This window comes from Sorghum bicolor, chromosome 5 (assembly GCF_000003195.3).
Source record: "Sorghum bicolor cultivar BTx623 chromosome 5, Sorghum_bicolor_NCBIv3, whole genome shotgun sequence".
In the NCBI taxonomy this organism is placed as follows: domain Eukaryota; kingdom Viridiplantae; phylum Streptophyta; class Magnoliopsida; order Poales; family Poaceae; genus Sorghum; species Sorghum bicolor.
Window position 1 is genome coordinate 9,961,193 of NC_012874.2, and position 72,089 is coordinate 10,033,281.

Consider the following 72,089-nt stretch of genomic DNA (forward strand, 5'->3'; position numbering starts at 1 on the left):
AGAGCACTCTCAATCTCCAAGGCATCAATTTCCACTAGGAATTCTTCAAATAAGAAACAAGATCATCCTATGATAGCAAATGGTTGGTGGTGGGTATAGAGGATGTATATAGTTATACATGGTGAGAGATAAAGCAAAGATACACTTCTTTTGTTTACATTAGGACATTGATCTAGGTAGCGATTGGTGGAAGGGGTGAGAAAGGTGTTAAATTGTATGTTCCAACATGCATGGGGCCCTACGATTTAAAAACTTGATCAAACATGATGGACTATGAAGTTAGGACATGGCTGTCACCACCTGTTGACTACCACAATCATCTGTGGGGCAAGCCACAAACATAGGTGAACTATAGTCTAAGCACCACTACTACAGTATTTTTAACCGTGGCGGACAAAAATGGTTGACTACGGCGGGCAAAGCAACCATCTCGGATGAAAGATCACGGTTACTCATGGCCTTAACCGAGGCGGTCAGTATAACACAACCGCCTCGGTTAATGTATTAACCGTGGCGGTTGCCTTAGGACAACCGCCATGATTAATATGAGTTTAACCGTGGCAGTTGTGTTATAGTGACTGCCTTGGTTAACCTATTAACAAAGACAGTTCCTAGGCCAGCAGCCTGGTCTGGATTAACCGAGGCGGGCCACCAGCCCGCCTGCCACCGAGAGCCAAATAGAAATGCCACGGTAATGATTTTGTGTAGTAGTGCAACACAGTTACACTAGAGATTACTACTCTAATTTGGACCCCAAAATTGACTAGAGCACTCAATACAAGCGGTGAACCCGTAAACAATAAAAATAACACATAGTTAACTCTTACCAAATACAATATAAAAACCTTGAACTCGAATAGAGAAATCATCCGCCAAAACCTAGCATTTCCCATGATCCCCCTCACTCTCTCTAGATTCTCTAATGCTACTAGAGAGGTAGAGGTTCAATTAAATATGAAAGTGACAACTCATAAGCTATGATTTCAAGTGAGGGATACCTCTCTATTTATAGTGGTGGAAAGTGAGAAAGTAGGCCTTAAATCCATGGGAGAGCACCTTGATGACCCTCAGATCAAACCGACATCCATCCAACATATAGAAGTGTCCTAAGGTGTGTCCTTTCTTGCATCTATATTTGAGGTAGTTTGGTACTAGGGGTGGTCGGCCGAAGCCCCACTATCTCTGATAGCCCTTATGTTTTGTAGGGTGTTGGCTCCACTGCTTAGGGTCATGGCGGTTACATGGTCATCCTATTGATCCATGTGATACACATCCTAGGCCTTTGATCATCAGCCAACATAGAACCAACAATGCATGATGGTTAAGAGTGTGGTTCTTGTTGTGGACCAAAGTTGGAGGCAATTGGACACTTTTGAGGCTCAAGAGACCCCCTACTAGGCCTATTCTAGCCCATCTTTTATAGGTGGGTTCTTGCTCATCATCTCTTTCTAAAAAGCACATACTTACATTTTTTGGAACATTTTAAGTACGAGTTATATTATTATTCATCTCAATTTTTGATAAATTGATAGTCATATTGATCATGTAATGACTGTCATCAACACTTGACATTCGACATTAGCATTGAACCAAGGACCTCCGCATCAAAAGAAATAGCTCACTGTGGTAGAGGAGCGGCACTCAGGCATCTCGCGTGCGCTGGCTTTGTTGAACTCCGCAGATGTGGTGCACGAGGATCCTAAACATGACATCTCCACCTCTCCTCCACTATGTCCCCTACCGCTAATGCTCTCATCACCATCTTCGCACAAGGTGGTGATGGCGAGCTGTGGCCCTAGTTGTTGCTTCCCTTGTCCTCCATCTTTTCATACTAAGCAGATTCATGTGGGGAGGGAGGACACCAAGCAGTGTGCAGGGAGTGAGGACATCAATTAAATCCATGCAGGAACGGGGCCACCATTAGGTGGATCACAGTGAGCAGGGTTGGAGTTTGATGGATCAATGTGAGGGATGGGCGGCACATGGAAGGGATTGTGCAGAGAGATAGACAGAGAGAGGTGGCACTAGAGAGGAAGAGAACGAAAGGTTGTGTCAGGGTTTAGCTAGTTTTATGAGCCTTAGGTTTAACAAAGGCGGACATGTTAAGGGACCGCCTTTGTAAAACAATTTTCAGAGATGATAAATTTTTCTTTCTTCATACATGGGTTAAACTTCTCTAAACAACACGGTGCATTTTTTGACATATGGTGTTTTTTAGCTGCCTCTATAAATAGAAAGAGATGTGCATCTCCTAAAATTATTTTTAGTATTTGGTAAATATGACCCCCAGTGGTCATTGTTTGGTTTCCTTTTTTTCTTGGTTCCTAATTATTTCTTTTTTCATTTTTCCAAAAAATCAAGGGTTGTGATATGTTAGAGCTCTTATACCTTCTAGAGTTAGCATCTCCAAGAGTTTGCTATTTTTTACTTGGCAAATCTTGTGATTTGCCAACTTCCAAAACAATATGAGGAGTAAAAAATAGCCCCTCTCTAAGAGTTTGCTATTTTGGACTTGACAAAATGAAAACAGAAGGCCCACAAGATGGTTTTTTTTCCACCGGGAAACTAATTCTGCGTGCTTCTCTTCCTTCCCTTCACGCGAACAATGTCGCCGCCACATTGTAGCTTCATGGATCCGTTCCTTGGCATCAGACCTAGTGTGAACCCTAGAAGAACGATCACTACCCACAGTGCTGGCCTTGTCCTAGCAGACGTCGACTACCCCAGCTGGGCATGAAGATCAATGATGGAAAAAAGAGGGAACCACGTACCTAAATGTTGGATGGTTTGGCTTTGCGTCGTGGAGAAATGAAGAACAGCGGCAACGTGACCTTTTCTTCACGTGGATGAAGGAAAGGTGTGCCCTTTTTTCTTCGTGCGCGCATGCAGGAAGGAAAGGCACGAAGGCTTCACGCGTGGGGGGGAAGGGAACGTGGCTCTAGAAATCGCGATGGCAACGAAGATATGCGTGTGTATCTTTGCGCACTAGGAGTCATGATATGCCAAGTAGCTATTTTTGCCAAGTTGATTTGCCCAATTGTTGGAGGCAATTTTTTCTTGTTTTGCCAAAATTATATAGATGCAAGTTGTTTTGCCAAACTGTTCAAGATGCTCCATTGTAAGGCCCTATACTCAGAGGCGTTGCTTGCAAGTATTCTTGGTATTCCTTCGAATGCTTGTTATTTTGGTTAAAAAAACAAATATCCTGATACATTATCACTAGTACACAGATGCTCTAAGCCGGCGGGGGCAAAAAATTTTCACAGGCGGTTATAGTTGTAACACGCCTATGGTGTAAATTTGTACGGCAAGATTTAAAAACCGCCTGTGTAAATAGGTCTTTACAGGCGGTTCACATAAGAAAACCGCCTGTGTTAATGCTCCATTTACACATGCGGTTTCCTTATGTGAACCGCCTATGTTAATGGATTTGCACAGGCGGTTCACATAAGGAAACCGCCTGTGTAAATGGAGCATTAACATAGGTGGTTTTCTTATGTGAACCGCCTGGGTTAAAGGATTTACACAGGCGGTTTCCTAAGCAAACCGCCTGTGCTATTCTTTCTATAAATACCCCAGAACCCCTTCTTCCTCCTCGGGCAGAACTGTAGGTAGCAGCTATATTCCATTGGAGCACATCTTGGACGTCCAGTTTTTCCAAAATACAAGGGAGGAGGTTTTGATCTTCATTTCTTGGAAGGAGGTGGCTAAGAAAGGTTAGTTGATGCCTGTAAAGGCTCTTTTTGTGCCCTCTTGCTCAATTAGAGCTACTTTTTGGATCTAGGGTTTCACCATGAGAGAGAGAGTAGAATAGCTAGGTATGGATCTTGCTCAAATGAGGTTGCTTAAGATGGTTAGATGAAGTCTCTCCTCTCTTTTTTTCTATGTTTTCTTCTCTAATTAGTGAATCCAAGAAATATATATGTAGTGCTTTCCATGAATGGTGTTTCCATGCTTGGGAAGAAAGAGAAAGATAAGTTTTCTATTGTTTAGGATGTTCATTTTTATGTAAATTTGATTTCGTTATGCAATATGTATTTTTCATGTATGAGGTTGCTTAAGATGATGCCTCTCCTCTGACCATTTCCATGTTTCCTTATCAAATTTATTATAGTGAATCAAGGTATATATTTAGTTGATTCCATCAATGGTGTTTTTCTACCTTGTCAATTTGATTTAGTTGTTAGTTTTTTTATTATTACTTAGGGTTTTGTCTTTATTTTTAATGTTAGCTCCGAGGTTTTCATCTTCACAAGTTGTTGTTTGAAAGGTTAGATGGCAATTTTCCTAAACTACTTGTTTTTTATTGAGATCAATTAATTTACTAATTTTTGCACAGCTCATGATGGAGCGGTCCTTCTGGATGTATAACTTATCAAGACTAGATCCATCATACATACCTGAGGTCCATAGGTTTGTTGATGCTGCTAAGAACCATGCTTTGAGAACAAAGACGAAGCACATATATTGTCCATGCATCGACTACAGAAATATTAATTTTTATGAAGATACTGAAGCAATCATTTCTCATCTGGTATGGCGAGGATTTATGAAGGATTACATGATTTGGACAAAGCATGGAGAGGGTAGCTCGGCACCTTATACAATTGGGGACCCTGCGAATATTGACGTCAATGGTCCAGACATGCCTGATGAAGGATTTCAGTTTTTGCACGACACACACCAAAGTGAACATGTTGTGCCAAATGTTACTGCTGGTGGTGTAGCTGGGAGAAATGCTGATGACAGAACTCATGTCTTACCAAATGATACAGCGCGGAAGATTTTGAATTCTTAGAGGCAATGTTGCATCGTCATACTGAACCATCAATGTTATTAATGAAAGGGATGGAGGCCTTGAAGAAGGCGGCTGAACAGCCTCTGTATGATGAGTCCAAGGGTTGTACCAAATAGTTCACGACGCTGAGATCTGTGCTAAAACTACTGATGGCAAAAGCCGGGTATGGTCTGTCTGATGTTGGATTCGATACGTGCTTAAGTATTATCGGAGACATGCTTCCCAAGGAGAACAAATTGCCTACTAACACGTACCATGCAAAGAAGCTGATCAGTCCGCTCACTATGGGTGTCGAGAAGATCCATGCATGCAGGAATCAGTGTATCCTATATCGCGGTGATGAATACAAGGACTTGGATAAGTGTCCAAAGTGTGGTGCAAGTCGGTATAAGACAAATAAAGACTATCGACATGAGGATTGTGCTGCCTCCATGTGTAAAGCAGGGAAGAAGCGAAAGAAGACCCAAAAGAAGACCCAGCAGAGTTCAAAACCCACCAGCAAAGATAAAGAAGAGGTTGATTATTATGCGCAGAAAAAGATTCCTGCTTTAGTGATGTGGTACCTTCCAGTGCTAGATCGACTGAGGAGTTTGTTTGCTAACCCTGACGATGCAAAACTTATGAGTTGGCATGCTTCGGATGAGCACAAAAATGATGGCAAGCTTCGCCATCCAGCCGATGGAAAGCAGTGGCAAGATTTTAATGAGAACCATCAAGACTTTGCCAGTGAACCAAGAAATGTTAGGTTTGCACTGAGTACCGACGGAATGAATCCATTTGCTGAGAGGAGCAGCAAGCACAACACATGGCCGGTGATTCTCACCATCTACAACCTTCCTCCATGGTTGATGCAGAAGCGAAAATACCTTTTGCTAACCATACTTATCTCTGGACCAGTCTAACCTGGAGTTGACATGGATGTTTTCTTGGAGCCCTTAATGGAGGAGATGAAAATGTTATGGATACAAGGTGTTGAAATGATGGACGAGTATCGCAAAGATTCATTCACACTAAGAGCAATTATTTTTGTTACGATCAATGATTACCCTGCTCTCTTCACATTGTCAGGGCAATTCAAGAGAAAGGTTGGTTGTGTGGTGTGCATAGATGGAACCCATTATGTGTCCCTTAATGCATCTAAGAAAATAGTGTACATGAGGCATAGACGCTTCTTATCAAAAGGGCACAGGTATCGCCTAAAAAAGATGGATAAGTACTTCGACAATAATGATGAAAGGAACTCAGATGCACCATCAGGTAATAGCAAAGGCCAGAGAGTTTTCAAAATAGTGAGCAACATCAACTTTGTGTTCAGAAAGAAGACAAAGGATGGAAAACCAAGAAAGGATGTCAAACTAACTCCAGGGGCAACATTCAAGAAGAAGTCCATTTTCTTTGAGTATTTGCCATACTGGAAAGAATTGGACATACGACACGCGATCTATGGTATGCACGTCCAGAAGAACGTGTTTGAAAGCCTAATTGGCACATTGCTAGATATCAAGACGAAGACAAAGGAAGGACTCAATTCATGCTTCGACATGGTACAGTTAGGTATAAAAAAAGAGCTTCATCCTGTTCTTCAAGAAAATGGAAAGTACCATCTCCCAGCAGCAAGCTACAACCTCAGCATAGATGAGAAACATGTGATGTGTGAGTGGTTGAAGAATTTGAAAGTCCCCTCTGGATTCTGCTCTAGTATACGAAGTATTGTGTCAATGAAAGACCTTACACTCACCAACTACAACTCACATGATTGTCATGTAATGCTGACTACTTTCCTCCCTATTGCAATAAGGGCTATCAATCCAGTGTTCTTGAAGATGGCAGTCACACGATTGTGCTATTTTTTCAATAAGGTCACACAAAAGGTAATTGACCGTGATGAGTTAGAATCCCTTCAGGAATTCGCAGTGGAGACAGTGTCACAGTTTGAGTTGTGTTTTCCCCCATCATTCTTTGATATCATGGTGCACCTTGTGGTGCACTTAGTTCCTCAAATACAAGCATTGGGTCCCATGTACCTGCATGAAATGTAGACGTACAAACATTTTATGGCAATACTAAATGGCTATGTATCAACTCGTGCTCGTCCTGAGGCATCCATGATAGAGGGTTACTGTACTGAAGAGGCAATTGAGTCCGGAGGACCATTCTGCAATAGTGTCCTAAAAGACCAGGTCGCAATTGGTTTGCCTCCATCAAGGCATGAGGGTAGGCTGCATGGAAGTGAGAGGATTGGACGGAAATCATTCATCCCGCCAGATTACAATACAGTCCTTGAGGCACATCACAACATCTTACATCAGCTCTCGATAATGGAGCATTTGCTCGGTCAACACTTGAATGAGCTTCGAGAACATAATCCTGGGCAAACGAATGATTGGATAATGAAGGAACACAAGAAACAATTGTACACATGGCTAAGGGAGCAGGATATTCCATCTGGGGAAACAATTGAGGAACAAACCATCAAGGCTTTGGCATCTGGACCATCACGCCAAGTGACAACATGGCAAACCTATGTCATAAGTGGATTCACATTTCATACCAAATCCAAGGATAAAAAGAGCATGGCACAAAATAGTGGTGTTCGATGCGAGGCCATAGACGACGAAACTGGTGATATTATTACATACTTTGGCTTCATCGAGGACATATGGGAACTAGACTATGGTACATTTCAGATCCCCGTGTTTCGATGTCAATGGGTAGAAGATAAACATGTCACAGTGGATAATTATGGGGTCAGAGTTCTTGATCTAAGTAAAGTGGGATACAAAGATGACCCGTGGATCCTTGGTAACCGTGCTGCACAGGTGTTCTATGCTGAATAGATCCTTTCTAAGAATGAGAAGAAAACTACTGACAAGCTGAAGCATGTAGTTTTTCCAGGAAAGCAACAAGCAATAGGAGTTGATGGTGTAGCGGATCTGGAGGATTTTAACCAGTTCAGCGACATGTCCCTCCTTGTGGATGACTATCCTGCTAAGATAAGAAATGTTGAGCGAAGCATCTGACAAAGTTCTTTGCCTTGGGTGCGCTGATGGACAAGGAAGAATAGTAACTGCCTAGATTGTATTTGTCATTCATCATGTAAACTCTAGTCATCATGTAATCTCACTCAAATTTATGAAACTATATGTGAGACCTTTCGATTTAGAACTACACTTTCGTAACGCTTTGTCAAATAATGTTACAAATATAGAAAAATTATGTTACAAATAATGTAGAAACAATATAATCATATTATAATATACATTAAATATATGATACAAATATATTTTACATTAAAAATAATGTAGAAACAATATAATATACAAATTATTTTACATTATGTTACAAATAATATATAACACAAAAAATTAAAAATAAATTTAGAAACAATATAATCATATTATAATATCAATATACAAACAATATATAACACTAAAATTAAAAAAGAAATTTAGAAACAATATAATCATATTATAATATCAATACATAAATAATTTTGTACATGCGGTTGGCATTGACCACCGCCTGTAGAAATGCTCTACAGGCGTGTCAATGCCAACCGCCTGTACAAAAGAGTTTCTACAGGCGGTTGGCATTGACCACCGCCTGTAGAAATCATTTGTTTTTGGAAGGAGATTGGCTCATATTTGGAAAATCATAGTAAATGCTAGAAAAATCGTAAAATAGCAAATATAGACTTTTTGGAATCCTTATGAAATTCTCTATGCAGTAGATCTATAATATTACATGTTTTAGTTTGAAATTTTAGCTGTAAAAATAGATTTAGGCAGTTAGGTTTTAATTGCTTGTTGTATTTATCTTTTTCATAACTGTAGTAGTAGTGCCCAAATAAATATGAATTTATTGTGTTATGCTTTTCATATGATATTGGAGGTCTGGCAATTGTTTCATGAATTTATGAATAATAGATTAAGAGATATAAAAATAACAAATGCCCTATGTTGCTTTGCTCTTATTCTTAGTAGATTTGCATGTTTATATTGTTTGACTCAGTTAAGATGTGAATCTTGCCTTAAGGTAAATATATGAGTTGTAGTACTTTTCATAAGCTTTCCCAAAAGCTAAACAACACAATTTTTGGTTAAGCACATGTGTAGTTATAGTATTTTAAAGTAATGTTTAGAACAAAGTTCACAATTTAGTAAGGTTTCTAGAAAAGATGTAGCAAATATTTACTTTTAATTATTTATAAGTCAACTATTTATTAGTCAACGGTTGACTTAGAGTATTATCTTCAGTGTTCATACTATACTATATAACATTTCTGATAACATATATGCTTTAGAATCTTGCAATGACGACTTCTCCAAGTGAAAACACGGAGCAGGCACAAGGGTCCGGCCCTATGGAGCAAGCACCAGGGTCTGGCCCCACCGTGCAAGAAAAAGGGTCAAACCACACCGAGAAGGCACCAGGGTCCGGCCCCACGGTGCAAGAAAAAGGGTCAGACTGCACCGAGAAGGCACCAGGGTCTAGCCCCACCGTGCAAAAAAAGGGGTCCGACCGCACGGAGCAAGAAAAAAAGGCCCGAGCACGCAGAGAAGGAACAAGGGTCCCACAACACGGAGCAGGCAGAAGGGTCATGTGAGTCAACTCCTTTGTACGAGACCTCGGTAAGCGACATTCCTGATCCTCGCATAGAGAGGAACGCCCGTCGTGAGTACTCACGTGACCCCGATTACAACCCAGAGATAGAAGAGGTGAATTACTCATTCATAATTATATGTTTCTATACTTTTATGCGCCTCGGTATATGTGAAGAATAATACATGTCTTTATATGAATAGGAGGTGCTATCTCAATTGAAAGAAATGGAGGAAATCCTATCCCAAGAAGAAGTTGCACATGAAAGTGCACCTGAGCCGACGACGGAGACGACCACTGAGACTGGGAACAAAAGGAAACGAGGTGAAAGAGGATTGAATCAGTTCCCAAAAGTAACCTATAAAGTTACAGATGTCAGTGCGACTAGACAACCCTTAGCTCCAGAGGAGACCTTACCTAAGTGGTGTAACACACTCGGTTTCTTAGTTAGGGACCATCTTGACATCACAGTCAGAGAGTGGAAAAATGTGGACAATAATGAGATCACAAGAATGTGGAACAGGCTGCTTACGAGGTTTGTTTTACCTCAGGGTTCAGAAGACCTCGTAAAAGAGCACACATTGAAGCAATGGGCGATCATGTTTAGGAATTACAAGTTTGAGTTGAATTCAAAGTGGGCAAAGAAAGGGTTGGACCCAACAAAGAGGTATAAAATCACGGCTGGTCAGTGGGCAGTGTTTCTAGAGCAGAGGAGTTCTGATGACTTCAAAGCTTTGAGCAAATCCAAATCTGAACTCGCAAAAAGGAACAAGTACCACCACCACCTAGGCACAGGTGGTTACCGGCGCAAGCTTGCCCAATGGGAGCAAGAGGATGAAGCGCAGAGGGCTCAGGGTTTGCCGGCGCTCCCTGACCAACTTGGTCGCAGGGGCTCGCGGTGGGTTCGTGCTCAGGTACCGGCAAAGAAAGCCAATTCTGGCTTGTCATTTGCTGACCCAATGGTCGAAGGGTCTGCGAAGAATATTTTCAAGGTGGCAGCTAAGCAGAAAGCAGGCGAATTTAAGCCACAAAGAGAGAAGGATGTTCTTACTGTTGCTCTGGGTAACCCAGAGCATCCTGGTCGTGTACGAGGTATCTCATCTAAGTAAGGATGGAAAGAAGGATTCGGACCAGAGTGGGAAGGAATGTATAGAAAACGCAATCGCTACAAGGAAGAATTGTCTAATTTTTTAAAGAGGAGGCTAAGAAAGAAGTCGAACAGGTGATGAATAAAATGCTCTCCGATCCTCCTCCTGAGTTGATGCAGCGACTGGCGTCTGCAATGTCTAGCCAATTAAGTGGTCAGCCTCGCCAGATGCAGCTAGTGGTCGCCCCGACAACATCATAACAGTCTCCAGTTGTCCCAAGTAGTGTCGCGTCTACTGGAAACAAGGACCGCTATCCAGTTGAAGAGATTGAAAGTCCTGTTCGTTGCTCCCTAGTCATAAGGTACGGTCTTAACAATAATCGTACAAGGGAAGTAGCCACAGGACTTGCAATCCCAGGGCGCCAGTTTCATGGTAGCGAAATTCTAGAAGACTACTGTAGGGTGGAAGTGCTGACAGTTGTCCAAGGATATGAGGATGACATGCTAGACATTCCTGGTCCTGAGGGTATTGAGAAGCTGGGACAAGCTATCAAGAATTTCATTCTTTGGCCTCGACGAGACGTCCTGTTGTCTGAGCTACCACAACCTTCATCCCAAGAAGTACCACTGACTCAGGAGTCGTCCCTTCCAGATGTCGGTGGTACCATATCTCTTCTGAGTCCACCACCCTCTCCGATCTTCGCTCCACCATCCTCACCTATAATGCCTCACCCACCATCCCCACCACCATCACCTAAAGCACAACCTTCGCCAGCACCACCAGAATCTTCCACACCACCACCACCCAAAAATGCCGAGACACCACCACAACCAACCAAAGATGACGAGACGATACCACCGCCACCAAAAAAGTTAAAATTTTCGGTGCCCAAATTGATTTCTCTGTTCGAGCTAAAGAAGAGGAAGTCTGCTAGTACTGCCCTATTTTTGTCAGGAATTGCAATGAGCCGCACGACAAAATTAGTTGACTTGGCTGAGCACGAGAAGGCAGCGAAGAAGTCTGAACCAGCTTTTGTAAATATTAGGCCACCCACTAAAGATGATTATAAATATGTCCCTAAGAAATATGAGTTGGGTAGGCCTCTACTCACTTGGGATAAACTTAAAAGGTCCTAGCTGGTGTAAAAAGGTTCCATGACTGGTATATGAGAGCATCTTCTGTTGGCATTGACACGATCAGTGTAGATATACCAGCAGAGGCATTTAATAGTGATCATACAAGAGCAATTGTGACCTTCGAGGACATGTGGTTAATGATGAACCTACAAAGACTCGATGTGCAGCTCATAACTGTGTTTGCATTGTAAGTGTCACTCATACAATGCTTTAAATTTGTGAGTTACATTAAATTTTAATACTAACATACAAGTGCACGTTGCAGAATGCAATATGAACAGCAACAGATGCGGTACGGTCCGGATCCAAGCACTAATGCGAATAAAAGGGTCGCGTATATGAGCCCAATGAGGATATATGAGGACGAGCACACTTTCAGGATCGGAAAAGATCATGACTCCTTAAAAGGTTTGGATCCAAAAGAGCAGGAGGACAAAATAAAGAAAAGGAAAAAGAAACAAATAGCTAGTTACGGCCTCTACCTAGCCATGACAATGCTAGAGTTTCAAGACAGGGAATTAATATTCGCACCATATCACTTTAGGTAAGTGTCAGTTTGCATGCATCGTATTAATAGTTAAAATGCGCACTTTGATCACAAAGTTCATTCTCTCAGGGACCACTGGATCTGCTTAATGATTAATCCCAAGCATGGATGTGTGCATGTCCTAGACTCCGCAGACTATGAACCAACCACTTATGCACCATTCATTTCTCTCTTAGAACGGTAAGCTAAGTAAAATATGCATACAAATTTTTATAAGAGTTTGACAATAACTTGCAGAATATTTTTGATATTATAGGGCCTATAGGTATTATAAGATTAAAGGGGGAAAGTGCGAGTCAGGAATACAGGGGTAGCCTTTGAGGTTCTTTCATAAGTGGCCGGTACGTATGAAAGTTTACCAAGTTATTCTCGCTAGCTATATACATAGAATACGCATCATGTTGCAACTCACAAATATGCTCTTTTTCTTTATATAGTGTCACAAGCAACCACTAGGATCGGTCCATTGTGGATTCTACGTATGTGAGTTCATGAGAGAGGGCGGAAGATATATGACTAACCCTTATAAGGTAATTAATGCTCTAAGTAATTAAGGTTGTTAATTATGTATTATGAACATTAAATATATGATGTTTTCTAACTTCCTATGCAGCAAAAAGACTTTGAAAATGCGAAGAGCATGAGTGAAGCCACTTTATACAACATAGTTGAGGACCTCTGCAAATTCATGTTGCGAGAAGTCATTCCCAGCGAAGGGAAATATCACGATCACACCAGCGCCCTAGCAAAGTCTGAATACGGAGCGCTAAGGGAGATTAGTAGGCTAAAGCTAACTCGATCCGATTATTAGAGCAGAGGTTCAGAGGTGAAACCTCTAATGCATGTAACAGAAAAAACTTGATGTGTGATCATGTTTGTAATTAATGTAACCTTATGTATAAAGTAACAGTATATATATAAATGAATTGCATGTTGCAATGGTTGACATGATCTCTAGGCTTCAGTAGTTTGAATATTACGTGTGTGTGTATATATATATATATATATATATATATATATATATATATATGTTGTATGTACATATTAAAATATAAAATAAAAAAAGGGTCTGGTGGGAAAATTTAGAAATGGGCGGGAGATTTAAAATTTTTAACACAGGCGGTTAAATAATGAGAACCGTCTGTAGAAAGTTCATTTCTACAGGCGGGTGGCATAAATGAACCGCCTGTAGAAATCTATTTCTACAGACGGTTCTAAGTTACCCGCCTGTGGAAACTCTTGATTTCCACAGGCATCCAGCGCAGGCGGTTCTCCAATCCGCCTGTGAAAAGGGGTTGGGAACCGCCTGTATAGTGATTCTGTGTACTAGTGTATCGTGGCTATGGATTTATATGGTCCTATACACCAATACAAATTTACAATGCACAGTTTTGTTGATACATTATCCTGGCTCTGCCACGGCTATATACTTCAATGTTGCTAGCCACAAAATCAAGTGATAACCATAAGAATGTTCTTTCAAACAGAAACCCAATGGTACTTTATTTGAAATTTGAAATGCATGCTCGCCATATTAAGAGAAATAGATGGAGTACAACGAACCTTTTGTCGTTTGATACTCTAATTGACAAATCATGCAAGAGACGGGATGCTCAATCAGGCTTCACACTGACTTTCTTTATCAACAACGTACTTGTTACTGAATGAATGCATCAGTTAACCAGTTGCTCCATGTATGTGTGTTGACCGCAGCAGCAGTAGTACTTCCCTTCATCCACCTTACATTTGGGCACTGGACATTTGTAGCCCAAGTAGTAGAAAATTCCCTCACAATCTTTGTCTGTGCAGGACTTCATCCTGACGCAATGCTCTTTCAGTATCTTGATCTCTTCCGAAGGGAAGCTGCCTGCAGCCGCCACCCCTACAATGGCCATCAGCAGCGTTGCGGCGGCTATGAAGACGAGAGTCCTTTTGAAGCACACTGTGTTCAGCGCCATGATTGATGAGGCTAATATGTTTTTGCCTTTCGGTGCTCACTCATTTTGGCTTGCTTTGCATTGCTTAGGCCCTGTTTAGTTTCCTACCCAAAATTTTTTCATCCATCCCGTCGAATCTTTGGACACATACATGGAACATTAAATGTACATAAAAAAATAAACTAATTACACAGTTTGATTTAAAATCGCAAGACGAATCTTTTAAGGCTAGTTACTCTATGATTAGCCTTAAGTGCTACAGTAACCCACATGTGCTAATGACAGATTAATTATACTTAATAGATTTTTATTAGTTTCTAAAAACCTCTTCCGACATCCTTCCGACACATCCGATGTGACACCCAAAAAATTTTCATCTCCAATCTAAACAAGGCCTTATTATATAGACCGGCGCCACAAGCAAAATATTATTGAACAATCAATTCCTGCCATTTATGTTTGCTACTATCTTCGAATTGAAATTATATCATTAGGTGCATTTAATGTGTTTCCTAGTCTGTAATTATTTATCATTGTCTTCCTTGATCTTCATGGATACGGAAATGTGGAGTCTACAAAGGAAAACATTTATTTAATTAGGTGTACGTATGATTTTAGACTAATTTTGGTGCAGGTTTTTTAATTGAAATGTAATTATTATGTTGTATGGCTTCTTGAGGTGACTTGAAAATTATTGTTACTAGGTTTCCCTTGGAATCAAAGTTCCTAATGAAAGTTTGTTTTCCTAGGGTCTCTATCAAAAATCATAGGGCATAATTTCTTTCCCTATGAATTACCCCTATGATATTTTGCTCATGAAAATTCCTAGGGAAAAATATTTCCCTATTGTTTTATTAGGATTCCCTAGGGAAAAATGTCTCCTAGTACTTAGCAGTTTAAAGGGCAGTGTCGTTATGGCAACAACCACATCTCAAACATGGTTTAGGGACAATATTGTAGAGCAACTGACACTTCATTAAAATAAATTTATAAGGGTGGTTGTCTTAAAGGAACCGTCCGGGGTGGTTGCGAGTAAACTAACCTCCCCTGAAAAACATATTTTTAGAGGAGGGTTTCTTAATGAAACTATCCCTGGAAATGCTTTTCTAGGGATGGTTAAATGCCAAATGCCTTTGCAATCAGTGGCATAGTGGCGATTTTTGACAAACTTTGTTCAATAATGGTTTCCTGTTAACAAACTTTATTACATCTAGCATTAACATTACATAAAATATAATAAAAACTATTTTAGAAGTCACAATGCACTATATTTTAGGATATATGAAGTAATATAAAATAAGTAAGAAAAGGGTGCTTAATCATTGTTTATGAGGAGTATTAAACTCTATGCTTTGGATACTTGATTATTGTTCTTGTTATACGTAGTCGATGAAGCGTTATAACATTTGAATTAGATTTAGCTCTAGGAAAATCAAAAAAATATTAAAAGTATCTAGAAATTTTCCTAAACATTCTAATTTTATGTACAAACATGTTTTAAGAACTTACCGCAAAAATATGAGATGTAACTAGCATGAATACAATATACATTAATGTTGAGCCCTCGACGCTATGGAATCATGAAGGTTGCTTATTATGCTTTTTGTCACGAAAAGTTTTCAAACATGTATACATGACAATTAGAATGTTTTAAGAATTTTCTCGATATTTTAGATATTTTTTCCATTTTCCTAGGAATATACATATTTTTTCCATTTTCTTAGGAACATTCTAAACATACTATATTTGTATTTAATTTGTTGTATCCCAATCTATCTATAGAGCCTTCTGTAATTTCAAAAGTTTAGCATTAACAAGTATTTACTGGATCCTTTTTAACAAAGAGGAACAAAACTGCCTATAAAATCATTTTAATTTATGGCGGGTTAACATTTTGATATTTCAGGCAGTAAGATATTTTTCTAAAAATTAGTATAACACAGACACTTACAATATATGCACACGTACTCCTATAAATACATGCACACATGCAAACACTATGCCTATGAGCATCTTCGGAAGGCTATGTCGACTCATCTTAAAAACTGATGAAGTCACCACACCACACGCCCTATTTATTCGTCGTTGGTTTCCGTGTCAAAAGTTTAACTCAATTTTTTAAAAAATATGTGCAACATTTGTATCTTAAAATTATTTAATTATAGGTTTAGATATCTATCTAATGATATTAATTATGTACCGCAAATATTAATATTTATATATATTTAGTCAAAATTATTTTTTAAGTGAAAATGATATATATTTGGGATGGAGAAAGTAAGGGGTAAGATATCAAATATCTAGTTTTAAAGTTCTAATATCTGGCAGATGGAAATTGGGCTGGTACCGTAGCCCACGCCAACCCATCTCGCTGTGGAAGCTGAAGCTCACCACCCGCTCGGCGAAATGCCGAAGCGGAGCCGCGAGAACTGTGGGGCACTGGCGGTGGCGGGCAACGACGACCGCCTCGGTTCCCTCCCCGACGACGCCCTCCTACACGTGTTGTCGCTGCTGCCCTCGGAGGACGCTGCGCGGACCTGCGTGCTGGCCCGGCGCTGGCGCCACCTGTGGCGGTTCACGGCCGCGCTGCGCATCGCCCGCGACGACGACAAGCGGTGGAGCGTCCGGTGGCTGCACAGGTTCGTCACCAACTTGCTGCGCCTCCGCGACAGCCTCTCGCCGCTGGACGTGTGCGACATCTTTTGCCGCCCGTTCGTGTGGTACCGGGGCGGCCACGCTGCGCAGGCGCTCTGCTTCAAGGTTGCGGAGGAATGGGTCCGCCGCGTAGTGTCGGAGTACCGAGCTCGGGTGCTGAAGGTTTGGACCTACAGTGACGAGAATATGCTGGACCCTGCTGTCTGCTGACGCGCCACTCGTCTCGCAGCATCTGACTAGGGTGGAACTAGGCGAAGTGGAATTGGGAAGCAGAATTCTAGATCTATCAGACTGCCTTGCACTGGAGCATCTAGAGCTGATATCTTGCAGAATCCAGGGCGAGAGGATGTTGTTTCCATCAGTCAAACATCTTAGAATCACTAACTCCAGTTTCTGCATTATCCCTCGCAGTAGCATTTCTGAGAATTGGGGCTTTACTCCTGTGCTTGAGAGCATGCCGTCACTGGCAAAAGCATTTGTCCAGTTTGATGACGAATGCTGTGATAAGTGCCCTATAGAAATTATTATGGGGATTGTGGTGTTGAAGACTGTGATGGATGCTATGGGAATCTCTATAATGAGGATGACAAAGACAATGAGTGTGTCCTTCTTGGGGGTTTGTCAGACACAACGAATCTGGAGTTGATAGGTCTACCTGAAGTGGTATGCTTGCACTTTTCTAGATTTTAGTTTTGCTGCCTCCCCTAACATCATATCTCTTGTATATTATGCACATCTTTAGAAACACGTATCTGTGTTTGCTTGAAACAGAATTGCATATGAGCTCTTTTTAGGCTTTTCCACATCCACACTGTATTCCCCACAAAGCAACATTTTGAATCAGTATGTTTCTCGTAGACATGTAGTGGTTAGTTTGTGATAATTGTCTATAAAAGATGCACACATCTGTTTGTGCTCATGCATGTTCGAACTTATAACTTTAGACAATTTGAGAGCATACAATTTGGAATGTTTTTAGCTTCTGCTTTCACTTAATTTCTTATGCAACTAGAAACCTTCACACGTTTCATATATAATTCAGTGTTCATGACACTAGTTAAGTGCTTTGAAGGTATACCTTGAACCATAATCCACTCCTTTGCAATTTGCAGTTTGTCTGCAGAAAGGATTTTAAATGGAGCCCTATATTTAGAAAGTTGAAAACATTGTTGCTCAATGAGTTCAGTTTACTAATTTACTTTCTCCAACGTTCACCAATTCTAGAGAAGATTACTCTTCAACTGTCCAAGGTACCATTATTTGTTTCGTACCTATGTCATCACTTGTTTGGTTAAAACATTATATATATTGGGTACACCTCTGCATATTTTTTCATCTAAAACAGATGCCAGAACCTTTTGTTAAAGCAAATGGATGCCACAGCCCAAGGGAAGGATCCATGGTATCTAAATGCCTCAAAGCAATTGAAGTCAAATATCAGGACGATGGAGTGCTTGATAAAGTTTTAACGATCTTAAATACCTATGGTGTATCTTCTCAGGTGGTTTCCATCCAAAAGAAGGTTTCTTTATCTTCTGAAAGTAAGTTAACAATTGATGCTTTTAATTATTACTATATTTGAGGACTATGTGTGTGTGTGTTTGTTTACTAAATCTTAATATATACCTGTAAAAAGATAGGCAACATAAAGGTTGAAGTTTTGTGTTAGTATTATATTGAATTTTATATGAAAGAAAAGGAACTAATATTTATTCATTAATTAAAAAATCTAAAGTGGGGATTATAGCAGCATTACTTTGCTTTACCTTTATTTAACTATTTATTCACATCATCGTACACACTTCTTCCTGCCAATGTTGCTGTGCAATGTCGGGCATCTACTCCAGAGAGGGTTGGCTGGCTTCCTGTTCTCACCAGCCATTGCCGCATAGGTGCAGAAACCACAGCAACCATTGCCCTGGTTTCTGTGTGATATTCAGATGGGGCTACAGCCAACTTATTATTTAATCATCTATTACCCATACCTAGGGTGACTATGAATGGCTGTCCTTATGAGTTGAAAACTAATGCTTGAGTAGCATATGTCACCACAGAATATTTAATCTGTCCACTTTCAAGGAATGGTCAACCCATGCTAGCAAGAGCTGGCGCTTTTCAAATTTCAATAGAACCTTTCTGTTTATGCTCTCTAAACTATTGGTGAAAATCAGAATCGCTGCACCAAAGGCAAGAAAATGTATGACGGTTCCTCTTTTTGTCCTTGCAATGAGGCAACTAGCTATATCTCTATTTTAATGTGTAGAGCTGGGACACCTCATATAACCTACCAAGTACCAAATATTAAACTATCAAACAGTTAGCATCATTGACACATCCTTCATGCTCTTCAATACTAAGTATGCAATGCCATTTTCTGTATTTCAAGGCCCATTACAAGGCAATCTGAAATTTAGTTTGAACATCATATTTCTCTCTTTCTGCCTTTCGGGTTCTCTGATAATCACTTTTGTTTAATGGTTGTACAGAATTCAGTTTTGAGCAGAAGGATTAAGACTGATGCCACTGACATCTCTACTGTTTCCTAGTTATTCTGAAATTTGTCATAAAATTTGCAGCAATGGCATTGCTGGCTTTTGTCTAATTCTTAGCTCAATCATGTTTCCCGAATTCAGGGGTAGCTTCTATGACTGTAGCTAGACTTGGATCAATTGCACTTCGCATGATGTATACATTTGAATGCATCGTCTTGACTTCCAACTGGTTTCATTCTGGATGCACATACATTTGAAATTTTGAATGCATGAGTCCAAACTTTCAACTGGTTTCATTCTGGATGCACTTTTTCTATCGTTGTGTACCTAGTATAACTTCCTGATGAATATGCTTGCTTCATTCAAGGTCATACATTCAGGATTAGTTTCCCCTGTTTTCTTGTACCCATAAGTGTAAAGAATGCACGCTTTTCCACACTTTGAGTGGCAGGTTTGGGTGATTTGAGATTCCAGCAATTCCTGAAAACCATGGCATGGTTGCCGTATTTGTTACTGTGAAACAGCAATGTTTGGCTCGAACTACGCATATAGAGCTATTTGATGATGAGCATCCTTCACCAGCTACTCTAAGGCTGCATGGGTCCATTGCATTCTGTTTACTGCTAGAAATCTAATCTAAAGTCACATAAAGCATTTGTGATATATATAGTTGGCAGTCCATTTTTTTATCAAGCCCAGGTGAGTTCTAGGACTCATCAAACTTGTATGTTCGTTTGGCTGATAAGCCATGACAGAAAGTACTATTGGCTGATATGTTGCGAGAGAAAAACACTGCTGAATGACTGGCAGATTCGGCTGATAACCCTCCTTGTTCGCTTGAGCTTAGCTCTATGCAATGTAGCTATTTGAGCAGGAATGTATCATGGGGATGAGAAAATTTCTAGTTTTGGAGTTCAGTGAACCGTGCGGCTCCAATTCTTTCCTCTATAAAAGTAGAAACATAATCCTATATATCACGGGACAGAAGGAAGCTTTCAGAGTGGGAGGCCACAAATATGTTATTGGATTGTTTACATTAACACTACTCTCCAAATTAGATCTGAATTGAGTCGAGACTGTTCAAAATCGAGTTAAAATTAATGAATATGACTTCATTCAGTCTCCTATAAATTTAGTTGGAAGTCCAAGAAATTCCTTAGAACTCAGTATTTCTTTTGTTTTTCAAATCAAAAGTTGTTACAAAACTGAGTTCAATCCAGGTGACTTTTTTCTTGAAACGGAAGTCACAACAATTTACTGTACTTGGGACAGTTACAACCTTTTGCCGCCAGAGCATGAGCTACTTTATCACATTCACGCCGAGAAAACTGAATCGAGCAGCTACTAAAACTAGAGCATATCAGAGATTTCAGTTCCAATATAATTCCTCCACAGTGTGCCAGCCGGAAATGATCACTTTTAAGAGCTAATTTCACCATAGTGCAGTTCATTTATACGACAGCCTTTTGAATTCCCAATTGGCTGGCTGCCTTGATTCCAGCTACTAGATACCCCACGCGTTGCTGCAGGGATTTTATAGAGTAGTATATATTTGCGAAGGTAGAAGTATTCTTTTGTTTCTTTGTTCTTATGATTTCAGCTCACAATATTAACGGAAAAAATGATTCATCCTCAGTAAACAAAATGCTTGTCAATCAAATACTTATCTTCATAAAAAAACTACATATATCAGCACAAAAGAGCTCGACATCTAACTACTCATATGCAACCTGTGAAAACACATTCTCATCAGTCAGTCTCCAAAAGACCGTAATTGTGAATTAAATTGTCCAAAAAAAAAAACACACACACACAAACATTATACTCCTAGATAGGAGTAGATAACAGACATAGGATCTCATTGAGACCCATCTATAGAAAACCATTTCACCTGTCCGGCATTATCCTTCTGTTGTCGTCACATGAAAAAAACTGTCACCGTGTAAACTCATAGCAAGATTACCTGACAGGCGGACGCGGCACGGATACCCTCATTCACTTGTTCCTTTTCCCAGCCGCATCTTTTGGTACTCCAACAAACCAGCATGCCTGCATGGAACTGTCGTTCCCTTCCGCGTAGGAGCTCCGCTCAGATCTCCTTCCTGCTTCCTTCATTTTTCTTCCCGTTTCATATGCCATCCTCGTCGTGCGCATGGCTGGAGGCATGAAGCTGGGAAAGGATGGCGGTGGTTGTGGTTGCCAACAACGTGGGCATCGCGCCGCCACTACTGGACGCGGGCTCTTTATCAGGCCCTCGGCAAAGGCCCAAAAACTCTAGGCAAAGAGCTCTCGGGAAATTTTGAGTCGGCAAAGAGAGTCTTTGCCGAGGGCCCTTTATCAGACACTCGACAAAGCCTTTGCCAAGGGCCAAGATGGCACTCAGCAAAGAAAAGTAACCGTGACGGCACCGTTCTCTTGGAGCTCTTTGCCGAGGGCCTGTCTTTGGTGAGGGCTCTTGGGGCTGGCCCTCGGCAAAGAGTGTCTTTGTCAAGTGCCCGAGATTTAGCCCTCGGCAAAGCACGCGTTTCCAGTAGTGCCCATCTCGGCATCACACGCGTGGGCCCAACATGAATCAAGCTTCCTGCATCGAGATCGAGCCTTAGGAGAACAACCATGACGTCTGGGGACTGGGGATCTATTGCCAGCGAGGGGGGGCATGCGCAGACGAGCGAGCCAGCTATCATGGGCGAACGCACGGGGCGATGCAGTGCTGCCAAGCGGGGTCAGAGGTCATGTTCAACCCTGGATGTCCATCTTGTTCTTCTGTAGCAGGTGATCGTGTGCATGATCTTCATGATGACCGAAGGTGGAGGGCATAGTATCCCGCCAGAGACATCGCGATTGGTTGAGCTGGGAGAAGCCCGATGGAGGCAGCGCAATGCCGTGCGGTGTTGCCGAGCGCGATAGGGCATGGTGGAGGTAGATCGGAGTTATTTAAACTCGATTGCAGCGACGACCTTTGGTTTCTCCTGATTGTAGTGATGACCTTTAGTTTTCTTGAGTTTCCTCTCAGCTGCATTTGTTGTGGAAGACGAATCCTTCGGTGCTTCAAATTGCAGGTTTTCTTCGGTTTTCTTTTAGCATGACGTGTATCAGTTTCTGAAATAAAAAAAGAATAGTTTCAGGGCGGCTGGCCAGGTAAACGTTGTGGCTAGCTGGACCTGGGTGACTTGAAGGTTACTCCCTACATGTTAGTGAGTTGTGGGGCCTATTTGATGATGTGGCATCACGAAATTGCAGAGAAATCAGCTAGTGGGTTCCTCCTATTTAGGTATAGTAGATATATGGCAGTTTTGCATGAAAAAGCGTCCATAAGATGGCTCAGTTTCCCCGCTCCTGTTTGCACAACCTCACCATTAGTCCCTTATCATCCGTTCCCGGAATTGCAATCAAATGCCTCATCTGAGTTTTTCTTAAGAGTCTCCCCTCCTAGTCACTCCCATGTTTGTTTCAAACTTCTTGTTGTATTTGATTCCTTTGCCATAATGCATAAAAACTCATCCGTTTGCGTAGAAACAATATGCACGAACTCGTTGGGTTCCTGTCTCCTATCTTCCCTCTCTAATTATATTTCTTTCAGTGCACCAGTGCCATAGCAAATTGATACTAACCACTCATCTCTTTCCTTTAGACTCTCTCTCTCTCTCTCTCTCTCTCTCTCTCTCTCTCTCTATATATATATATATATATATATATATATATATATATATAAACACTACTGTCCTCCTGTTAGAGTATGAAAGAGGCCTATTGGGCATGGGCTGGCTATGTAGGTCGTTAGTGTTAGGGTTAATTAGAGATAAGGGTCGTTTGCTTAGGGGCCAAGTAAACCTTGTTTGTAAGTCAAGTAAACCTCTCTATATAAGAAGAGGAGATGTATCAATCTAATCAAGCAAGGATTAAGAAGGAAAACCATTCTCTCTTGCTCGGTCGGCCTCCTCTCGTCCTCGCAGCCCTAGCCGACGCATAACACCTGTTGTGAACAGTACCCATGGGTATTGTAGCGCCGCGGGTACTGTAGCACATCAGCCGCCATCGCTCCCCTCAACTCACTACACTCAATCCAAACATTCATAATATCTGGTATGAGAGATGCCAGGTTACGATGAGCTGCCGCCGGTCACTTACTGATGACGCCAGATCACTGGCCATCACCGATCTCGCTCTTTCCGTTGCTGACATCTAGTCCGACCTCACCGACATCCAGTCCTACCTCGGCATGCCGCCGCTGCAGCCGGCCAGCTGGCACTGCCACAATCGATCGTGGCTTCTCTGCCACCAGTTTTCCCCTATGGGTTGTGGGTTGCTCAATTACAGGACAACAACATTTTCTTTCTAGGGCGTTCAGGAAACCACCCTGGTTCCCATCCATCAGCTGCGGATGCCGCCCTCTCCCTTGTCGAGCCTCCAGCACCCATTCACAGATGGGACCTTCTATAGGGGCACTAGCATCCAGCAGATCCTAGACGAGGGCGAGAAGTTGTAGCAGATAGAGCAGCCGACGGACATCGCGACGGAGCCAGCGGGGAAGATGCTTACCCCCTAGGTATCGGCGGCAATACGACTACAGGCTGCTGTGTGAAAGGATCAAGATGCACAAGAAGAGGGTGAATTAGGCTTCTCTAAAAATTTAAGCAACCTATAAACTCCAATTCAACCGCTTGTGCCTAGTGTGACTAGAGAGCTACCAGATAAAATAGTTTTGCAACCTAGTTCCAATCTATTCTAGCATGGCAATTCTAGGAGTGTAAAAGCTCAAAGTAATTGCACAAAGTAAAGGAGAGCAAGAAAGGCTCAGCGATGTTTTGCTGAGGTATCGGAGAGTCGCAACTCTCTACTAGTCCTCGTTGGAGCACCCGCGCAAGGGTCTTGCTCCTCCTTGGTCCCCGCAAGGACCAAGTGCTCTCTATGGGCTGATTCTTTGACACTCTGTCACGGTGAATCACCCACAACCGCTCACAAGCTTGACACGAGCCACCCACAAGAATTCCGGGCGGTCTTCGTGCCTCCAATCACCACCAAACCGTCTAGGTGATGGCGATCACCAAGAGTAACAAGCAATGAACTCTCACTTGACCCAAACAAGGCACTAGAGAGTGGTGGATGCACACTTGACTCTTTGAACTCAACTAGAGAAGGATTCACTCAACAAATCTCTCAATTCTCAATCCTCTCTAGGCTCTTGCTTCTCTCTTGCACCACAAGGTGATTCTCAACTGATCAAATGGGCAAGAGACCTCCCATGGACGAGGTGGAGGAGTATAAATACACTCCATCAAGTCCAAGGGATTTGTCTAAATTGAGGAATTTGTCTCCCTTTGGATAAGGCTCCAAAACATCCAACTAACATTGGACGTTTGTGACTCCATAGTTTGAAGATGGACAACCGATTCTTCTTACTCCACCTATTCAGCATAAAGGATCTTGTTCAAAGGTTCCAATGGCAGATTCCAAAATAGCATCATTTGGAAAAGCATGTGCGGAAGTGTTTGTTTGGATCCTGGTGCTGGAAAAGCTCCAAATCTACTGAAGAAAGGTTGGGCTTATAAGGACTAATGGGTAATGGACCTTTAGAAATATGCCTTCACCTATCACTCCTTTGCCCTTTCGCCAATGCAGTGTGGAGTCACAGATTCTTTCATATCGTGAGAGGAATTCTGTAATCCTAATTGGGGCAATGCCCCTCTTGCTGTGGCATAAACCTCTTTCCCTATCTTAATTGAAAGGTAGAGCTTCTGCCAAATATATATATCAAACCTCATGATAATAAGATTATATTTTGTTCTCTTTTGCAAAAAGAAAAATAAAAGATTATGTTTTGTTCACAACAGATGAGAGCCTCGATTTGCTCTAGAGATGAGTGGTTTATAGTCATAAATATGTTTATCACATCATTATTGTTCACAAGAATGACAACATCATTGCAAGGTAATTTATTATTCTCAAGAGGAAACTCAACATAATTAGCGTACAGACATTTCTGCTAGTCCATTCATGACTAGAACCTTTTGTTGTGCTCGCCAACAATCTTGATTTTGGTTTTGCAAGACTTGACTCTCATTCTGCAAACTTGTCATGGATGTGGTCATAAACTATCTGGTCTCCGTCATGAACTTCCATCTCTTCCAGTACAGCTGCGTTCTCCACGAAGAACTTTGTGAGCTTGACTTCAAAGCAGTTCAAGCTCTCCAACTCAAATTCAAACCTTATTTTCCTCAAATGGTGATCCAAGCAATGGAAGGAGCGTGCTTTAAGCGCAGCAAGCTCCTCCACACCGTCATCATCTCCAGATTTAATCCTTTTGATGAATGACATAATGGATTTCTCAGCTCTTCCCTTGTTCTTTTGGCGAACCTTCAGACGACGACGGGGAAATGCGTATGGGTCGCAGTGCAAATCACACTTGAGGTGGAACTCCTGCATCGATGGGCAACACTGGAGCAGGTTTGCTATCGCCACCGCTGCGCCATGCCTATCCTCCTGGCAAGACCCTTTTAGCTTCAAGAACCTGAGGTCGGGGAACACTTTGAGGAACCTGTCTTCTTGCTCTAGTTGGACGGCGATGTCATTGATGACCCAGAGCTCAAGCTGCAGAAATCGTAATCGACTGAATCTGCCAATGGATTCCCAAAAGATGGCGCGGGGTTCGGCAACGCCCATCCTGGAAGGAAGCCTGCAGGTACACCGTGATGTGCAGAAGCAAAGCTCCATGTGCTGCAGGTTCGCTGGCAGGCCAGATGGCGCCGCCGAGCTGAACGGGAAGTGCTCCAGAAACCCAGTGTAGCGCAGAGTGCGGACGCCGGGCGCGTCGAGGTCCACGCCGTCAGTCCATGAGCAGTGGCAGTGCATCAGCGTGACCGAGACCGTGGCGTTGGGGCACCGGAGGAGGATTCGCCGCCGCATCGACATCGCCGTGGTCCACTCGAGACCAGCAAGCTCAAATGACGGGAAGCTGACGTACTCGAGCCATAGGGTAGAGAGGTTCGGCGCGGTGTCGAGCATGGACTGGAGGGTCTCCGAGGAGGTGACGCAGCCCACCATCCTGAGCGTCTCCAGGCATCTGAAGACGGCACCGTTGTTGCCTGGCGACCCGAGCGTGCAGCCGCCGATGTCCAGCACCTGGAGAGACGTGCCGGGGAGGAGACCTGCAGGGAGCTCGTACTCCTCGCGCGTCTGGCAGAACTCGGCCGTCAGCTCCATGCGGAGCTCCTCCAGGCGTCGCATCGCCGGCGCAGCAAGAAGGGCGTCCATCCCGGGCGAGGTGCGCATGATGCCTTGCAGGAAATCGTTCTGGAAGTAGCTGTCGGCACGGACGGAGAGCGTCCTGACCGGGCATCGGCCGTCCGTGCCGACGGCGGCCAGAGCGTCGCGGAAGAACTCCCGCCCCAATTTTGCGCCGTCGTAGTCGATGTCCCGATAGTGCCTCGTGTCGAAATTGACGCCGTCGGCCTCGCGCCACAGCGTGCGCCACCGCTTCGAGAGGACGCTGGTCTGGACGGCCGCCTTGAGGTGGAGGGAGGAGAGGACGCGTGCCAGCACGGAGTCGGGGAGCGCGGACAGGCGGTCGTCGGTGGACGACATGGCTGCTGCTCTGGTGCGCGAGATCTTAATTCTTTGGCGCTGGCTACGCGAGGCCGGCGGCGCTCGCGAAGACCTAAGGAGGAGATTGGAGATCGACGATCTGATTCAGACGTTCGGAGTTCTTTCTTACCTTCCTCTTTAATTCTTTATATGACGCCTGGCGATTGACGCGTTTTCGATATGGATACGTTTCTCAAATCTGATCGAAGTGCTTGCTACTCGAAAATAATTTGATCTATTTTTGTTGTCAATTATTTAGGGCGCTTGAGAAAAATAGGGCCATTCATTTGGATAGACAGGACGATAGAGGCGGACCGACGGGGATTTTTTTTTACAATTTGGCACTTTTCTTGAAACAAATTTATATTTGGCCTATATAAACTGATCTTTGGATTCTCAGGGTCGGCACCGAAACTCATGGTTCTGAGGTAATACATCTTGACACCATAAATCTTAGCTCCGAGGTTCCTGCCACGCGCAACAGGACATCCTAGGTAGCACTGACATGGCTGGTACCTCGGAGCCATAGATCTTGGTGTCGACCTCGGAGTCAAGATCTGTGGCTTCGACCTTGGAGGCAAGATCTATGGCTCCGACATCGAAGCTATGGATTTTGGCACCGAGCTTGGATTCAGCCACGACCAAGTTTTACTGCCTGAGCCTACTCTAATTTGTTCCTCCTCGCTCTCGGATTCTTGCACTCCATAGAAGTAACTACATATATAATGTCGAAGTCTCTAGACATCCAAAATAAGCAAAATTCATACAATCTAAATACATTGCTTAACTACACCATCTAGTAACCTAACTAAATATCTTACTAAATTTGCTATGTACCTATATAAAATAAATAGATTAGCTATATATAGAATTAAATTAGCTAACTATATATATGACTATATAACTAGCTAGGGGTGCACCCTCATCACCCTAGCTAGGTATAGTTATCTAGTTCTATAGTTAGATTTCATAGGTAGTTAGACAATGCAGTTAGTAAAAATATGTTATATAGGTAGATAGCAAATTTAGATAGATATTTAGTTAGATTATTAGGTAATGTGGTTAGATAATGTATTTGGACTGTAGGAATTTTGCTTATTTCAAATGTCTAGAGACTTCGACATTATTTAGTTGCTTCTATGGAGGGCAAGAATCCGAGAGGGAGAAGAAACAAATGAGAGTAGGCTCAGACGGTAAGATCAGTGCCAAGATCCATGGCTCCAAGGTCAGAGCTTGGAGCCATAGATCTCGGCATCAAGGTCGGCGCCAAGATCTGTGGCTCCAAGGTACCAGCTACGTCAGTGTCACCTAGGATGCCCTGTTGTGCGTGGCCAGACACCTCAGAGCCAAAATTTGTGGTGTCGAGATGTGTTACCTCAGCCATGGGTTCTGACGCCGACCCCTAGGGTCCAAAGATCAGTTTATATCACTTAAAGAGCTAAATGTAAATTTGTTTCAAAAAAGAGTCAAATTAGAAAAATTTAGGTTAGGTGGGCCACGACATACCCTAGAGTCCATATGTAAGGGACACATAATAGAGAATTTTTATGTAAAAAATGAAGAATACGAGTCATGTATGCAGAAGTCCCATGCCGCTACGCCCGATTCCTCTGTTTGGCTCTACGCACGCCGACTCACGGCCGCCTCGCGCCTCGATAGCCCAACGGACTCACGCCACAGTGCCTCACAAACATGGAGACAGCCCACAGCCCGATCAGCCGGTCACTACTCGGCATTTCGTGATCTTTGCGTCCACTACTCGGCATTTCGTGATCTTTTTTTTTTATAAATACTGATTATTTATTTATACTCCGTCGATCCTAACTTATAAGACAATTGACTTTTTTCTCTCAAGTTTTATCACTCGTTTTATTCAAAAAAAATAATTATACAAATATAGACAAATTTAAGTTATTCTTGAAGAATTTTTATTAATAAACCAGGTCATGATAAAAGAAGTGATATTTTATAAAATTTTTTGAATAAACGTGTGGTCAAATTTGATGTTAAAAAAGTCAAATGTCTTGTAATTTAGGATAGATTGAGTAACTTATAAGTGATTTTCTTGGTGGTTGGAATCATTTTCATCAGAGCATCACTTCTTTTTGCATTAAACTTGATGTTCAATCTGCTATGGATGGTGATTATGCAACGGTGGCAACAACGAGTGTTGAAAGGGTAAATTGCTTAAAGGGAAAACAAAGTCAAGGAATGATCATAGTCTAGTCACGTTTATTGAGCGGGATATTTTCTTCCAAGCAGGGGATGAAAATAATATGATCGATACATCATAGTCGTTAAGAAAGCGGCGGTAAACAAGCTAGACAAGTAGTATTGTAAGTCTCTTTTATCACTATATTTTAGACTATTTATATTTCATTTGAACTATTTCTATCATAATTTATCGTTGTTTCTAGCTTAATCTTTGAATTTAAGGCTATGTTATTAAACACATGTGGTTTTACCTAATTGCCTAAGAAAATTTTTAGTGCGGCATACCCTGTGATAAAATCCTAGGTCTGCCAATAGAATTGGTATTTATTGTGGCTCATTGCTACCTGTTTCTGGCAAACCAGTAGCAGTAACCCTTCACTGTAGGATCATTAGCTGAAAATTCAAAAAATAATTAGGATCATAATGACCTAGTAGCAAAGGTCCCTATCACTGCTGACTAAAGCCACAAGCTGGAAGTGACATATCACTATCGGTTGAAGCCATGAGTCGGCAGTGAAACTGACACTGACTCCTAACTTGTGGCTTCAACCGGAGGTGAAATTTCACTATCAGCTTGTGCCTCGAGCCAGCGGTGATATAGGTGTGTTTGTGTTTGCCTAACTTCTAGGATAGCTAGAATTCTAACTTGGGCAGCCTTAGCCTTTTTCCACCAAGCCAACCCTTGGTTGTTTGGTTATCTTACTGTCTAAGCCGGTTTAGCCCCTGTGTGTGTTTAGTTGTCTGATTTGTTTTAGTACAGTCACATTTTCGCTGAATTGGTAAGGTTACCTTATGAGGCATTTCGTCGAATCAGTAATGTCATCCTCTGTGAAAACGGCATTGCTCGCACAACAAGATTTGTGCTTCCACTAGCCACAGGAGAAAATTGGTATAGGCTGGTCCACAGAGAGATTTTTTTTCACGATCATGCCTAGCCATATATTTCATTAAGCAGAAAAGAGTTTGTTACAACCCAAGATGCCACAGTAATCCAAGGTTACCGAAGCATCCCTACAAATAGAGTCGCACGAGCTTGTACTTACTAAGTAACAGATTTCATGACCACTAGAGGGATGCCACAATCAGATGGGCAAAAGGGACGATAAATGTGAGACGATGAACAGAAGCAAGATTTTTACTAGCTTCAGGAACATAAAGAATGTTATTCAAAAGAAGATTTCGATTTGGGGTGTGAACAAACTTTTGCCTACTTGGCTGATACTCATACCTGCTCCACTGGCCGTGTGTACCTGATCCGTGCCGTGATATTTGTCCCTCACGGTGAGCTTGTCAAGTTCCGCCGTGATGTGGTCCGTGGCACCGGTGTCAGTGTACCAGTTTGTATCAACGCCGTAGGAGGTAGTGGTAGCAGTCGACGCCGAGCGCTTCTCAGAAGGCCCTGTGAACGAGGCATCGAACCGTTTGAAGCATCGGAGGACGGTATGGCCTTCTCTGCCACAGAGTTGGCAGATGTCGTCGGAGTTCTGTCGAGGGCGACCGCCACTGCCCCCGTTGTTGCTGCCGTTGCCGCGACCGCGTGCACAACCATGGCCACGGCTGCCGCCGCCTCAACTGAAGGAGCCACGACCACCACGTGTGGCGGTGTTAGCTGATGACCCGGAGCCACCGTCGTTCTGTAGATTGATCCTTTGTTCCCAGCTTACAAGCTGGGTGTAGAGCTCAGCAAGCGTCAATGGCTCGACGCGTGCGGAGATGGAGGACACGACAGGATTAAAATCCATGTCAAGCCCTGCGAGGATGTAGGACGCTATCTCCTCATCTTCCAGTTTCTTCCCAGCGGACGCCATGTCGTCAGCAAGGGACTTGATCTTACTGAAGAACTTAGCAATGGTGGACGATCCCTTGTGCGCAGTGGCAAGGGCCATCAGTGTGTTGATGATCCGCCCGCGAGACTGCGATGCGGTCATATTTTGGACCGCTTTCCAAACTTCAGCAGAGGTGGTGCACGTGGAGATCTGCACCATGACCTCCTTGGATACAGACTACAGGAGGTAGTTGAAGATCTGTTGATCTTTTGCATACCAGGATTCATACTCATAATTGGAACTGAGTTCATCAGGCTTCGTTGCATCCTAAGCAATCTTCTTGGGAGGTGGCGCCGCCGTCTCGGAATCGAGGGAATGACCGAGCTGAGCGCCGCGAATAGCTGAGAGCACCTGAAGGCTCCACAGCAGGTAAATGTTCTTCCCTAACTTCTCGGTGACGGGGCAACCGATCAGGGAGAAGACAGCAGGTAGCACAGAGGATGAAGCCATGGATAAGTTTGTGAAAGTAGCTGGCTCTGATACCATGTCAAGATGGCGTTAACGTGTACCTTCTCAGGTGCACGGCTCCGTGTTAATATAGCTAGGAAGAGCCCCTAGCGTGGCTTGTACAACAAGAAGATACAAAAGATATCTAAATCTATCTACTTACATTCCAAGTATACAACAACCAGAATCTATCTAACGGAGCCTAACAACCTGACGTATAGTTCAAGGTAGCAACACCTAAATAATAGCTGATTCAGGTATGAGATATTTTAACACATCCAAATGTTTGAGACGTCGGACGTATAGGTAGCGACATGGTAGTTCCTCCAATAGGATAGGATTTCATGAACACGGGTGTCATCTTCAGCAGAGCAGTGTAGAGGAATGGCCACACTCTTTTCTTGGTTTGAGAATAAGCCGGACACCAAGCCAAAAATTGCTAGTGCGGCCTTTAATGTATGGAGGTCAGCAGTAGCCAGGTTGATGAAGATCACCAAATCATCCGCGTAGAGGCTGAATCTATTCTCGACACAATTAAGCGGAGGTAACAATATCTGCAGCTCAGTCCAGAGCAAGAACCGGTTGAGGACCTCCATTACGAGTACAAACGACATTTGGGACAACAGATCTCCCTGTCGCAGCCCACGGGCGTGACAAATTCTCCCCCCCCCCCGACTATTCATTTAGCATGCAGTATTTTCATGCTAGCTGTAGATAAAATTATGGACATCCAATCAGTCCATCTTCTACCGAAGCCCATATGCTATAGTAATTCAAGCAAGAACACCCACGACACCATGTCAAACACTCTTGCTATATCAACTTTCAGCAAGATGGTTGGCGATCGTCTTGCATGAATTGCCTTGCAGGTGATCTGTACTTGTCTGAAATTGTCATGAATACGCCATCCCCTGATGAAGGCGCTCCGGTTGTGCATGACCAGACTATCAAGGATGCTAGCTAGCCTCCTGGCGAGGCATTTTGTGACTAACTTGCTGAAGGTATAGATAAGGCTAATGGGGTGGTAGTCATGGATCACCGCCAGATGATCCTTCTTCTTGAGCAGCACCATGAATGCGTCATTTAGATGATTGAAGTTTTTGGAATCCTGTGACCAGAAGGAGTTAAAGGCAGTCATGATATCGTCCCTGATTGTGTCCCAACTCAACTTGTAGAACAATCTTGTGAACCCATCGGGTCTGGGCACTTTGTCATTGGGTAGTTCAGTGATCACCGACCAAACCTCCTCCACAGTGAAGAAGTGCTCCAGCACCGCTAGGTCTTGATGCGGCAGCCCCAAGGCATGTAGATGAAACCTCTTGGTTCGTTCAAAATTCTCCCCCAGGATGGTGACATAGTGGCTATATAAAGTGTTCGCCATTTCTGCATCCTGAACCACCTCTACGCCATCCATGTTCAGTGAATCAATCCTGTTCTTTCGACTCTGTTGGTAGGCCTGAAGGTGATAGAATTTTGTATTTATGTCTCCCTCAGCTAGGAAAAGCATTCTGGAGTGCTGTCTAGCAATTGTTCGTGCCAATGTAGCAAGACCGAGCACTCTCAGCTTTAGGGTGTTCCGTAGGTCAATCTCCCATTGTGAGAGGTTTCAGGTTTCTGGATTCCTGCTCCTCATCGAATCTCTAGATGACCTCCCTTGCCATGGTGAGCTGTAATCTGACACTAACAATTTTGGAGTTGCTCCAACGGCATAGGTCCTTAGCGACGCTTCTGAAGTTGCAATCAAGCAACCTGAATGGGTCTGCGTTTACAATCCCTGGTTGCCATGCCGCCGCAATGACCTCAGCGAACCCTAGCAGCTTTGTCCAAAATGACTCAAACCGATAACATCGCTTTGTTCTAGAGAAAATGTTCAACTACAGCAATAGCGGGCAGTGATTAGAGCAGTCTAAGGAGAGGGGCTTCAACATGGTTCAGGAAGCTGCTGAAGCGTCTGAGGAAGCGAAAACTCGGTCGAGCAGCTCAAGCGCAGGTTGCCCGCGCACACTAGACCAGGTAAACCTTCTACCCACCAGGTTGATTTCTTCTAGCTGGAGGCCGTTGAGGAAGGACCTAAAACGCCTCATGCAACACTGATCAAGTTTGCCATTATTCTTGTCTTGTGTGCGATAGATCATGTTAAAATCACCACATAGGAGCCAAAGTCTCGGGTGGCCGGCTCTAAACTATCGCAGATCATCAAGAAATTTGATCTTTTCATTGTCCTACTGTAGTCCATAGATGACTGTAATCCACCATGGATCGGCAACAGGGCCATTCTTGGACACCTTATCAGACAGGGAGAAGCGACCCTTCATGACATTAGTCACAACCCAGGTGTTAACATGCCAACCCAGGAGGACCCCGCCAGAAACGTTTATAGCGGGGACAAAATCATAGTCAAATCTAGCTCCTAGGATTTCATTAGTGAGACTGTTATAGATCAAGGAGAGCTTGGTCTCCTGAATACACACAAGAGAGGGTTGCTCCTAGACCACAAACTCTCGAACGACATTGTGGTGCATGCGTCCATTGAGGCCCCGCACGTTCCACACAAAGTAGCTAGCGACAACATAAGAGACTTTTTTATGTGACACAGTGTTGGGTATTTTAAACGCAAACAGAAAAATCCGCAAGCGCACGGATACCGATGTAGCTTTCACCCGGAAGTATTCCAGAGTATCAATTTTCCACAGGGAACGTGAGTGTACTAATTAAGATCCAAGATCGCCCAAGGATAACTATATAATTATTTTTGGTGGGAAGAGAGGAAGTTTCCTGAGAGTTCTTTAGTTGATCTAAGAATCAAGAATTACTTCAAGATTATCTATATCGGGACATCAGAGCACTAACCACAGAAAGAGATGAGAAGGGGGCTAGGAAGGTCTGACTACGGTCCTACAAACACCGATCCGAACGAGGTGGAATACGTCGACCGTTAGGGCTGTCACTACCCTAAGGCTACCACAACAATCCGCAGGATTGGGTGCAATTCCAGGTAATTGCAAGACTAAACACCACGTCTAATCTATTAATTACTACTCTAATGTTGCAAAGATTAGAGCACTTGATGCAAGCGGGAATCCAATAAATAACTTGAATGTAAATAAAAGTAATTAAAGCACTCAGGATTATGAATTGAAGAACCTGGAGAACGATGAAGAACGAACCAGTTGCTGCAAAAGTACAATGTTGAGGAAGATCCGACAGATCCGGCTCCTCCTCCGCTCTCCTCTTCTCTCTCCCTATTTTCTAGATTACAACTAGAACTAACTAGAACTAGAACTAGAGGAACTAGAACTAGAACTAGATGAACTAGAACTAGATCTAGATGAACTAGAGGTAGAACTAGAAGAACTAGAGGGATCCTCTCTACTTGGATGAAGAATTGAAACCCTAACTTTGATTCTGTAGAAGAGGTATGATCTCTAGGGGCCAGGTGGTCTGGTTTTATAGTCCCTTCAAGTGAATCTGGGCCGTCGGATCAAACCGACATTGATCGCACGGTTTTCCTTGATCCTTTAGGTCGGTGGAGCATAATCCGCGAAACGTGTCCTGATTGGGCACTGTAGCTGGGCGGGCGCCCAGGAGAGTTGGGCGGGCGCCCTGCCTCCGAGCCCGATTTCCTTCCCGTTCGTTCCCGTGGCTTCTGGAGTCTTCTAGATGATAGAAAATTGCGCGACACGTTAATATCTCTATGTAAACCCGACGTGTGGGCCTTTCTTTCATATTTCCTGATAACCCCCTGCAGAAATAGACAAACACCAAAACTCATGGAATTCTGTCAGATAAAACCCTAAGTCTAGGTGTTGGTTGCATTTGGATCCTTTTCCATGATTAGTTGATGGTTAAATGTGAGCATTAAGGACCGTCAACAAGCTCCCCCAAGCTTAACCTTTGCTCGTCCCTGAGCAAAGCTAAAATCAACAAGAAAATAGGGGTTACTTTTATGCCTCTTACTACAGGGTTTTTAAGGTCTTAAGTGATTGAAAAACAGAACGATCAAGTCAAGCACTATGTCTCAAGTTCTTCTGTCTTACCTTTGTTCTGGAGTTTTTTTTATAAGTCTGCAAAATAAAACCGAGGCATTTGCCTTCTTCTCGAAAGATATATATAAGTAGAGCTTTAAAAGTTTTAGCATACTTACTTTGCATTTTGCTTTGTCAACGCTCGGAGTAAGGGAGAGAAATGTCATACTCCTAGATCAAGACCTTTGACCATTTTGAAAAGTTTGTCATCTCTTACTGGCATATTGCTTATTAGAGGGACCATGGGCTATCATTTTTTTCTTTTTTTTCTTTTTTTTTCAGTATCTTTTTTTTTCAAATGGGCAGCAAGTACCCCTAATTCTACTGTCGGACACATGTCCATTTTTTTCCACTCAGGTGGGTATCTTTGTACCCCTAATTCTACTTCGGACACTTGTCCATTTTTACCTCTCGTCTCACTCTTTTTTTTCGAATCAAATTTTTTTGCATAGTCCCATGCCTCTAACACAATAATACTTCGGAAGAGTGAATCTTTTATATTTTTAAAACAAAGATCTTGATCTTGGGAGCATGATAATTCTCTCAACCAAAACTACAAGAATTAACAATGGCTTGAACAAAGCAAGTGCCCACAGTTTTAATATTTATATCTTATAAGACTCTAGGTATTATGATCTCATATATATTTTTTTATGAATTTTTAGATTTTCAAAAGATAAAATCTCCAGAACTCTAGCAAAACTTGGAACAAGTTAAATAGTAGCTCAGACCTTCTCATATCATGTTTGTCAATTACCTAGACTTGAATCAAACTTTTTTTATTTTTATTTAAAACTTAGAATTACACAAAACTATTGTATATTACTCAAAAGAAAAACTTTGTTTGGTTTCATGGTTATGCATTTTTATTTATTTATTTATTTCCGAATACTAGAAAATAAAACCAAAGGAAGAAAAGTAATACTTATCTAGATACACGTGGGGGTGCCTCCCCCAAGCTGGATGTTGACATAGTCGTTCACTCTTGTGGCCTGCATGTTCGGTCTCACTCTTCTTAAGCTTCAAAATCCTGCACAACCCAAATAGACAACAAAACTCGTGGAACATGTTAAGGGTTAGGTAATTGTCTAGAGCTTATGAGAGCTTAATATGAGAATTCTATGAACTCAATCACATCAAGTTCCTCTACCAGGTTGTTTTGTGGCTCGAGATAGATTTTCAAGCGTTGACCATTTACCTTAAAAGTGTTACCTATGTCGTCTTGGATGGTAATGGCTCCATGAGTTGGAGTGTCAATAACCTTGTATGGTCCATCCCACTTACTTCGTAGCTTACCATGCCCAAAGAGCTTAACTCTTGAATTGAATAGTAGAACCTTATCTCCAGGCTTAAACTCCTTGTGCTTGATTCTCTTATCATGCCATCGTTTTGTTCTCTCTTTATAAATCCTTGAATTGTGGTAGGCTTTCTCTCTCCATTCTTCTAGCTCAGATAGTTGCATCAGACGATTCTCACTAGCGAGGTGGAGATCCATGTTCCATTTCTTGAGTGCCCAATGAGCCTTAAACTCTACTTCCACAGGCAAGTGACAAGTTTTTCCATATACAAGTTGATAAGGTGACATGCCTATGGGTGTTTTGAATGCAGTTCTATATGCCCAAAGTGCATCAGGAAGTTTGTCCTTCCACCCCTTACCCATCTCATCTACGGTCTTTTGTAAAATATTTTTGATTTGTTTGTTAGATGTTTCGGCTTGACCGCTAGTCTGAGGATGGTATGGTGTTGCGACGTTGTGTCGGACTCCATGATCGGCTAGGTACTTCCGGAAGATTTTGTCGATGAAGTGGGAACCTCCATCACTTATAACTATCCGGGGTCTACCAAAGCGAGGAAAGATTACTTCGTGGAACATTCTCTTGGCATGTTTTGAATCAGCTGATCGACAAGGTAGGGCTTCTACCCATTTGAACACGTAGTCCACAGCTACTAAGATATATTCGCAGTTCCCGGACATAGGGAATGGCCCCATGAAATCAATGCCCCATACATCGAAAAGTTCTACTTGAAGATTATTTGTGAGAGGCATTTCATTTCGTGAGTTAATATTCCCATGTTTTTGACACCGGTGGCATCTCCTGACAAAGTCCTTTGTATCTTCATACATTGTTGGCCAGAAAAAACCACTTTGCCAAATTTTAGCATGTGTCCGGAATGCTCCATAGTGTCCTCCATATGGCGCCAGAAAGCTTGTTGGGTATTTTAAACGCAAACAAAAAAATCCGCAAGCGCACGGATACCGATGTAGCTTTCACCCGGAAGTATTCCAGAGTATCGATTTTCCACGGGGAACGTGAGTGTACTAATTAAGATCCAAGATCACCCAAGGATAACTATATGATTATTTTTGGTGGGAAGAGAGGAAGTTTCCTGAGAGTTCTCTAGTTGATCTAAGAATCAAGAATTACTTTAAGATTATCTATATCGGGACATCAGAGCACTAACCACGGAAAGAGATGAGAAGGGGGCTAGGAAGGTCTGACTACGGTCCTACAAACACCGATCCGAACGAGGTGGAATACGTCGACCGTTAGGGCTGTCACTACCCTAAAGCTAGCACAACAATCCGCAGGATTGGGTGCAATTCCAGGTAATTGCAAGACTAAACACCACGTCTAATCTATTAATTACTACTCTAATGTTTCAAAGACTAGAGCACTTGATGCAAGCGGGAATCCAATAAATAACTTGAATGTAAATAAAAGTAATTAGAGAACTCAGGAGTTAGAGTTGAAGAACCTGGAGAACGATGAAGAACGAACCAGATGCTGCAAAAGTACAATGTTGAGGAAGATCCGACAGATCTGGCTCCTCCGCTCTCCTCTTCTCTCTCCCTATTTTTTAGATTACAACTAGAACTAACTAGAACTAGAACTAGAACTAGATGAACTAGAACTAGATCTAGATGAACTAGAGGTAGAACTAGAAGAACTAGAGGGATCCTCTCTACTTGGATGAAGAATTGAAACCCTAACTTTGATTCTGTAGAAGAGGTATGATCTCCAGGGGCCAGGGGGTCTGGTTTTATAGTCCCTTCAAGTGAATCTGGGCCGTCGGATCAAACCGACATTGATCGCACGGTTTTCCTTGATCCTTTAGGTCGGTGGAGCATAATCCGCGAAACGTGTCCTGATTGGGCACTGTAGCTGGGCGGGCGCCCAGGAGAGTTGGGCGGGCGCCCTGCCTCCGAGCCCGATTTCCTTCCCGTTCGTTCCCGTGGCTTCTGGAGTCTTCTAGATGATAGAAAATTGCGCGACACGTTAATATCTCTATGTAAACCCGACGTGTGGGCCTTTCTTTCATATTTCCTGATAACCCCCTGCAGAAATAGACAAACACCAAAACTCGTGGAATTCTGTCAGATAAAACCCTAAGTCTAGGTGTTGGTTGCATTTAGATCATTTTCCATGATTAGTTGATGGTTAAATATGAGCATTAAGGATCGTCAACACACAGGAAAACACTAGAGACTAAGCCTCAACATTCTCAAGCCCAGCCATGTCAAGCCCCATGGCTATCGGATCGAAACCTCTAGCGAAGAGGACCTGCAGAGCTTGCTACTTCTATGCTGACATGTCCCCCTTGAAAGCCATTTTGAATTGCTCCTGCAGGCTTGAGCCACTCGAAGGCATGTTAATGGGCACCCCCATCTTCTTCAGCAGCACCGCCTGAGCCTGCATACTAGTGTTAGCCACTCTAGGCTTTGCTGCAATGCGTCCACTATGATGGACGAAGGGTATGGATATGGACATCTTGGATCTCTGAAGCCTAGATTTGGCATGTAAGACTGATGTCTGTATCAGTACACAAATCCTGGCTTCAAGATTGTCCTGGATCACTCCGACAGCACCGCTGTCTTGGAACGCCATGGCTGTCTTGTCATCGCACCTGCTGAAGACGGAGATAGGCAAGTTGACGGAGGCCTAGAACTCGAGCTCCATGATATCAACGCCAAGCACATTCGTTTAGGCCACATCTGTCTCTAACAAAGTCTAGGTCAACCCATGAATACGTGGGCTGACATCGAAGAGCTCACCAATGAACCCACCAGGCCCATTGTGCTAGCCTGGCCACATGGGCACGTGTTCAGGTGACGCTAGGCAGGCCATCTGTAGTGGGGCCACTATATGGGACCCCAACACCTCAAGCAACATCAAATCTAGATCACGTCTAGTCGTGGGGATAGTGTAGGCATCACTGAATGGTGTCAACACGTCGTGTCATGTTGTGGTAGCCTGCATCTCGACAGGCAACGAAAGGCTATGTAGTGTAGCCTTTTCCCCAATATCCAGTACAGTAGTAGCCTCAAGGAGGCATGTTTCTTGATCTTCCCCCTGTGGCGAAGTGATCTCTGGTGTCACGCTGGCCACATGGAGGCTACCAAAATGACAGTGCCTGTCCAAGACCAGGCCTTGCCACCCAAGAACCAGCGTCCTTCATGTGCCATTTGTAATAGGGTAGGCGAGCACCTAGTGGCTAGAGCACTATGACAATCCATACTGATGGGCACCACACCATTGGCCTGCTCGTGGAGGCGATGGCTTCATGGTTGAAATGCTAGGCTGGAGCTGCGTCCCAGCGATGAGCCACCATTGCCCCCTAGGCAAAAGGTAGCTAGGCCAAATGGTCGAGAACGCGACGACCTGTCATCAAAGCCAGGGTGGTAACCACTGAAGTTGCTAGTACCACTATCATCGAAGTCCAGCCAATTAGGCAAACTCTCTTCATCATATGAGGTTGAGGAAGGTGCCCAATCTTGGAACTCAACAACATGCATTGGGGTGACGTAGTGCAAGATCAGCAGGTGAGAGTGTATGATCTCATGTGGTCATAGGAAGAGGATGCCCAGCTCGTGCGGCTCTAGTGGCTCCAGGATCACGAACAACTTCTGTTCCGGGACTAGGTATGGGTGTGGTATGGGTGTAGACACCAAGCAGCAACAAAGAACTCGTGACTGTCATTGTCATCGACCCTATCAACCTTGGTATCAGCAAGCTTGACCTAGCACAAGAAGAGCTAAGGAGCTGCTGAGCAACAACCGCACTAACACTTTGGGCAGGAATGCCCTTGATCCCGATGATGACCCTGTAGGTGAACGAAGCAGCGATCGCCCGTGACAACTGCGTCCAACATCACCAAGTGAGCACATAGAGGGTGGTTCGATCATGTGGGGCAGTGAGTACCCGCTTAAGGTCCACATGATGAGCAAAATGGACAAGGAAATCTTCAGGTGCATGACGCGTGATCGACATGTCGGCATCAACGACATGGAACCATCGGTGCAGGAGCTTATGGACTAGTGGTGCCAATATAGGGGGCCTAGTGCCACCGACTAGGGCAACCAAAGCAAGGGATAGAGCATCCTCTACCTCCTGGATCTCCATCGAGCGAGGGATAACAACTGTAACACCCCAGTGTTATGGTTGCATCAAGCATGTGCATAGCATGAGCATCATCATTTATATAAAGCATCCATGATCATCATCTATCTTGAGACATGTCATCCTTTGTAAAAAAAAGGTGTTTTAAATTGCTTAAATAGGCTTCCTATGCTTATGTTTGAGTGAACAATGCTTGTGTTTGTGCTTAATGTCTTGGTAAATAGTTTATCTATGCTTAACTTAACCTTGGGAACAATGTTCATGTTGATCACTTCTCCAAAATAATCACTTAAGTCATACTTATGCAAATAGGCCCTAGAAACCTCTTTTGCTTAGGCTTTTAAAAAGTGTTTCATAAAATGTTTGCATGTCAAAACTTCCTACAGCAAAGTTGTAGCAAATTTTATAAGGAACAAAAGTTGTTTTATGGCCATCTCATGAAAATGATCACAACTAGCTCAAAAGTGGTCCACAAGGCAGTTTTGGGGCTGTTTTCCACACTTGGAAAATTTTCTAAGTCCCGGGTGGTTTGCAGTTTGCGTGATCGATTTTAGAAACTCCATATCTTTCAATCCAGGCCGATCTGGCCTTTGCTCTAGTTGACAAAGTTGTAGATCTCGCCTAGCACTCCAAGTTTGTCAACTACACCATCTCCTAATTCGCTCTGGTTTGGGAGATAATCACCAGTGAAGTCGCTCTGTCAGTCGGCCATTGCTTTCTCTGAATCGACTTGGAGCTCGCCGACGTGGCCGACCGGCGGCAGCACAACGGCGACAATTGGCGCCCGTACGCCGTTCCTGGCCCCGCCTGTCAGCTCTCGTCGCGTGCATGACCACCACGGCGTCGCCCCGAGCGAGTGGACGCGTCCATTTCGCTCTGCCTCGCCCTCTCTCGCCTGAACCTCGCCCGCAGCAAGCTCTCCGCCGCGAGCTCACTCCGGCGAGCTCGTGTGCGCTCCTCTCTGCGTTTCCGTCCACCAAACTCCACCCAAAGCTCCGCCGTGAGCCGCTATCCAAGCTCCACCCTCTAACTCGCCGAGAAACCCACCGGTGAGCCGACATTTCTTTCTTCCCCCAAATCGGTCCGCCGTGACTCTCTTCTCCGGCGAACTCAATGCCGAGCGTTGTGAGGCTTCTCATCGGCTTTGGTTAGGTCCTAGAGGTAGCTTAGGTCCTTAGCGAGCTTTTGCGCCACCTGGTGGACGCTCTACCGGGTTCTCCGTCGCCGGACACGGTGCGCAGCGCCGCCGTGCTTCCGCCGGAGTTGGGTCCTCTCGTGGCCAGCGCTTTCCACAGGGATCCAGGCCAAGCCGCGTACCTAGGAAGCTTCGCCCTAGTCTGTTGGTGCTGTAGAAGGCCTTAGGTCACGCTCTACCGGCCTGAGGGCTCCGGCGTAACGCCGAGCACCTCCGCCGAGCCGCCATTGCCGACGGTGAGTCCCTTCCGGTGGCTCCGCCGCGGCAAAAGTGGGGTCAATCGAGTCGTTAGGGTTTGGGGATCACGTTGATGCCCTGGGTTTGGCCGGAGACCTCGCCGTCGCGGAGAAATCGCCGGCGAAGATCGCCTCGGCCGTGAGGAAGAAGAGCCTGACGGGTGGGACCCCCTGTCAGCGACTCTCTCTTTCCCTCCTTTTCTTTTATTCAAAATCCTGATTTTTGGCCTTCTTGCAAAAATCATATCTCCTGTTTCTGAGATCCAAAAATTGTGAAACAAATTTTGTGTTGTTTCTTGAGATGGCTAGTATTTAATAAAAATATAAAATGAATCATGTTTTCTGAGAAATTATTTATTAAGGATTTAATCTTGTTATTCATGGATAAATGCATATCTCTGGTTTTACTGATTAGTTTGCTCTGAAATGTTTATGGTGGTCTTTGCATGGCATCAGAATGCTCTGATAATTATTTCATGATTTTTGGAGCACTGCAGTTGTGATATGTAATTTATGTTTGAAATATGGCTTGTTTCTTTAATGAAATCACATAAAATAATTAGTGCTTATGCTGGTGCTCTATTTTGGTGGTAAGCTTGTTTGTGGTATTCCTAAGATATAAATAATCTGAAATCTGCTGTTGACATTATATAAGTCATGTCTATGAATTTATGAAATAAATGCCTTGATACATGTTAAATGCATATCTTTAATTTGGCATGTGCGTTGGTCCTGAAATTTTTATGGTGATAATCTGATGTTATACTTGTGCCTCTGTAATTTTTGTAGATTTTTCTGAGCACTTTAACTAATATCTTGTAAATATGCCTTACCTAAAATTAATGAACAAATGCCTTGTTAAGTAATTGTTTTGGGGTTTTCAACTGATGATTTGGTGACCTTATATTATGTTTGTGTTCATGAGTCAGATGGTTGGCATAGTTTGTGTTTTGGTCATGTCATTAAATAATTAACTATAGGGTTAAATGCTGCCTGGACAGCAAGTGAATAATGTAACTTTGCTTAATGATAATTTGACTTTCTGTGAAACTTGTATAAAACAAAGTTGTTCTAAACTTGTTGAACTAACTGTGGTTTAAATTTGAGGTCATTTGGCCAAGTAGTTTAAAAGTTATAGCTGTTCCAAGTTGGGTTCCAGAAATAGGGGTTCTCTGTTTTTCTGGGACAGAATCTGGAACTTTGTTAAAATGACTAATTTAATGTTTGAATCTTGCTGTCATGTTTAAAGATGAGTTGTAGACAATTTCCTAAGCTTTCCAGAATGTCCTTACTCATGTTTGTTGGACCTGTCTATCTATACTTATGATTTATTTACTGAGCATACTTGTTTTATGTTGCTTGCTGCTTTAGTGCCATGATAGGTTTTGGGTTATGTTAACTTGTTTATTCATGTGAGTTAGTATAACTCTTGCTCCGTAAATGAGTGTCCAGTGAGTTGCTTGTGTTGTTAAGCATTCATCTGTAGCATGTGCACTTTCTCATTCATCGAGCATGCAATAGGTGCACCGGACGTGGCAGTTTCCTTCGAGCTCCAAGCGAACCCCGAAGGCCAGGAAGGCAGCCAGGAGGTGGAGGTCCAGCAAGCCGGACTCGAGGAGCCCGAAGAAGAAGTTGAGTGCCCGAGTCACGAGCCGGCATCGTTCGTGAAAGGCAAGCCCCGGAGCATTCTAAGCCTCCTCTATTTTCGAAAGTTTACTTAAATACGTTATATCTATTGATGCATTACGTATAGGAGTTGAGATGAAAATGTTGCTGCATTCTACTCTATCCTTGTCCAGATAACTTACCCTCCCTGGTTGTAGAGTTAGGTTCGAGTAGCAGCTTAGCTATGCTTTAATCGGTAGAAGTCGGGTGATAATCTGTCATCCGCGCGATATAGGGTTGTGTCGGGTCACGATGGTTTATATGTGCTATCGTGGATGGAACCTGATCAAATTGACTTAAGCCGGGCGGAGTTTTGCAAGTGTGTAGTAACTCCGTCTGTGGCAGCTAAGGACCGATCGTTGCACGTCCTCTTGTCATGTTGAACGCATGCCTGACACTTAGTTGGCCGGATAACTCGTTCCGACCGCGAAGCCGAGTAGTATGACTCAGGCCGGAAGACCGGCAAGTATAAAGTGCGCACTACCGGAGGAAGTGCGGTGTGCGGGGGACCATTGGCGTAAGTCCAAAGGCAGGTGAGTTAAAATTCCTGACCTCCCTGGCAGAGTGGTAGCCCTGGGAGTGCGGCGCTGATCGGAGCCGCGATTCCTGAGTTGTACCAAAGGTAACCCGTTGGCTCTCCGGCAGGGGATGCTTGGGTGAGTGCTAGGAGTAAACCTCCAGCTGGATAGGAATTCGATTCGAATCGCCGTCTCTCCCGGTTAGTGAGAACTTGACAGAGCAGCGGCAAACGTAGCATTCACTAATGAACTTGGTTCATGATAATGATGATAGCAAGAAGAACATATGATGAAATTTGATATGGTTACTATTGTTTGTAATAATCAAGTGATGTGTTGTAGTACAGGTGCTAATCTAGTGGTAGGCTGTTGATAAATAAATTGATGCTCTTAAAAGGATTTAGTTGTAAGTTAAGCTTTTGGCAAAAGGTGGGTCAACCAGCTCCACTTAAAATTTAGCCTTGCATGATCCTTGGTGTCTTTTGTGTTTTACTAGACGGGTAAGTCTAGCTGAGTACATCCTCGTACTCAGGGTTTATTCCCACCTGTTGCAGATGATATCTTCTATGACGGTTTCTGCAAGACCTGTCTCCATCCCGCTGGGGATGAGGACTAACCATTGGGCACGGTTCTCTAATCTTCTCATCTATGATGCTTTTGGAAGGATGACCTAGACTCTGGCAGTAACAAACTTGTGAACTGAACTTTGAACAAGTGTGTGTACTTATTTTGCTTCCGCTACTTCGAACATGTGTTGTAATAACTTAATACTCCGATGTGGTGCCGCTTCGACGGCAATGAATGACTATGTAACATTCGTTGTGTTTATGTTGAACTATTACGATCTTAGTTTGTTGCGAGTTGGTTTGAAGTCCTTCGTGATTTCGATTGACTACCGGGATTATATGGGCTCAAGTCTAGAAACTTGATTGTTTGACGATCGTTTCTGCACTTGAACTCTTATAATTTGGTCGGTTCTGTGACAGCTGGCATCGGAGCAAGTTCAGCATTATAAATGCAGCGTTTGTGTATTTAAAACAAAAGAATTTTAGAATAAAATGGTGTAAAACAAATAATTAAGTTATGCCAGTGGTCGAATCCTCCTTGCCCATATAAGGACTCTAGGTGGTTATTTAAGTACTGACTTGGGGGTTTAATTTATGCATCTTCGGCAGTACTCAGGTATGGATGTGTGATGACCGCACTATGCTACCCTGTGGTCTAATGGTGGAGGTAGCCTTCATATGTGAATTAGCCACATATGTCGCTAGATTTAAATTAGGCAACGTCGCACCTACGCTCAGGTAAGTGTGAGCTGTGAGAGCATGATCGCCCAAACGGCGGTCTAGGGGAGTGTTCGCGGTGGTTTTCTGGAGTGGTTACATGTCGAAACCATGGAGCCACGAAAGAAACTTAATTGGGGAGTACTTAATTTCTCGGGTAGTTGTGGTGTCATTGTTGGGGCATGTTGGGCATGTCCAAGCAATGTGCACTTAGTTTACTGCTTTCTTGAGTGATATATATTGGGAACTGTTGGGCTGAAATGAAGTTTTCTGCAGGTACTCTAACAGCGCGCGTATAAACCGATAGTTACCGTATCGAGGGACGAATGTATGCCACCGTATATCCGTTAGAATATTAATTTTCTAAGTTTGTGAGGACGTACGGTTCGTGCATGCATCATGTCGCATTCATACATACATTCTGTCCGTTTCTTCCCTTACAATTTCGTCCCTTTTTAAATAAATAAATGTGCTTCAACTGATCCTCTTTTACCCATGGCATTCCTATTCCTTTCCACAGATGGACGCACCCGCTTCACCTCGTCCCAGTGACACTTTCTTGCACGAGTTTGGTACTCCTACCCTGCTCTGGAGAGTGTTACGGACTGTTGGGTATACTGAGCCACCTCAGTATTCTTGGTGGGAGGTGGAGAGTGCAGGAGGGATCCAGTGGTTTGCTGTGCAGGGAGTTGTCCCTCCACATGGGGACAAGCCTGCATGGACAGGCTGGAAGTGCAGCTCAGACGGGCAGACTCCTTGGGAGGCAGCTCAGGTTGCAGCCCAGGCTATCCTGCTCGACATCTGTCAGAGGTGTGGTGACGAGCTGACAGGAGGACCAGCGGCCTCCATTCCTAGTGCTGACCCAGCAGCCGCGGAGTGGAAACAGGCTGATGGTTGTGCTTTGGTTCGAGGCAGAGGAGAGAGAGCTGAGAGCTCTAGTCCTGCTATGAGTGCTATGATGGCTGTACTCAAGCTGATCAGTCAGCGAGAGGGCACCTATGCACAGGTGATGGTGGCTGTTCGCAGGGCCCAGGAGATGCAGCGGAAGGCTGAAAAGCGTGCTCGCAAGTTTCGCAAGCAAGCTAGACTCCTGGAGCAAACTCAGAAGGACCGCAATGACTGGGAGGACATAGCGGAGTACCGTAGACAGCAGTGGGTGAAGGCCATCAGAGAGAGAGATCATAAGCAGGATCAGATGAGCCAGTTAGCTCGAGAGAGGGAGACTTTGCAGGAGCGCTTGGTGCAGCTCACCCGTGAGAGGGATACTGCACTCCGTGTGTCGGAGAACAGGCGCCGAGCATGGGAGATGCACCGAGTTCAGTCGCTTGAGCGGGAGAACTATCTACAGGGTCAGATTGAGGCTGGTCTTGTGGAGATTCACCGTTTCAACAACTTGCTACACCCTATTCCTCGTCCTATACCCGTGTATCCGGAGGTGGGACCTCAGGTGATTGTGGCCGATGATGATGGTATGGAGGTTGATGGACCAGCAGCGGCTGCGCCACCTTTACACGAGGACGTGGAGGACGAGGAGCTTGAGCCGGTTAGCGACGAGGATGGAGAGGCGATCTTCGACGCTGATTCGGACGACGAGCCTGGAGTGTAGGGAGTACTGGATAGTTGCTGCTAGGATCTTTTGTTGTATGCCCGTCGGTTGTGGTGCTTTTGTAACCATGTTGTAATCCGAAACTTTGGCCTTGACTCATGGCATGTACTGTAAGGGTGTAATAACTTCATGGACCCTATGTGCAGTCTTTATGATCATTATGTTATGCCGATGTTTTCCGTTGTGGTGCGTATTGCGGATATCTATGTCATGTGTTGGATTGGTGATGTTGTTTTGTGGAATGGAATTGTTGTGCCTTTCTGTAAAGCTATTCTCTCGAATACTTTCAGGCATGAATATAAGTTCTTCTACGGTAAATCTTGTCATCATCAATGCTCACTGACTGTGTCTTTTCAGATGTCTCGTGGCACCCGAGGTGCGGAACAGCGTGCAAACATGAATCCACCACCTCCTCCCCCACCACCAAATCCAGCTGAGCTGATGCAAATGATGGTGGAAAATCAGAGGATGCTCACTGAGACCATCAATCGGATGGCAAATCAGGGTGGCCGTAATGCACAGGAAGGGCCAGCTCCTAACCAGTACAGTAGCTTCAAGGACTTCATGGATACGAAGCCCCCACCTTTCAGAGAAGCTGAAGAACCCCTTCAAGCCGAAGAATGGCTGAATACGGTGGAACAAAAGTTTCGCCTGCTTCGTTTAACTGAAGGTTTGAAGGCGGAGTATGCAGCTCATCAACTGCAAGGACCGGTAGGTATCTGGTGGAATCAGTACCGGGGAGCTCTTCCAGCCGACACCGTGCTTGATTGGAATCTTTTCCGTGATGCTTTCAAAGGGCATTTCATTCCTCCGGGTGTTATGGAAATGAAGCACACCGAGTTCATGCAGCTGACTCAGGGTAACAAGACTCTGAAGGAGTATTTGCATGCTTTCAATCACTTGTCTAGGTATGCTCCTGAGTTTGTGAACACGGAGACGAAAAAGATCGCTAGTTTCAAGCGGGGCTTGGGTCCCAAATTGCTGAAGACTATGGGCCGCACAAGGTGTGCAACTTTCAATGAGTTTGTCAGTGATGCTCTTACTCAAGAGAATTATAACACTGTGTACACTGCGACCAAGACTCGCAAGAGGGCTTTTGAGGCCGGGGCAGGATCATCTCAGTCCAAGGCTCCAGTGGCAGTTAAGCCACCATTCCGTGCTCCAACCCCCAACCAGCGATACCGCCCTCCAATGAAGAAGAATCAGGCAAAGACGGGTTTCCGCAAAGGGTACTCTATTGCTCTTCCTAGGGGCAACACGGGTCCCAACTATGCCAAGACTCCACCTGCCAACCGTCCGTGCTGGAACTGCAATCAGACCGGGCATTGGCAGAGCAACTGTCCTTACCCGCCAAAGAAGGGCAACCAGGGAAACGTCCGTCAGGGGCGTGTTCATTACACAACTGTGGAGGCAATCCCTGCTGGTGAGGTAGTCACAGCTGGTAAGTTTCTGGTCAATCAACATGATGCACTAGTGCTTTTTGATTCTGGAGCATCGCATTCTTTTGTGAGTTCTGAATTTGTATCTAAGCATAGCATCAAGACCATCACACTTGATAAGGGCAGTTATTGTATTAGTGCTGCGGGAAATGATATTTCCACCAATCAAGTGGTTTTGGGGGCAACTCTGGAGATAGGAGGTCGTCAGTTTCTTGCTGATCTGGTTGTTTTACCCGGTGTGGGCATAGATGTAATTCTGGGGATGAAGTGGATGAGCGGTAATGGAGTTCTTATTGACACCACCACTCGGGTAGTGATGTTGAAGGACCCAGATACCAAGGAGGCATTTTTAGTGCAACTCCCTCGTGATATTCAAATCCGTAGCACTGTAAATGCAGTCATCTCTAAGGCTATTCAGGATATTCCGGTGGTGTGTGAGTTTCCGGATGTTTTTCCTGATGATCTACCCGGGCTTCCTCCGGATCGGGATGTGGAGTTCAAAATTGAATTGATTCCAGGCACCGCTCCTATCTCTAGGAGACCTTATAGGATGCCGCCTAATGAATTAGCTGAGCTTAAGACCCAACTAAATGAGTTGTTGCAGAAGGGTCTTATTCGCCCTAGTTCTTCTCCTTGGGGTTGTCCGGCTATCTTTGTGAAGAAGAAGGATCAATCCTTGCGCATGTGTGTGGACTATCGTCCCCTAAATGCGGTGACTATCAAGAACAAATACCCTCTTCCTCGCATCGACATCTTGTTTGATCAGTTGTCTAAAGCTAAGGTATTCTCCAAGATTGATTTGCGATCTGGGTACCATCAAATCAAGATCCGTCCCGAAGATATACCTAAAACGGCTTTCTCGACGAGGTATGGGTTGTATGAGTACCTTGTCATGTCCTTCGGGCTTACAAATGCGCCTGCTCATTTCATGTATCTTATGAATTCGGTGTTCATGCCCGAATTGGACAAGTTTGTAGTGGTCTTCATTGATGATATCTTGGTATATTCTTGCAATGAAGAGGAGCATGCAGAGCATCTGCGTGTCGTGTTGTCGCGTTTGCGCGAACATCAGCTTTATGCTAAAATTAGCAAATGCGAGTTTTGGCTAAAGAAAGTACCTTTCTTGGGCCATGTCTTATCTGAAGAAGGCATATCGGTGGATCCGGCTAAGGTGCAAGAGGTGCTGGATTGGAAAGTTCCAACTTCGGTACACGAGGTTCGGAGTTTTCTTGGTCTGGCTGGGTATTACCGTCGATTCATTCCGGAGTTCTCCAAAATATCCAAGCCTATGACTCGTCTACTTCAGAAAGATGAGAAGTTTGTGTGGACACCTGAGTGTGAAGAGGCATTCCACAAGTTGAGGACACTGTTGACATCAGCTCCTGTCCTAGCTCAACCGGATATCGAGAAGCCTTTCGATGTCTTTTGTGACGCATCAGGCATTGGTTTAGGCTGTGTGTTGATGCAGGAAGGTCGCGTTATCGCGTATGCCTCGCGCCAACTTCGAAAGCATGAGGTCAATTACCCCACTCATGACTTAGAATTGGCAGCAGTTGTTCATGCTTTGAAAATCTGGAGGCATTATCTGCTGGGTAATCTGTGTAATATCTACACCGATCATAAGAGCCTCAAGTATATCTTCACTCAACCTGAACTGAACATGCGGCAGCGAAGGTGGCTTGAGTTGATTAAAGACTATAATCTCCAAGTGCACTATCATCCGGGCAAGGCAAACGTGGTGGCGGATGCCTTGAGTCGGAAAGCGCACTGTCACTCAATCCAAGTGGAAGATCCGTTGTTGTCACATCTTATGCATCCACTTGTGCTCAACCAGATTTCTCTGGAAAGTACCATTCGCAATCGAGTCATCGAATTGCAGCAGACAGATGTAGGCATCTACCATATCAAGCGAAAGATGAAAGAAGAGGAAACCAAGCATTTCCGGGTTGATGAAAACGGAATTCTTTGGTTCAAGGATCGACTTGTGGTCCCAAAAGACCGCGAGCTGCGAAATCAGATCTTATCTGAAGCTCATTCATCCAAAATGTCTATCCATCCTGGTAGTAGCAAGATGTATCAGGATCTGAAACCTTTGTTTTGGTGGACAAAGATGAAAAAGGAGATAGCGGCTTTCGTCGCTCGCTGTGACAATTGTTGTCGCGTGAAGGCTGTTCACATGAAAGCTGGTTTGCTTCAACCCTTGTCCATTCCTGGTTGGAAATGGGAAGAAGTCAGTATGGATTTCATCAGTGGACTCCCAACTTCTGTTAAGGGTTATGACTCTATCTGGGTGGTTGTGGATCGTTTGACCAAGGTTGCTCGATTTATTCCAGTCCGAACTGATTATCGTCCCCATCAGTATGCGGAGTTGTATTTCGAGCACATTGTTCGTCAGTATGGTGTGCCTCGAACAATCATATCTGATCGTGGACCACAGTTCACTGCTCGTTTTTGGGAATGTCTTCATGAGCAGATTGGTACTCACTTGGTCCGCAGCTCTGCTTATCACCCTCAAACAGCAGGTCAAACTGAACGAGTTAACCAGATCCTTGAAGATATGTTAAGGGCATGTGCTCTCTCATCAAAAGGTTCTTGGGTCAAGTGGTTGCCATTAGCTGAGTTCTCCTACAACAACAGTTATCAGGAGAGTATCAAAATGGCTCCATTTGAAGCCTTGTACGGTCGAAAGTGTCGAACCCCGTTGAATTGGGTAGAAGCTGGAGAGCGAAGATACTACGGCATCGATTTCGTGAACGAAGCGGAGCAGAAAGTCCGTGTTATCCAGCAACACTTGGAAGCTGCTCAAGCTCGTCAGAAAAGTTATGCTGACAAGAGAAGGAAGCCGATTGAGTTTTCAGTTGGTGACCATGTGTACATCAAGGTGTCTCCGATGGAGGGTGTACAAAGGTTCGGAGTCAAGTGAAAGCTTGCGCCTCGCTATGTGGGGCCTTATCGGATTCTCGAACGGAAAGGGAATGTGGCATACAAAGTTCAACTCCCAGTTGCGCTTCGAGCTATCTTCCCCGTTTTCCACGTATCACAATTGAAGAAGTGCCTTCGTGTACCGGAGGAACGAGTGGAAATTCGGGATATCAAGTTAAAGTCCGACTTGGTGTATGAGGAGAAACCCGTAGCGATTCTTGATCGCAAGGAACGGGAAACGCGTAATCGTGTGGTTAAACTCTACAAGGTGTTGTGGAGCAACCACGGGGAAGAAGATGCCACTTGGGAGACGGAGGATTATTTAAAAGAAGTTTACAAAACCTTCTTCGAAAATCAGTAAGCTTTCAAATCTCGGGACGAGATTTTTGTAAGGGGGGAGGGCTGTAACACCCCAGTGTTATGGTTGCATCAAGCATGTGCATAGCATGAGCATCATCATTTATATAAAGCATCCATGATCATCATCTATCTTGAGACATGTCATCCTTTGTAAAAAAAAGGTGTTTTAAATTGCTTAAATAGGCTTCCTATGCTTATGTTTGAGTGAACAATGCTTGTGTTTGTGCTTAATGTCTTGGTAAATAGTTTATCTATGCTTAACTTAACCTTGGGAACAATGTTCATGTTGATCACTTCTCCAAAATAATCACTTAAGTCATACTTATGCAAATAGGCCCTAGAAACCTCTTTTGCTTAGGCTTTTAAAAAGTGTTTCATAAAATGTTTGCATGTCAAAACTTCCTACAGCAAAGTTGTAGCAAATTTTATAAGGAACAAAAGTTGTTTTATGGCCATCTCATGAAAATGATCACAACTAGCTCAAAAGTGGTCCACAAGGCAGTTTTGGGGCTGTTTTCCACACTTGGAAAATTTTCTAAGTCCCGGGTGGTTTGCAGTTTGCGTGATCGATTTTGGAAACTCCATATCTTTCAATCCAGGCCGATCTGGCCTTTGCTCTAGTTGACAAAGTTGTAGATCTCACCTAGCACTCCAAGTTTGTCAACTACACCATCTCCTAATTCGCTCTGGTTTGGGAGATAATCACCAGTGAAGTCGCTCTGTCAGTCGGCCATTGCTTTCTCTGAATCGACTTGGAGCTCGCCGACGTGGCCGACCGGCGGCAGCACAACGGCGACAATTGGCGCCCGTACGCCGTTCCTGGCCCCGCCTGTCAGCTCTCGTCGCGTGCATGACCACCACGGCGTCGCCCCGAGCGAGTGGACGCGTCCATTTCGCTCTGCCTCGCCCTCTCTCGCCTGAACCTCGCCCGCAGCAAGCTCTCCGCCGCGAGCTCACTCCGGCGAGCTCGTGTGCGCTCCTCTCTGCGTTTCCGTCCACCAAACTCCACCCAAAGCTCCGCCGTGAGCCGCTATCCAAGCTCCACCCTCTAACTCGCCGAGAAACCCACCGGTGAGCCGACATTTCTTTCTTCCCCCAAATCGGTCCGCCGTGACTCTCTTCTCCGGCGAACTCAATGCCGAGCGTTGTGAGGCTTCTCATCGGCTTTGGTTAGGTCCTAGAGGTAGCTTAGGTCCTTAGCGAGCTTTTGCGCCACCTGGTGGACGCTCTACCGGGTTCTCCGTCGCCGGACACGGTGCGCAGCGCCGCCGTGCTTCCGCCGGAGTTGGGTCCTCTCGTGGCCAGCGCTTTCCACAGGGATCCAGGCCAAGCCGCGTACCTAGGAAGCTTCGCCCTAGTCTGCTGGTGCAGTAGAAGGCCTTAGGTCACGCTCTACCGGCCTGAGGGCTCCGGCGTAACGCCGAGCACCTCCGCCGAGCCGCCATTGCCGACGGTGAGTCCCTTCCGGTGGCTCCGCCGCGGCAAAAGTGGGGTCAATCGAGTCGTTAGGGTTTGGGGATCACGTTGATGCCCTGGGTTTGGCCGGAGACCTCGCCGTCGCGGAGAAATCGCCGGCGAAGATCGCCTCGGCCGTGAGGAAGAAGAGCCTGACGGGTGGGACCCCCTGTCAGCGACTCTCTCTTTCCCTCCTTTTCTTTTATTCAAAATCCTGATTTTTGGCCTTCTTGCAAAAATCATATCTCCTGTTTCTGAGATCCAAAAATTGTGAAACAAATTTTGTGTTGTTTCTTGAGATGGCTAGTATTTAATAAAAATATAAAATGAATCATGTTTTCTGAGAAATTATTTATTAAGGATTTAATCTTGTTATTCATGGATAAATGCATATCTCTGGTTTTACTGATTAGTTTGCTCTGAAATTTTTATGGTGCTCTTTGCATGGCATCAGAATGCTCTGATAATTATTTCATGATTTTTGGAGCACTGCAGTTGTGATATGTAATTTGTGTTTGAAATATGGCTTGTTTCTTTAATGAAATCACATAAAATAATTAGTGCTTATGCTGGTGCTCTATTTTGGTGGTCAGCTTGTTTGTGGTATTCCTAAGATATAAATAATCTGAAATCTGCTGTTGATATTATATAAGTCATGTCTATGAATTTATGAAATAAATGCCTTGATACATGTTAAATGCATATCTTTAATTTGGCATGTGCATTGGTCCTGAAATTTTTATGGTGATAATCTGATGTTATACTTGTGCCTCTGTAATTTTTGTAGATTTTTCTGAGCACTTTAACTAATATCTTGTAAATATGCCTTACCTAAAATTAATGAACAAATGCCTTGTTAAGTAATTGTTTTGGGGTTTTCAACTGATGATTTGGTGATCTTATATTATGTTTGTGTTCATGAGTCAGATGGTTGGCATAGTTTGTGTTTTGGTCATGTCATTAAATAATTAACTATAGGGTTAAATGCTGCCTGGACAGCAAGTGAATAATGTAACTTTGCTTAATGATAATTTGACTTTCTGTGAAACTTGTATAAAACAAAGTTGTTCTAAACTTGTTGAACTAACTGTGGTTTAAATTTGAGGTCATTTGGCCAAGTAGTTTAAAAGTTATAGCTGTTCCAAGTTGGGTTCCAGAAATAGGGGTTCTCTGTTTTTCTGGGACAGAATCTGGAACTTTGTTAAAATGACTAATTTAATGTTTGAATCTTGCTGTCATGTTTAAAGATGAGTTGTAGACAATTTCCTAAGCTTTCCAGAATGTCCTTACTCATGTTTGTTGGACCTGTCTATCTATACTTATGATTTATTTACTGAGCATACTTGTTTTATGTTGCTTGCTGCTTTAGTGCCATGATAGGTTTTGGGTTATGTTAACTTGTTTATTCATGTGAGTTAGTATAACTCTTGCTCCGTAAATGAGTGTCCAGTGAGTTGCTTGTGTTGTTAAGCATTCATCTGTAGCATGTGCACTTTCTCATTCATCGAGCATGCAATAGGTGCACCGGACGTGGCAGTTTCCTTCGAGCTCCAAGCGAACCCCGAAGGCCAGGAAGGCAGCCAGGAGGTGGAGGTCCAGCAAGCCGGACTCGAGGAGCCCGAAGAAGAAGTTGAGTGCCCGAGTCACGAGCCGGCATCGTTCGTGAAAGGCAAGCCCCGGAGCATTCTAAGCCTCCTCTATTTTCGAAAGTTTACTTAAATACGTTATATCTATTGATGCATTACGTATAGGAGTTGAGATGAAAATGTTGCTGCATTCTACTCTATCCTTGTCCAGATAACTTACCCTCCCTGGTTGTAGAGTTAGGTTCGAGTAGCAGCTTAGCTATGCTTTAATCGGTAGAAGTCGGGTGATAATCTGTCATCCGCGCGATATAGGGTTGTGTCGGGTCACGATGGTTTATATGTGCTATCGTGGATGGAACCTGATCAAATTGACTTAAGCCGGGCGGAGTTTTGCAAGTGTGTAGTAACTCCGTCTGTGGCAGCTAAGGACCGATCGTTGCACGTCCTCTTGTCATGTTGAACGCATGCCTGACACTTAGTTGGCCGGATAACTCGTTCCGACCGCGAAGCCGAGTAGTATGACTCAGGCCGGAAGACCGGCAAGTATAAAGTGCGCACTACCGGAGGAAGTGCGGTGTGCGGGGGACCATTGGCGTAAGTCCAAAGGCAGGTGAGTTAAAATTCCTGACCTCCCTGGCAGAGTGGTAGCCCTGGGAGTGCGGCGCTGATCGGAGCCGCGATTCCTGAGTTGTACCAAAGGTAACCCGTTGGCTCTCCGGCAGGGGATGCTTGGGTGAGTGCTAGGAGTAAACCTCCAGCTGGATAGGAATTCGATTCGAATCGCCGTCTCTCCCGGTTAGTGAGAACTTGACAGAGCAGCGGCAAACGTAGCATTCACTAATGAACTTGGTTCATGATAATGATGATAGCAAGAAGAACATATGATGAAATTTGATATGGTTACTATTGTTTGTAATAATCAAGTGATGTGTTGTAGTACAGGTGCTAATCTAGTGGTAGGCTGTTGATAAATAAATTGATGCTCTTAAAAGGATTTAGTTGTAAGTTAAGCTTTTGGCAAAAGGTGAGTCAACCAGCTCCACTTAAAATTTAGCCTTGCATGATCCTTGGTGTCTTTTGTGTTTTACTAGACGGGTAAGTCTAGCTGAGTACATCCTCGTACTCAGGGTTTATTCCCACCTGTTGCAGATGATATCTTCTATGACGGTTTCTGCAAGACCTGTCTCCATCCCGCTGGGGATGAGGACTAACCGTTGGGCACGGTTCTCTAATCTTCTCATCTATGATGCTTTTGGAAGGATGACCTAGACTCTGGCAGTAACAAACTTGTGAACTGAACTTTGAACAAGTGTGTGTACTTATTTTGCTTCCGCTACTTCGAACATGTGTTGTAATAACTTAATACTCCGATGTGGTGCCGCTTCGACGGCAATGAATGACTATGTAACATTCGTTGTGTTTATGTTGAACTATTACGATCTTGGTTTGTTGCGAGTTGGTTTGAAGTCCTTCGTGATTTCGATTGACTACCGGGATTATATGGGCTCAAGTCTAGAAACTTGATTGTTTGACGATCGTTTCTGCACTTGAACTCTTATAATTTGGTCGGTTCTGTGACAACAACCATCTCGATGTAGGGGCGATCAGACTCCGTGATTTGCTGGCGACTGGATTGCCAAAATTAGAGGTTGGGATGCGATTGAGGCTCATCGGCTACACCTATGGGATTGTCGCGCCCGCAGGGGGCCATCAACCGTGACAGTGGAACCAACGTTCACACACGGGTGCATGTCAGAGGCTGGTCAGATGACGCTAGGGCCAGGTGCACAGCAACGTGGGACAGAAGGTGACCCTCCAGTAGAGACAGAACGAGCTAAAACAGTGTCCTTCATAGTGGCTCGCCAGTGGCCATGATAGGCACGTCGCCAGAAAGTGGCATGATGCTCCCCAGCATTAGCCGGTGAATGGCCACGCTTCGTGCCCGCCATGACCAGCCAGGCCTCAGGGCAGTTGTGAGCTTGACGACCTTCACGGCGGCACATGCGACAACATGACGGGTTGCGACAATCTACCTTGACATTGTCGTCACTGAGGAAGTTGAAGCAATGCCCAACAAGGTCTGTAGGGACCAGCCACGACTATGTTGGGGAAGGCTTGCGGCACCAAGCCTGCGGGACTGCACCTCCAAGAATCCCTAGAGGTCCAGCTCCACCAAGAGTCGTACCGGGTGAACAACAAGTGAGCGCAGTTGAGTAGTAGAGGCTAGGGGTCTCTGTCCTCACTAGGGTGAGTGCCATTCGCGTCTACCACGGAGCCACCCAGAGCGTGGTGATGACACTAACAAGGACGGCGGTGAGGCCTGCTCTGATGGCTATGAACGTCTGTGGCCGCAGCCTCAGGTCTGCGTTGGCCGCATTCAGAAGGCACCGGGCTCATAGAACCGAATGATGCCTCCAAATCCGTGAAGGAGAGCTTCTCGCCCCAGTCAAACCCAAAGGCAGCCGGCGAAAAGGGCTCCAAGTCGGGGTTGAGAGCAACCGACGGCGAGGGAGTCAGGCCCAGGGCCTCCTCGACCTCATCCGGCCAGGTGCAATGCGAGGTGGAGCCGCATTCCATTCCTAGGAGTAGGTTGTGGGGCACAGGTGGGAAGGGGTGGTGGGTGGTGTGGGGGTGGTGGTGGGAGGTAGGCCTATTGGCCAGTAGATAGTGGCCCCATACAACTTTAGGTAAGTGTGAGTTTGCATACATCAAATGAATAATTTTAACACATGCATCACAAATTTGATTCATGCAGGGACCATTGGATCTACTTCATCATTCACCACAAGGATGGAAAGTGCTGGTCCTAGACTCTACAAATTACAATCCTTGAACTTATGCAACATCCGTGACCATCTTAGAGCGGTAAGTCAGATATGTTGATTTGTACTTTTATTGATGAGATCAAGTATGAGAATAACATAGTCATTCTTTTTGAGATCATAGGGTATATAGGTTTTATAAGATTAAAGGCAAAAGATGCGAGCCATCAAAACCAGGGCAGTCATTGCAAATGTTTTATAAATGGCCGGTACGTATGTAAAATTATGAATACATAAATACATATCATATCATACATGTTGCAACTAATATCCGTAATTACCACTTGCTAATTATATATAGTGCCACAAGCAACCAGCGCGGTCCTATGTGGATTCTATGTGTGCGAGTTCATGTGAGAGAATAGACAATACATCAGTAACCCTTCTAAGGTAATATATAGTAATAGTTATTTATGTAGTTCTTTCATTGAAGTTACAAATCTATTATCTATTGTAATAAATATATGGTGTTTATAATCTTCCTTTCTAGAAATATGATGTAAAAAAGGCGAAGCACATGACCCAAGGTGCTTTATACAATATAGTTGAGAACCTGTGTACATTCATCTTGAAAGAAGTCATTCCACGCGAAGGAAAATATCATGATGCTACCAGCGTCTTAGCAAGACCAGACTACAGAATGCTAACAGAGATTAGTAGGCTAAACCTTAGTTGTGATGACTATTAAAGTAGAGGTAGAAACTTTGATGTATATAATGTGTGATGTATATACATTTTACTTTATGTTTGTGAGCACAAAGTTTATGTATATAAATGTATGATATAATTAAATTGTTTGTTCCTATAGTTGACATGATCCAATAGGTTTAACTAGTGTGTATATATATATATGGAAATTCCTTTGTACACGTACGTGTAGTTACTCTCATCTTCAATAAACTACATTGTGTATGGGAAACTCCTTTCTACACGTACGTGTAGTTACTCCCACCGATCGAGTCACGAAGAGAGGTGTAATCTTATCGGATCACAATGTACAGATCGCTACCCATTAGGAGTATATAATTAATTATTAATTTATTTATTTTAGATATGGTCATCATCCACGGATCCACCCCGCCGCCCCCTCAGGCCATTAGTAGATCCGAAATTAGCGGCTTCCACCGCTTATATTTTGCTCGTCCATCGAAAGTGATCCGAAATTTTCTAGTTCAAAAGTAGCAGAGGCTTAGCCTCTCAGGTTTCCCGTGCGCCGCCGCCATCCCTGCCGTTTTCCTCTGCTGTCGCCGGTGGCCATGCTGTGCTGGTAGAGCCGGGATCTGCTGCGCGTCCGTGCACCTTGCAGCCATGCTCGTCACCTACTTCCGAGCGGTCCGGTGTGTTGCCGACGTACTCGTCCAGTTCTCGAGCCTCCAGCCCTGCACCATGCCGCCTGGTTTGTAGAGCTGACGCTGCCGCTGCCCACCGACCACGACGAAGGCGACGAGCTCAAGTTACAGCGGAGCATCTCTGCATCCGGCTCCCCATCCCTGCACACTGACTCTAGGCTGCGACCACTCCCTCTCCGACGCATGCCTTAGACTCCGACCCCCCGATCTGTGGGACGATGCTACCTGCCTCCGTCCATGCGTGCCGCAGGTTCTGTTTTCCTAGCAGCCGGCCGCCGGGTTCGTCTTCCCCTTCCGTGCTAGCGTCGTCGACGACCTCAAATCCATGTGGCCTGCCCATGGCCCTCGGCCATCTGTTCCGGTTCCAGATCGTCATACTTCCCGTTATACATGTGTATGTTATCATATTGTCCATAGAATTTGAAAATATACATACGCTTTACGCATAAACGTGTATGTATTTATACTAATGTGTAGAATAATATATGTACCAATATACTCCTTATAAGGTCTCACATTATGTAACAGACATGTTGTATATCTGCTTTTATACATATATACTTACTTCTAAAAAGTATGTATATATACTCCCATCTAAAAAGTATGTATGTATATATTCTTGTCAAAAAAGTATGTGTATATACACTCCCATTCAAAAAAGTATCTGCATATACTTCCATCCAAAAAGTATATATATACTCCCATCCAAAAAGTGTATACAATGGCTATGCAGTGCATATATTATTTTTATTTGTTCCACTAAACTATATATATGTACGACATGCCATGCTCTGTTGTTTTGTATATCTCCGTACGTGGTTTAGTATACACTTATACTATGTAAAACCTGACATATGTATGCATGCATACTCTATTCCGAAAAATATGTATAAATACTTCATTTCAAAAAGTATATACAGAAACTCTATTCCAAAAAAGTATATAGGTATAGATACTCCATTCCAAAAAAAAAATGTATATACTTACAGATACTCCATTCCAAAAAATATATATAAATACTCTATTATATATAAAAATTATGTGCATATACTCCATTTCAAAAATAATATGCATAAATACTATACTTTAAAGTATGTACACGTACTCCAATCTGTTGTACCATTTTTCTCGTTGGCATTCAAAATTCAAATGCGCAATGCATGCACCCGTCTCTTCCCTATTGGATTTCTAACTACCCGCTACTTTTCTGGTTGGCATTCTCAATATCAAATGCGCCATGCATGCACCGTGTCTTCCCTAGTGGATTTTTGACGGACCCGTAAGGAGGTACGAGTAGATACACGCACGTGTAAAAATATATATAATATAGAATAGGGTTTGGTGGGAACATTTGAAAAAGACGGGAACATTTGAAAAACTTAATACAGGCGGTTGGGTTAAGAGAACCGCTAGTGGAAACCTATTTCCACTAGCGGTTAGCTCCGCCTGCGGAAACAGGTTTCCACCGCCAGTGGGAAGTTTTATTTTCACTGGTGTCTAGTACCGGCGGGTCTGAGAAATGCCTATAGAAATAGGTTTGGAACCGCTTGTACATAGCTTCATTGCCCAAGTGATAATTTCAAATAGAGGGAGTAGTATATATTCACAGAGTGCCTAGAAACTCTCACGTTCAATAGAGAAAAACAAAAAAGTACTTGACCAATCATCTATGCTATGACCAATTTATAATAATCATCTTGATCAAGAAAATATCTGACCAATTGTTTCCAAGCGCACAAAAAGGAAAGTCCTTAGCAATTGTCATCGATTGGATCTTGTGATCTATCTATCTTTCTATGTATCTTTACCAATATACAGATATATTCATACAGTGTTTATAGGCTGACGATAAATAGACAAAAAGAAAAATATTTGACCATCCATCTATGCTAGGACCAATTATAATATTCATAGCTAGAGTCGTTTTGAGACAGGTGCCAATGTCATATAAAACAAAAATAAAAGGAATTGTAGAGATTTTGATATTTAAAATTTAGAAATTGAAACAACATTAGACGTTTACATGATCTCTAACAAAGCTGTAGTTAACACAACAAGTTTTTTTTATAAAAACTTTTAAAGTTCGAAATATTCGTTTCAAAACTCTTACTGCCAAACTATTTGACCGAGTTGTGATAGGAGCTGCAAAGAGCAGCCAGTAGTCTAGGACTAGAAGCAGCAAAGACATGTTGAGAAAAAAACCACAACTAACTAAACCAGTAGTACTCCATCTGTTCTATAATATAGTGTATTCTATAAATTTTAAGGCAAATTAAGATAGAACATAAAAGACACATGTATCCTCGCTTTATTTCCTAATCAGACCCTATAATCAACTTGATTAATGATGATGGCTGATAAATGGAAAATATTTAATACAAAATTAGGTTTTGTCCTCTAGAATGTATTATATTTGAGGACAAATTTTTAATGCTAGAATGAACTATATTATGGAGTAATTTTATTTAGTATAAAATATATGCAATAACCTTGGTCCGAAAGAAAGCTAAAATTCAGGCCCCTCAATTATAGCAGGTCCCTTAGATAAAACATAGTAGGATACTACTCAAAGAAAAGAAAGTGATACATATCTCAGGAATAAATGGGCAATCAAATATTAAATGAATTATTGTTTGTTCTTCGTAAATGTTTGCGTATCGTGCTACATGTCTAGCAATATCCATCTCCACTATGGGGGTGTTTGGGACTGTAGTTATTAATTAAGTTGTTTCCTATTACATGTTTCCTATTTATACAACAGTATACACGATTAGAACATAAGGTTGCCAAGCACCACCTGCTAATCATGATGCGTGGGACAGAAAAGATCCTACTTTTGGTAATAGCATGTGCCATAGTTTTTCTGCAACGACCAGTGATGGGGAAATTTCCGACATGTACCGCCACACAGAAGAGAGAGATTCTGGCGCGATGTAGATTATTCATTAAGCACTTAGAGGCCAGCGTTGACGTAAACAGTCCCTGCTGTGATGCAGTGAGAATGGTGCCAAATAGGAACATGCTCTGTGTCATCTCCCTACTTACACCTCTTGAGAAGAAGGGGTTCAACCAAAAGAGAATCATGTCTCTTCAAAACCTCTGCAAACCTCGTCCTGATGAGGTAAGAAACGTCAGTTGCTGATCCATTCTATGCTAATATATAAATCAAAAGTGTCGTGTTAAGCGAATATTAAATTTTATTCTTGTTCTACGTTCCAGACCATGGTGTAAACTGCAGGCAGAGCGCCAGACAAGATCGACTGGATAGTCAATAAAACCTGTAAAATTTATGTTGTCATAGAATATAAATCGAGAAAGAGATCAGCATTTCATAAAGGCATCCGGTGTCAATTTTCCTCCGTTGGACTTTCCTCAGAGCATATCCAATTTGATAAATGACTTCTTGTCCATAATTTTTTTAGCAAAATGAGAATAACCCTCTCCAATAGTTTGTCATCCCAACTCCCCATCTTTTTCAACATGGCATATCTCCCTGTCTAGCACGCAAATATATGCGCGGGCTCTGTGCTTGGCATCGGTCTTTCTCCTCATGCTTAGCGTGGCTCTTAATTCGCTTAGCGGGGTTTTTGGAAACGAATTGCCAAACAGTTGGAGATGAGATCTTTTTTATCACCATATTATTTTAGGAGTTGGCAAACAACAAGATTTTAGAAACAAATTTTGTCAAACGGTTGAAGATGCTTGCATTTGGTTTCGAAAAAAGTGAGAAACATTTAGAAACTTGTGATCTATCTATCTATCTGTCTATTTGTCTGTCTGTTTGTCTATCTCGCCAATATAAATATATATATAATAATAAAATCTCTATAAATTCTCACGATAAATATAGAAAAATAAAAATACTTGACCATCCATCTATGCTAGGACCAATTTATAATCATTCGATAAAAAGGTATCAGGCCAATTATTTCCCAGCAAAAAAAGCTAAGTCCTTTTGCAACAGGTGCATGCCAATTGTCATCAATGGGATTGGATACCCAAGTCTACAACAAAAACTAACTACTGAGAATTCAAAATATAAAATTTAGAAATTTCAAATGACATTGGACATTGGACACAATATCTATACCAAAGTTCTTGTCAATGCAGTCTACAACTTTGCAGTTGATAAATTTTTTATTTGGAAATATTTAGAGTCCCAAATATTTGTTCCAAAATTCTCAGATTTTGACAATTAAATTTTTGAAAAACATGGCAGAAATGCATGCTTTTGTTAATGGAAAAAATCTACCTTTGAAAATATTTCATGTACTACATTGCTGCATGATCGGGCATTAGCACCGGTCGGGAAGGGCCTGTTGCCCCGGTTCCCGAGCCGGTGCTGCCCTTCCCAGACAAAAGGCCCACCCTTTAGTCCCGGTTATGGCAACCGGGGCTAAAGGCTCCCCTTTAACACCGGTGTTAAAGGGTTCTGCCAGGGCTGCCACGTTGCAGGACCCTACCAACCGGTGTTAAAGGGTTTCTTTTTCTTTTTTTTTTGGTTCACTTCTTCGGTTCTGTTTATTGTTTATATATAATATATAATAATAGGTTTTTCAATATATGTTTTGCTGATACAATAATATATTTATATTACACGCATATTAAGCATATATAAATGAAAATTATAGGCTTAGCTTAATAATTAAGCTTTGCCTATAATAAAATGAATAGACCACATCAAAAATTAAATAGATATGTAAAAAGCTTTATATATATATAGTTTTATATGTACAAAATTCGTAACACATATATACATAGAGTTTTTTCTCCTAATGTCTACAAACGATACAAATGATCATCGTTGTTTGGAATAAGAGTTTCGTTGCCGTTGAAGTGAAACTCGCCGTTTGGATTGATCACTTGGTCGCGGAGAAATCCTGCTATCGTCTCTTGGATAGCTTTGATTCAGTCTTGTTGTATGACCTTTTCCCTCAACCATTCCGTCTTTAATTTGAAATAAATAAAAAAGGTATTAGTTATCTAAGTTAATCAATATAATTCAGGAGATAATGAAAAGAGACATGTAACGTACTCTGAGCGTCTCTGTGGGTGTTTGATTGACTTGTGCCATCATGAATTTGCACACGTAATATGCACATAGATTGTTCCCCCCTTCTTGTCTTAAACACCGCTGTACGATATATATATAAAAATATTCACAACCACGACAATAAGAAGGCTAAAAGTTAGCGAAAGTTTGTTAGCTAGTAGAACTTACTTGTGGATGTATTATGTTAAGCGGCGTTTTACATCCACTGAGATGTTCACGGTCAATGAATCTTTCCCAAACTCTATACACAGCCATTGTGGATCGTGAACTAATAATTACAGAGTCATATTATGATATTTTTGTAGCTGAGATCGACATTACGTACCTTTGAATAATGTTTACCATTTGTTGATAATTTTCTTGTGGTTTTCTCATTGAGTCAAAGATTATCAACCGGTTCTTGGGAATTTCAATGACCATGAGTATCCAGTGAAAGCTGTTTTCACACACATATATATATAGTCAGTCCTATAATGTAAAATAAAATATGCATGCACTTAATAACTATATAACTCACTCGAAGTTGAAGGGGAAGAGTATTTTTTGTTTTTCTTTTTGGTTCACAAAGAACCTCATAAGATTGGTGCACACTTCTGTCTCATGATCTGCTGTCCACACTGCCTGCGGAGCCTTGAAAACAATATAAGGGTCAACGAACCCAATACTATTGTCATTTCTTATTCTGAGCTCTCTCATTTGGTGCCTGCATATATACATACAAATCCTAAGTGTGTAAGGATTATATACATGTAATTAAAGAAGTTAGAAGTATAATAAAAAGAAAAAAATACTTATAGACAAAAGCAGCTGACAAGAGATTTGTCAAGAGCGTCGAGGTGGCATAATTGGTGCAATTCTTCGAACTGCACGTATATGAGGTCATCTCCACGGAAGTAGTGATGTTGTCTAATACGAACAGAAATCCAATTCTCTCCCCTTTTAGACGCCTCAATGCACCATTTGTTTATTGCAAACATTTGTGTGCCGAGCTCGTGTAAACGCTTAGGGTCGAATAGACTCCTGCCCGGTTCATATCTTGCCCCCCATTGATCAACTACCTCGGCTTTTTCAAATGTTTGGCATCCAAGAATGGTGGCAATTTCTTCCATATTTAAACCGCTCTGTCCAATGTAACGCTCAAGCGAGTCTAGCTCAGACAACGCTAAGGATTTCTTTGGCATCAAGTCTTCATTTGAGCTGTATTGATTTGGCACAATCAAAGGGGCACCGGTTTTGATACTTCTCCGAGCTGTGGGACCCCCTTTCCTACTCTCTTCTTAGTAGGCTGTGAAGACTTGACCAGAGACCGCTCATAGTCCGAAAGTGCTGGCTTTTTCTGAGCTTCGCGTTGCTTCTTTTGATGGTCCGTCACCTTCTGCCTCAGTTCCGATGGCTTCACATAAAAGTACGGCTTTTCTAGGTTAAGCCGTTTTTTCCTATCCTCCTTTATTTTATCAAAAAATTGTTGGACCTCAGCTTTGGATGTAGCAATTACCTCCTCTTCACTCTTTTCGTAAGGTAATTTTTCTGGCGTCTTAGCTCTCTTTGCTGAGGCAGCCTTCTTTGGAGGTGGGACCGATGACTTCGGTCCTTCTTGGGCGGACCGCTTCTTACTACCTCGCTTTGGAGGCGAGGGGACCGACCGTGCACTCTTTGGAGAGGGCGGTGCAGGCGGTGGATGTGGTGGAGCCGATCTTTTTGGCGTTGGAGAACGCGGTGGAGGAGTTGGAGACCTCGATGGAGGAGTTGGAGACCTCGGTGGAGGAGGTGGAGACCGTGGTGGAGGCGGTGGCGGGGTCGGTGTGGCCACCGCAGGTGTTGGAGGAGATCCAGCATTGTCACCGCCCGCAGCACTATGATGCGCTGGGGAGAGAACTGGACTTAGGTTGGAGGAGTCCCTGCAAAGAAAACAATTACAAGTTTTGTGAGCAAACTTTTTTTTAATTTCAATACATAATAAATAATATAAGAAGTAAAATCACACACAAACCTATGCTGAGGAATAATTATGAAGTGCTTGCGCCAACAAATAAATGTCTTCTCAGCTTCACCTAAGGTCTTCTCTCCGTCTCCCCCTTCTATGTCTAGTGGCACATTGCCACAACCTTTCTCAACCCTATCAACCGAGACGCTAGCATATCCACCAGGTACTAGTCGATTATAGATTCTTGGAGTTCTCGTTCGGTCGATAGGGTTGACAACAACGATAACCACCTTTTTGGTGGCATTCCCATCTGGTACATGCAGCTCACAGGTAGTAAAAGCCTCTGTGACATCATCCACGGGGAAGTGTAGCTTCGTGTCATCCTGAATGGTTGGTACTTCCGTGGATGCGCAGCTGCTTTTCAACTGGCCTGGGGGGCTAACATTGACCTCAGGCTGTGATGTACCTTGCCCTTTCGTCATTTGACTAAGTGCTGCTTGCACTTGCCTTTGAATCTCTGCCTGCATCCATTCTTCACGAGCTTTCTCGCGCTCTTGTGACTGCAGAACAAAAGCTTCCAGGTGGCGGATCTGCTCTGCCTCCTCATCCTTCTTTCTCTGGCGGCTTCTGTAGGTATCTTGATCGGCTTGGAATGATTGCAGCCATGGAACTGCCCCATAGCCTCTCGTACGCCCACCGTGCTTAGGATTTTCAAGCGCATAGGTGAGTTCATCCTTCTCCCTGTTAGGCCTGAACTCACCAGACTGAACCGCCTCTTGTGCACGGACTAGTCTCTCTGCTGCTCTAGAGATTTCTTGGCCCCAAACTAGCGCCCCGGTGTCTGGGTCCACGCTTCCCCCATGACCGTAGAACCAATGCTTGGAGCGCTCGCTCCAATTCTTTGCTATTGTCTTGGGTGTGACCCCCCTAGCAAGCATCTCCTGTTCCATTCGGTCCCACTTGGGAACAGCACTCTTATAACCACCTGATCCCATATGATGGTGGTATGTCTTTTTACTGGCATTCTCTTTGTTTCTAATGGCTCGTTCCTCGCCCTCTTCTGATGTTTTGTACTGCACAAAGTCATCCCAGAAGGCCCTCAGCTTTACATATTGCTTGAGGTTGAAATTAGGAGTCTCATTTTTCTTGACATATTTATTGTACAAAGTCTTCTTCCAATTCTAGAACAGTACTGCCATCTTCTTCATAGTCCAGTCATAAATTCGCACCTTCAACTCTTCATCGTTGGTGTCGAAGGTGAAAACGTCTGTGACGGCTTTCCAAACTAACTCCTTGTCACGATCAGAGACAAAATTGATCTCAGGAGCACCTCGCTTCTCTCTCCATTCACGAGCACTGATCGGTATTTGATCTCTCACAAGATATCCACAGTGACTAACATATTTATTTGCATGCTCACCAAGTGGTCTGCCTGTAGCTATCTCAAACTCAGAGATTACATAGCGGCCCTCCAACGGCTTCTTTGGCCCTCGTGGAGGTACGCTTCTCCCCGTAGAGGTCGATCCAGAAGGCTACACGTAGATATAGAAACAAAAATACTAAATTAATAACCAAGTAATAAGTCTAAAACCTAATGTAAGAGATGCATTAATTATATATGTTTACATTTACATACCTCGCCAGTATTTTCTTCTTGTTGCACGACAAGTTGTTGCTCAGGGGCATTGCCCTCTTGTTGCTCACTACGATTGCCTTGCATGATCTCGTGGTAATCAACAAAGTACTGACTACCGTCGTCGATCATATTTTGAATGGCATCTTCCATATAATCAGGATCATCATGATGACGGTCAGCCATTTCTATGTCTGCAACCATATATATATATATATATATATATATATATATATATATATATATATATATTCTATATAAGATAAGAAATACACTAGAATAATATACTAAAAAACAATACTAGAATAATAGTACAAACAATAATATATACAAAACCTAGAAAAAATTTGGTGGCTAAACACTACTAGAATATATATTAGAGACTTATATACTACTACAAATTGGAGTGCTCTAAAAATAATACTAGAATCTTTTAAGCCATGTAATACACTAGAATAATATACTAAAAACAATACTAGAATAATAGTACAAACAATAATATATACAACACACTAGAAAATAAAATATGATACAAGAATAATACAAGAATAATATACTACAAATATATACTAAAAATACTACAAGAATATATATTACAAGAATACTACAAGAATAATGAAAGAGTTGGAGTGCTCTAAAAAATAATACTAGAATCTTAAGCCTAGTAATACACTAGAATAATATACTAAAAGAATAATACTAGAATAATAGTACAAACAATAATATATACAAAACACTAGAAAATAAAATAGATATTAGAGACTTATATACTACTAGTACTACTACAAATGAAAGTGCTGGAGTTCTCCAAAAATAATACTAGAATCTTAAGCCGAGTAATACACTAGAATAATATACTAAAAGAATAATACTAGAATAATAGTACAAACAATAATATATACAAAACACTAGAAAATAAAATATAATACAAGAATAATACAAGAATAATATACTACAAATATATACTAAAAAATAATACTACAAATAATATACTAAAAAAATAATACTACAAAATAATACAAGAATAATATTAATATATTACAAATATATACTAGCATAATATAATTTATAACAGGTCAACACTACACTTATACTAATGTACTAAAAACTATTACTAGAATAATATACTAACATCATGCATTATTTTTTAGTGTATATATATATACTTAATATATATACTAGCTAGCATTCATTAATTATTATTTTTATGTAAAAATATATAGAAATCACTAAAATTGCAAAGTGATTGGCATATAATTCATAACATTTATTTATTTTATATATATAAACTGCAGTGGAGTATTTATTATATATATATGTATATATCGATCTCGGTTTTGGATTATACATGGCGTGTGGACGCGCGGGGCCGGGCGTGGAGAGGCGTAGATGGTGGCGCTGGTGGAGATGGTGGTCGCGGCGGCGGCGCTGGAGATCGGCGAGGTCGCGCGCGGGCAGATGAACGGGCGGCGGCGCTGGATACGATGAACTCGACGAAGACGAAGATGAACTGCTCAGATCCAGGGCGCCCATGACTTAAATAGAGGCGGACCCTTTAACACCGGTCCGTGGCTGGAACCGGTGCTAAAGGGCCTTTAACACCGGCTGGTGTTACGCGCCGGTGTTAAAGGGTCCCCTTTAACACCGGCGCGTAACACTAGCCGGTGTTAAAGGGTCCCTTTAGCACCAGTTCCAGCCACGGACCGGTGCTAAAGGGTTCTAGGCGGGCTCGGGCGGGGTCCTGAAAATTTTCAGGACCCTTTAGCACCGGTTCCCACTATGGGCCGGTGCTAAAGGCCCTGTTTTTTACTTTAGGTCATTTTAAAGTGTTTATATATACAGTTTATATTATAAATTGTATAGTAAATTAAATATTTTGGATAATATTTTTTAAACAGTGACATATATTGTAATTTTTTTAATGTACACATGAAAATTTTTAACCTTAAATATCTTGCTGTATATTTATAATTTGCAATGATTTTGCACGAAATGTTTAGTATTTTGTTAATGCAAAAATATATTATTCCAATAAATTTACAAAAAATTTATCCAATCAACTGGAAATCTATTTTCATATCATATTGACGTTAAACTTTTTATTTTTGTTATTTATTACTCGGAATGGTAGTAGGGTATAGTTTAAATCAAATAAAAAATCTATTTATCATATAAAAATATATATCTTGATGAACACACCCTTTGACCAAACCCTAGATTGTCCCAAATGGAAAAGTCATGAATACAAAGTTTGTTACACTCATCAAGTTGTACATTTTGTCTAATGGTCAACTTTACATTTGGAAAAGTTTGAACCACTGAATTTTGAATTTTCAGAGAATTCATAGCCACGCACCGGTTTCGGAACCCTAGATGGTCTCGAATGGAAAAGTCATGAATACCAATATTGTTCCACTCATAAAAATCTACATTTCATATATATACCATTTTTGCATTTGAGAAAGTTTTGGGAAGGTGTAGTTGAAAATCCACAATTGACACATATAGTTTCATATAGTTTGTGTGATATTCAAGATTTGGTGGGTATTGTTAACTTAAACTTTCTCAAATGGAAAAGTTATGTATATAAAAAGTTTAGATCTTGAAGATATCTAACAACTTGGTATTCAAAATATTTTCATTTGAAGTAATTTAGTTTGTCATTTGACCAAGTTTGACCAAAACCCGTCTTGGATTTTATAGAAATGTAATTAGGATTGGCTCAAAATTATCCAAATGGAAAAATGGACAATATATAAAATATAGATCTTGATGATCTCTAACAACTTTGTATTCAAACTTTTTTCATTTGAAGTCATCAAATGGGCCATTTGACCAAGTTTGACCAAAGTCAAAGCATTGGTTTTTACAAACACACCCTTTGACCGAACCCTAGATTGTCCCAAATGGAAAAGTCATGAATACATAGTTTGCTAAACTCATCAAGTTCTACACTTTGTCTAATTGTCAACTTTTCATTTGGAAAAGTTTGAACCACTGAATTTTGAATTTTCATAGAACTCATAGCCACGCAGCGGTTTCGGAACCCTAGATGATCTTGAATACAAAGTCATGAATACAAAGTTTGTTACACACATCAAAATTCACAATTCTTAAATATAGTTTCATACAAAGTCAAGCCGACACAACAGTGAACTTCTTCTTGACGTATGACCCATGGTTATGATCCTGCCATAACCATGGAGTATCCTCATTGTTTAACAGAATGCTTGGGTCTTTGTTGACTATAAAGGGCGGAATTCGATCATCCCTTTCGTAATCGCCTGACATGTCTGACTTGTCCTCAATTCCGACAATGTTTCTTTTCCCAGAAAGGACAATGTGGCGCTTTGGCTCATTGATGATTGAGTGGTCATCATTTTTTCCTCTCTTTGGTTTCGTAGACATATCTTTGACATAGAACACCTGACTCACGTCTGCAGCAAGGACGAATGGTTCGTCTTTGAACCCACTATTGTTAAGGTCCACGGTTGTCATCCCATACTCCTTGTCGACTGTTACCCCATCTCCGGTCATCTTCACCCATTGGCACCGGAACAAAGGAACTTTAAAATTAGCTGCATAGACTAGTTCCCATATGTCTTCTATGCGTCCATAATATGTTTGTCTGTTCCCATTTGGATCCGTGGCATCCATGCGTACACCACTATTTTGGTTGGTGCTCCTTTTATCATGGCCAACTGTGTAAAATGTGTTACCATTTATCTCGTACCCTTTGTATGTGAGGACATGCCATGATGGTTGCCTGGCCAACAAATAAAGTTGCTCATCAATGTTTTCATCACCTTGACATTTTTTGCACAACCAATCGCCAAAAGTTTCCATGTGCTGACGCATTATCCAAGCTTCATTCTTCCCGGGCCACTGGGACCGTAGGAAATCTTTGTGTACCTCAACATATGGTTCCACCAATGAGGAGTTCTGGAGAACTGTGTAGTGTGCTTTATTGAAGTAATCGTTTCTCGTACCAATATATGTTTTCTTCCCAAGTGTTCCCTTTCCGCTGAGTCTGCCCTCGTGTCGAGATTCAGGAATGCCAATTGGGTCAAGGTCTGGAATAAAGTCAACACAGAACTCTATGACCTCCTCTGTTCCGTAGCCCTTGGCAATGCTTCCTTCTGGCCGGGAATGACTATGGACATATTTCTTTAGGACACCCATGAATCTCTCGAAGGGGAACATGTTGTGTAGGAACACAGGACCGAGAATACGAATCTCTTTGACCAGATGAACTAGGAGGTGTGTCATGATATCGAAGAAGGATGGAGGGAACGC

General features: G+C 43.0%; 2 protein-coding genes across 2 annotated transcripts; one reads left to right on the forward strand and one right to left on the reverse strand.

Moving 5' to 3' along the window:
- Positions 16,427 to 20,027, forward strand: LOC8076773 (F-box protein At5g03100). Its single transcript, XM_021460998.1, has 5 exons — positions 16,427 to 16,925; positions 16,993 to 17,426; positions 17,876 to 18,013; positions 18,109 to 18,304; positions 19,250 to 20,027. Exons 1-2 carry the CDS (start codon positions 16,515 to 16,517, stop codon positions 17,407 to 17,409), a joined length of 828 nt encoding a protein of 275 aa, XP_021316673.1. The 5' UTR covers positions 16,427 to 16,514; the 3' UTR covers positions 17,410 to 17,426; positions 17,876 to 18,013; positions 18,109 to 18,304; positions 19,250 to 20,027.
- LOC8076774 (putative F-box/LRR-repeat protein At3g58880) lies at positions 25,166 to 26,958 on the reverse strand. The gene has a single exon (XM_002450467.2). The coding sequence runs from the start codon at positions 26,834 to 26,836 to the stop codon at positions 25,313 to 25,315; it is 1,524 nt and encodes a 507-aa protein (XP_002450512.1). The 5' UTR covers positions 26,837 to 26,958; the 3' UTR covers positions 25,166 to 25,312.

Bases quoted from the DNA above. Each gene is read 5' to 3' on its own strand.
- LOC8076773 (XM_021460998.1), top strand. From the start codon at position 16,515: ATGCCGAAGCGGAGCCGCGAGAACTGTGGGGCACTGGCGGTGGCGGGC. The intron at 16,926-16,992 runs GTTTGGACCTAC...CTCGTCTCGCAG, and splicing joins ACCGAGCTCGGGTGCTGAAG to CATCTGACTAGGGTGGAACT.
- LOC8076774 (XM_002450467.2), bottom strand. From the start codon at position 26,836: ATGTCGTCCACCGACGACCGCCTGTCCGCGCTCCCCGACTCCGTGCTG.